The sequence below is a fragment of the Galeopterus variegatus genome, unplaced genomic scaffold (assembly GCF_000696425.1).
Source record: "Galeopterus variegatus unplaced genomic scaffold, G_variegatus-3.0.2 Scaffold2363, whole genome shotgun sequence".
Classification (NCBI taxonomy): domain Eukaryota; kingdom Metazoa; phylum Chordata; class Mammalia; order Dermoptera; family Cynocephalidae; genus Galeopterus; species Galeopterus variegatus.
In genome coordinates this window covers 232925-303512 of record NW_007728474.1, presented here as the reverse complement: position 1 = coordinate 303512, position 70588 = coordinate 232925, and the positions used below count along the sequence as shown (strand labels likewise).

At 43.5% G+C, this 70588-nt stretch overlaps 1 protein-coding gene and 1 pseudogene across 1 annotated transcript; one reads left to right on the top strand and one right to left on the bottom strand.

The window, feature by feature from the left end:
• Positions 1 to 11070: 11070 nt before the first annotated feature.
• On the bottom strand, positions 11071 to 66895 carry LOC103597621 (the record flags this gene model as incomplete). The annotated part of the gene is given in 15 exon segments (XM_008581485.1): positions 11071 to 11147; positions 19032 to 19100; positions 27356 to 27466; positions 30845 to 31021; positions 33790 to 33936; positions 36662 to 36833; positions 39254 to 39396; positions 40017 to 40200; positions 41332 to 41474; positions 45516 to 45586; positions 45588 to 45648; positions 45651 to 45662; positions 47765 to 47906; positions 65341 to 65625; positions 66780 to 66895. Coding segments are annotated over 15 exon segments (1878 nt in total), but the record flags the coding sequence as incomplete, so codon positions are not given.
• On the top strand, positions 57530 to 58003 carry LOC103597618 (annotated as a pseudogene).
• Positions 66896 to 70588: the final 3693 nt, after the last annotated feature.

The window sequence follows — 70588 nt, the reverse complement described above, 5'->3', positions numbered from 1 at the left end:
GGTGGTGGTGGTGGTGGTGGTGGTGGTGGTGTTTGGGTTGAGGATTGGGTGTGGGGAGGAGAGAACAATTGGTGGATTGGCTCATCGTCCTCCTTTAAATGATTCTTGCTTTTTGAGCTTCTCCTTTTCCATGTCCGAACCAGTAGATTGTATACAAGCTCCAAGTTCTGTTTTATAATGGCTTTCAAGGTAAAGGACATGGGAATGAAATAATAATTATTATTATTGTTTATTGGGGGCTGTCTTGTGCCAAGCACTGTGCTAATTATCCCTTTCCATTTGTATTTCATCTAATCCTTGTCATGACTCCATGAGGGAAATATTATCATCCTTTATAGATGAGGAAATTGAGCCTCAGAGAGGTTAAATAACCTGCCTAAAACCACACAGCTAGTAAGGAAGAAGTCGGGATCTAAACGCAGCTTTACGGAATGCCCAAACCACAAGGCCTCTTTGCAAGTGCAGGTCATGTGAGAATAGGGCCCTGTTGGTCCTGACGTCTATTTCCTCTTGTGTAAAATGGGGATAATAACTGTACCCACCTCACAGGGATGTTGTAAAGACTAAGGAAGGTAATGCTGAGCACTGCACATAGTAAACCTCAAAAAACATTGGCTATTATTACCATTTAAACCTCTCCTGATTTGAGCATAACATATTGCACACGGGTATTGATATTCAACACTGTACTTCATAGATATGTGCAACCAATTATGTTCCAATTAAAAAAAAAAAAGACCCTCTCAAGATAATGGGGAGATAATCGTTGAAGTTTGTAATAGGTACCTAGAAGTTCATTGTACTATACACTCTATTTTTACGTATGTTTGAAATTTTCCATAACAAAAAGAAAAAAGAAAAAGGAGTTAACTAGGCAGGTATTATGTGTCACTAGCAGCCAACAGATCAATAAACACAGACTTATTGGAANCGTGGCCTTGGTGTTATCAGCACCGCACTCTACCGAGTGAGCCACGGGCCGGCCTGGCTGGAATTATTTTAACTCCTTATGTGGGGCTCAGACTGAGGAATGGAGAGTTGAGAGGTTTTGAGAAAAGTGCCTTCAAGCCACTTGACCTTTTGATAAAACAATTCTCTTGACTGGTTCATCTCTCTAATGTTTAGGGGCCATCAATTCTAGCTTGATGGAATGTTTTCAGCACAGGCTTTATAGCCACACTGGAATGTACAGTACTGTTTTTGCTTATTATGTTCAAGTGTTCTAACAAATGAATGATAGTGAAGGGGGGGTTGGGAGATGGGAGGAAAGAAAAGATTAAACATAGACAGAGGGTTCTGGGAGGTAGTGATAAGAGAAGAAAAAGAAAGTTAAAACCAGGAGAGAAAGTCAAGTGCTCGGGTGGTATTTCATTTATTCATTAAACTGATATTTATTGAGTTCCTACTTCGTGTCAGACAAACAAGCACATAAATAAGCAGGATGGTTTTAGATGGTGACTAATCCATGAAGACAATGTAGCGCTGAGAGGGTGGTGGGTGACGGGGGAGGGGTTGGTGACTTGCCTTTGGGTGGTCAGGGAAGGTCTCTCTGAGGAGGTGATAGGTGAGCAGGGAGCTGGATGACAAGGAGCCAGCCATGGATGGACCTATCTTTAGCAGACAGTGTAGCCTGCATCTCTGTGGTCTGATTATTTGGAGGTAAACCCAGATGGGGGTTTTCTGAAAAAGAAAGAATTCTCGGTTTCTAGGCCTGTTCCACCCCAGCCTCCTGGGCTCCATCTCTGACCTTGGAAGGCACCCATCTATTTTCTGAGAGGTAGAGCAATCAAGACTGACTTGAAGCTCTTGGGTAAGTTAAGAGCAAAGACAGCAGAATAAGTAGTAGTCAGGAGTCAAGGTCTCTAAAGGTATAGGAGGGAGAAGAAAACCCAAGGTTTAATGGGAGGGAAGGAGAATGAGGGAACTGGAAAAAAGCAGACGCGCCTGGAGTTTGTTTCTTTTATATGCATGCTTTTAGTGGGAATGATTAAAAACTAATGGAAGGGTGAGAAATGATTAACAGAAAATCAAAACCCGTCCCTTCACCTACATTGTACTGTAAATACTTTAATATTTTTATATTCTGCTAAAAACACCTGGGAGCTTTTCTCTTTAGTAAATGAAACGATAAAGATTAATGAGTTAATTTGGTAAAGCTGATTTGAATTGCACAGAAGGCATTGCATAAGTACTTGGCATTTAAAAAGTTATCTGACATTTAAAAAATGACTTAATGAATTCAAGAGCTAATCTTATACTCTGACAGAGTGAGCCATTGAAAATCTAGGATTATTACCTTGCTGTAAACATAATGTAATGCAGTTGAGTTACCAAAGAAAGAGAGCCATTGATGGTATACAAATATCCATATGCACATACACACATATAATGTAGCAAAACTTGAAGAGGACATTCATTAAAATTAAATAAATATCTTACTATTTTCTTTCTTACTCTTGGATAATATCTGAGCTACAGACCTAGGGAGAAACCCTTCTCCCTAACAATTTTTCCTCTTCCTTTCAACTTGTGTATTTTGAACGTTACTACCATGGGTTTGCCTCTAAAAACAGACCTTGGGATGTCTAACCTTAGAAAGGAGATGAGATCCTAAACCCAAGTGGCTATATCTCCACCCATCGGTCCCACAGAGCCACCAAAGATAAGGATCTTTCCTGTAGGTGTCCCTCAGGCCCTCCTCTTACTTCTCCCACTCCTTTCTAATTGGGGTTCCCCATCTTTGTAGCTGTGGCTTACTGGCTCCAAGAAGAGCTATTGTCCCTCATTAACGAGGCTGCAACACTCTGGCTGTCTAACTGCCTCCCACGCAGCTCACAACTTCATTCTGCCCGTGAGCAAGCTGCCAAGAGTCTCTGGGAACCTGTGGGCAAGTTGAGCTGGAGGAAGAAAACAAAAGGAAGGAGGGCTTTTGTAGCCAAGATCTGAGATGTGCTGGGCAACACACCCTACCATTATCTAAGCAACGGGGAGGGGTGGGGGAGTCCTTTGCTGAAACCCTTATGTGGTCTATCAAGTTGTCACAGCAAGCCTTTGTGCACACAGGGTGTTTGTCTCCTCCTGTGAGCAAACAAAAGGAAAAGAGTCTCTCCTTCTGACCACCAGGCTCCCCTCCTTGGCTGTCTGTCCCTCCACTTTCTTTGGGGGCTCTGAATCTCAGTGGGGATGGAGAGATCTGAGAGGTTTAGTCACTGGGGGTTGGAGGAAAAGGAGAGCTGAGATTCTGAGCTTCCCCCTCTCCCTACCATTTGCTGGGGTTGGGGTGGGGGACCAAATACTGGAAAGGGCTATTCCTTCCAGGAGCCACAGGCTTACGGGCCTGTCAAGTTTCCCTGTGTTTGGCCTTCTTGGGCCCTGTTATTTCTTGCCCACGGCAGCCTGCAGACATAAAAGTGGGCAGTAGGAATGAGGACATAGGTGGGGCTGGGTGGGGCATGGAACTCCACTGGGCTCCCAGTGACTGGGCTGCCTGGAGAGGAGATCTGAGTGGGCAGGGGCTTTGTATACATTGTCAACCTCAGGCTGTCTTGGAGGGGGCCTACCCTGTGTCAAGGCTGACCACCCCAGCCACGCCCAAGTTCTCACTCTGAGACCTTGTCTCTGTCTAGGTGTCCCTGGCCTGGACGGGGTGTAGATCTTCAGTGCACAGAAGACCAGGTGGAACACCCAGGATCTCAACTCCACAATGCAGCCTGCCCACACAGCCTCTTTCTGAGAAGCAGAGGGGACCCCAGACCACGGTGTGGCTCCACCCACCACAAATGTGCCAAGTGGTCCATGTGCTGGTCACCCGGGATTCATTCTGCTCATCTTGGCCACCTCAGGTCCTGGCCCGCTTTTTATGTTGTAAAGGCAATTTGGTGCTGGAGAAATAGGCTGAGTGCACAGTTTTAGGAGGGCTCCACAGGCAGGCATGGTGGAGGCACAGTTTGGTTGGTAGCCAGAGAAGAGCTTTCTAGTTCCCCTCCTGTCAGGAATTTTGGTCTCCCACTTTTTTATGCCTCAGTTCTATAGAAAGAGATATTACATCCTCCTAAGTGTTTAGCAAATTCGCCCAATAGCTAGCAAACATTAGACTAGGAAGAGAAACACTGCAATCTCCTGTCTTAGTTTTTGTGAGGGGCTCATTTAGTGACTTTCACCAAGTCATTAATTTTTTTGTGCCTCAGTTTTCCTACCTAGAAAATGGGGCTAACCTTCTTGTTCTCAAGGAGTTTATTTATTTTATTTTATTTTTTGTGGCTGGCCTATACAGGGATTGAACCCTGAACCTTGGTGTTATCAGCACTATGCTGATAACTGAGCCAGCCCTCAAGGAGATTTTGAGCAATGAAACACAGATCACTTTAATTCCAGGGCTTATATTATCTGGAAGTAAATCTTATCCATGAATTCTAATTGATATTGTCCTCAACTTAATTAAGTGCTTTGTTGACACAACAGAATCATTGTTTATCTGGCTTAGCAGGAGCTGGAGGAGAAACATTTTGAGCCAAAATAGTGATCTCTTCTGCCCCAAGGGAGGTAGAAACCAGCTTTTTCTGTGAGGGGGTGTCTATCTGTATTTAGGCTGGAACTTTGCCTGTGTTTGAGAGATGACACATCCTATTTTAGAGGGGAAGATTGGAGGTGCTGGGGTGAGGGGTGGGAAATCTGAACAACTCCCTAGCTCCTTCTAATCCCAAACTTTAATATCAAACTCGCTTGTTTTGTTGGGCCTGGTGTAACTTCTCCAATCTGACAACTGACGGGGAATCTCTACTTGCAAACTGATTCCACTGTAAAAAGATCATTTTATATCTGTCGATTTTCAGCAGAAAAAAAAAATGTTACACATGGCCCTTTGCTTTCCAGACTGGCCCATAAAAGCTTATCTAAGCCATAATTTAGCAGAACTACGGAGCTGAACTAGCTCTGGTAATGACTGGACAGCTGAGGACTAGAATAGAAAGAAAAATGTCCTTTCCTTTTCTTTCCTGGTCCCCAAATTCCCTGCGTCCCCTCCTTCCCTAGGCCTTCAGCTGTGTTCCCTTAGGTATAGGAGGGAAACAACAAACAAACAAAATTCACAATGAGATATGAGAAACACAAAGGAATCTCTAAGAGGTAGAATTTTAAGCAGTGAAACAAAGTAAAAACTCCGGGTGGCACGGAGGATATTTGAGAGAGGTGGTGGTGGTGGTGGTGGTGGTGGTGGTGGTGGTGGTGGTGGTGGTGGTGGTGGTGGTGGTGGTGGTGGTGGTGGTGGTGGTGGTGGTGGTGGTGGTGGTGGTGGTGGTGGTGGTGGTGGTGGTGGTGGTGGTGGTGGTGGTGGTGGTGGTGGTGGTGGTGGTGGTGGTGGTGGTGGTGGTGGTGGTGGTGGTGGTGGTGGTGGTGGTGGTGGTGGTGGTGGTGGTGGTGGTGGTGGTGGTGGTGGTGGTGGTGGTGGTGGTGGTGGTGGTGGTGGTGGTGGTGGTGGTGGTGGTGGTGGTGGTGGTGGTGGTGGTGGTGGTGGTGGTGGTGGTGGTGGTGGTGGTGGTGGTGGTGGTGGTGGTGGTGGTGGTGGTGGTGGTGGTGGTGGTGGTGGGGGTGGAGGAGGAGAGAGCGAGCATTAGCACGAGCAGAGAACTAGGGAAATGTTGAGTCCCGCAAAAGACTGACTTCAGAAGTGAAAAACAAAGGAAGGGGAATAAAGGGATTGTAAAGAGTGCACTTCTCTTGCTGGGGAAATGCAGAAAGCGAATTCTAGGCATCAGTGCTAGGACCAGTCTCACTTATCAGTTTCACAGAGATCTCCAAGAAGGATGCCTAATGACATCTCCAAGTCTGCACATGACCCAAAACTTTTCCAGAGAGTGAAATACAAATCATGCAAGGGATAGCAGAAAGTACCTGGAGATTGTGTGAGTTGTTGGAGAAATGTCAGCTGAACTTCTGTGTCATTATCATTGAAAATAAAACAAGTGCAATTTCTGCATCCTACTTAGAGGATTATGTGCTGCTTCTACCCAGGACAAAGACCTTAATGTGGATGAAAGATTTATTTGTTAATTTTTTTTTTTTTTTGGAGCATGGCTACCATGTGCTAGGAACTGTGCTAGACATAATGAATACAAAGGTGAATGAGGCAGAATAAGAAAAAAAAGTCTGTCTTTAAGGCTTAGTATCCTGCTCTTCTAGATACCCAAGAAGTTAAACAGAAGGCAGGGTATGGATACTGAAACAAAAGGTTACCTTTGTGCCCTTGTACAAAACATAGTGTGTCTACAGATGTGATTTTTTTTTTTTTTTTTTTTTTTTTTTTTGTCCTTAAAGAGAAGGCTGACGGGGATATGAACACCATTCATGAAACCACCAAGGAAACAGATAGGATAAACGTAGGTTTATTCAACCTAAATCCCAGTGTGCTAGAATTACAGGCTACTCTTTGAGATCCAAAAGAGGTAAAGTTAGGACACATAAGATCAAATATGAATTTATATTGTTGTAAACTCATGGAATCTGAACTCAAGAATATAGTAAAGGCTGAAATAGAAATGGCTTTGTGAAGTGGAAAAAAGGGACATCATTCCAGTTTAACAGGATTTTTAGGATACTACCAAAGCTCTAATCCCCACAAAGCAACAAAACAAAACCCAAGATAAAGCATGTGACAAAGGATGTTTGTTCTTTCTAACTTGGAAATAGTTTAAACAAAGTGAGAAAATTGACAATGTGAAAACTGGTGAGATGCTTTCTTATTTAAAACAAAGAGATACAAGGATTCTTGGGAGATATAATTAAAGTTTGAGCTTGTACTTTGGTACTCTTTATGTCAACGTCTCTGCCCTGACAGCTCTATAAACCAGTGGGCTCAGGGCCCCTCTTGTCCCAAGCTTACATAGATGGATCTGGAAGGACAAGAGAGTTTCAAACTTTGAGATCCAAGCTTTCAGAAAAAGAGGTGAACTCATTTTCCCCCCAAGTCTATAGTTAGAGGGACAAAAATGCTGTAAAGGGGTTGAGATCCTTGTAAGGAGAATTCTGATGGGTCTATTCAACAATCTAATAAAAACCTAATTAATGTTAGGTATTTTGAACTAACAATAGTTAGTTGAAAAATAATAGTACTACGGTGTTGACCCCTGTTTAGCTTGTTGTATTATATACTGTGACTCCTAGAACACTTTAAGCTGGACTTGAAAAAACCAGTTTTCTCATGATTCATCTTTTCTTCTTATTGGAAGGATTTAGAAAAAGGCAAAAATAATGGGGAACACCCCCCAATTCAGGAAAACAAAACACAAACAAAGAGCTCCAACTAACCCATCCTAATTTCAAGCTAATATGAATGCACTTTTTTCATGCAGTATTTGCAAGTCTTTTCCTTATGGATATATATTTTTTTTACATAGTTGCAGTCATAGTTGACTTATCTTTTTGACTTCCACTTTTAAAATGTTAAGTCTGTGGTTCTCAACTGGGGGTAATTTTGCTCCCCAGGGGACATTCAGCAAGATCTGGAAACATTTTTGATTGTCACAACTATGGGTGTGTGGGGGGTTGTGCTACTGGTATCTAGTGGGCAGTAGCCAGGGATCCTGCTCAGCATCCTACAGTGAATAGGAAAGCTCCCCACAACGAAGAACATCGGTCCAAAATGTCAGTGGTGTTGAGGTTGAGAAACCTTGTGTTAAACCGTTACTATTAAATCACAGTTTCCAGTATGAATAACCATCCGTTTTGAATGCTTGAATTAAACCCTTCTGGGAAAAGGATATATCATAATTAACTTAATCATTTCTCTGATGTTAGGCTCTTAGGCTCTTTCCAGTTTTTCTCCATTATAGATAATGCTGCAATGGACATCTTTGATCACTTTTTTTCTGCTGAATTATCCCCTTAGGATAAATTCCCAGAAGTAAGAAATACTGAATCAGTGGGTATGAATACTTTTTCATATTTCATGAGTCATTGCCATTTTGCTTTACAAATAGATTGAACCAAATCACAATCCACCATAAGTGTATAAACTTACCAGTTTTACCAAAGCCTCAGCAGTACTGGGAGTTACTATTTAAAAAAATGAGGAGGCACATACGTCAAGAATAAAATTATGCCTCCAGTTTGCTCAATATGGATTTAAATTGCTAATCAGGATGAATGTTTTTTCCATATTTGTCTTCTATTACTATTATTTTTTGATATGAATCTTTTATGTCTCCAGCTTATTTTTCTAACTGGTTCTGAATTTTTTTTAAAAAAAATTAAATGTTATCTTTCCTGAGTGTAGATAGTAATGTTAAAGTTAATGAAATTATTTTACCTTCCCCCCTCCCCCTCCGGTTTTACTTTCTTCCACCACTGCATAGATATGTTAATGTTTCCTCCTGGAATTTTTATTTACAATTTTAATACTCTTTTCAGGTTCTGGTCACCTCACCCCACCTGCCGCCTCTACACAGAGGAAAAGCTTCTCTAGCGATTGATGAAAGTGACCCAGCGAGGTAAGAGCAATACTTGGTCTCTAAAGGTATCCCAGGAACTAATTTCCCTTAATCAAATGAAGGGCCTTAGGAGGAACCACAAGGCAGAAAGGAAAATAAATCTGAAGGAGAATACCAAATTCTGCGAGGAGTCTGAGGGACCTGCATTAAAAAAAGGGCACCGTACCTTTAGGACTTCAGAACTGGCAGTGCTCCACATGCAGCTATGAATATGCAAAAAATGCCTTCATAAATACTTGATTCTGTTCACAGTGGGGAGGCAGTTCATTTGAAAGAGGAAATGGGATCTTGCAGTTGAAACATGTCTGCTTGTCTCTTTTTTCTTTTTTCATTGCTCTTTTCATCTCCACGTTTCCCCTTGTAGTTTTCTTCCCCCTCTATCCCCGACTTAACCCCTCTCCCGGCTCCTAGGAAGTTGCTGATGTCAGTTGCTCTCATTTCTGTTGCTGGACTTACCGCCCGGGCCCTGATCTGGGAAGATCAGTCGCGGAAGGGGTGCCCCGGCGCGAGTGCCACCACCTGCCTGCTCACCGCGCGCAGACGGCGGCCGGGAGCGGGCCGCAGCGTGTCGATGCCACCAGCAGGGGGCACCGCAGGCAGCCTCCAGGGCCGGAGACCCCAGTAACCCGGTCTCCGCCTGGCTTCCTCTCCTACCCGCCCCCTGCCCCCCGACCCCGTCACAAATCGTTTTCCAAAGCTAGGTCTGTGACTTCTCCCTAAAGGGTGGTGATACCAAAATATTCCGTCTTCGGGATCCCCCGCCCCCTTTCAGCTAGCACTGTGATAAAAAAGTAAAAGTATTTTATGTGACTGAACTAATACGGTCGGTCCCCACGGAAGGGAGGGAGGGGGTGAGTCAGTGGGGAACTAATAGAAAGGAAAGCACAGAAACTGCTGCTGCTGAGAAAGACCAATTTTGTGCCGATGTCCTGGCCTGCTTCACAGCGGGAAAGGCGACAGTGGGAGGAATCCACTGGATTTGCCAGTGGCCCATCAAGGTAGGTAACTGAGATCTGCTGGGCAGAAATTTGTTTCTAAATCCGTTCCAGATGCTGTATAGTAAACATGAAATTAGTCATTTACATGAGTAGGTTGAGGAAGTAGTTAAAATTGAAGTCAGTGATTAATCTAATAAGGGGCCATTAGCCTCAAGAAACAAGGGGGGTGAAGGAGGCCAGGGACACGCCCCCACCTCCCCAACTTCACTCCACTTTCTCTGTGGTTTGGGGGCTGGGGGGGGGGCTCCCCAGACTTTCTTTCAAATGGCTTTTCTTTCTGGGGTGGCTTCTAAAGGAATTAAAACTACTCTGACTTGAACAAACCAACTGGTTCTGCTGGGGACAACCCGCCTCATTTCACAAAGGAGGTACATGAAGCTCTGGGAGCAGCTGACATGCCACAGCAGCACAGGGGAAACCCAGGATTAGAGTTTAAGACCCTCGGTCTGGTGCTCCTCTTTCTGACTGCAAGGTTAATAATTCAGGCTAGGATTTAATTTGACATGGCTGAGCCACTCTTTTATTGCAGGTGATATTAGGTCTCCTGAAATACAATCACTGGGCTGTGTGAATTTGGGGTGTGCTTAGAGTATGTGAGGCATTTGCATGGTCTTTGGAGTTGTGGAAATATCAAAATATACAATATTATATGTTCCTTAGTCACAGATTCTCTCAAGAAAGAAATGCCTCTAGATACCTTATAAAGGGTGTCTTCAAAATAGGCATTTAAAAGAAATGCAAACTTAGTCCTGTGGTTCCTCAGTAGCACGGAGGGTGGCTTAGCTGCAATACATCAGTGGAGGCCTTGACCCAGGCCTGGGTTTAGTGAGAGTCCACGCCCTGCCTCAGAACTCAGCTCAGGCACACAGATGAGAATAATAGAACCCATTTCTATTATTATTTTTAATAAGTGCTAGAGAAAAGGAGAAAACCAGGCTGTGGCAGGAAGTTGGACATAAAGGAGAAATAGTGATCGTGGCCCCTAGGCTGAGGGAAGAGACCCAGGTCCCCTGGAGCTGTGTATGCCGCTCTTGCCTCAGGTTCTCTGAGATGCCAGATTCAGCTCTAGGAATTCCCCTGAGGTGTCTCTCCAGAGAGAATTTGAAGACAGTCCCAGTCTCAAAGCTTCCAACAAAGGAACAAACTTACAAATATTTGTGAACATATGTCCTTGAACCACTAATAGAGGTTCCTAATGCATCCAGATAAGCATTTTCCTCTTTTCTTCACAATTACCCTTGCGTTTTTTTCCTCGATTCCTAATTTTTTCTCCCCATTTTCATTAGGAATGCAAATGAGTGCCTACTGCCTCAATGAATAACTTTTGTGTTTTCTTATTCCCTTTCTGATTTTGCAGAAGTCAGACACACACACGAAGACAGACAATGCAGTCACAATTGGACTAAGATATTGCAAGTCTAAGAGTAAAGGAACCTCTGAGGTTTTATAGTCTACTTGCCTCATTTTACTGATTAGGTAAATGAGGCCCAGACAGGTGAGGAGTCTCACCAAGGGTCACATAGCAAGCCAGGACAAGAACCTAAGAGTCTTGACTTGAGTATCATGCTCATTCAGAGTCGGTACTGTACCTGCTTCTCTGTTGTTTGGGTCAGAGGTGAGGTTTCATAAAGACTCATGTGAAGAGTGGTTCTGGACTCAGCGTTTGCTAGGTGAAAATCAGAGAGAAAAAGGATCAAGGTTGTCAGATCTAGGTCTCACAAATTTTTATATATACCATACACACACATACCTAGTTCATATGTATGTAAGATTATAAACATGGATACACCTATGGCATTCATATTTACTCACCAAATAACACTCATAACTTCTATAGGCACAGTCTACACACCATGATAAATATAGTGTTAAGACCTTATATTCAAATTTATATTTTTCTTGTTTTGGTTGCTTTTTAAAACAACAAAAGTAAATTCTTTGTGCTATCAAGATTCAGATAAAGCTGAAATTAAAAAAGAAATGTTGATGGAAGAAACTTACTGATGCTGTTGAATATAAATTTTGTATGACTGCACTTCACTGAAGTAGGAAAATGCTTCTGCAACCTTCTGGATAAAGAGATCAGAGACTTCCCTTTTTTCTCACAATATGGGGGGCAATAGGAGAGGTGGGAACTTGACACAGACAAGGGCAAAGGCCAAAATGCTGCTGGTGGGAGGAGAAATAATGGAAATCAAGAAGCCGCCATGAAGAAGGTGCCACATGGACTCGGGCATGGCATTGGTGTGTGATCCTGTGACTCTCCCCAGTGCTGGGTGTTATCACGATTCTCTACAGGTGTGGAAGCTGAGCTTGAAAGGTGTAGTATCTCATGCGAGGTTGTACAACTAGTGAGGTTTTGAGTAAGGATTTGAGTCCAAGACTGCCTGCCTCTAAAACTCCATGGTGCAAAAGGATAGGATTTATTTTGTTTTTCTTTTTTTCCCATAAGAAAGTAAATTTAATATTTATAAAAATGTTTATTTGAGGAACAGATTTAGCTAAGCACTGAAAAGGATTTTAATCTCTTTTTTAGGACCAGTGTCCAATGAAAAGTTCTTTCCATTCTTGGTGAGTATGAGGGGTCTTCAAAAATTTCACAGAAAGATTCATATTATCTTTTAATTCTATTTTTCCACAAACTTTTTGAAGTACCCTTGTACTTTGACAGCCTATGGCCATCTGTGACTCTGTATCTTTGTCTTTTTGACCTGAAGCTTCTACTCTTTCCTTGTGGGCTGACTTTCCCTTTTCTGTTGTTTCTCAGCTGTCCTCTTCTGTTGTGTTTGAAAATGGCTTCTTCCCAGATTTAAATCATTTCTTATTTAAATCATCTTGGGGGAAACTGAGACCCAGGGAATGGTTTCGTGTCATTGGCTCAAGGCCATACCTTGAATAGTGCAAAAACAGGAACCTGAACCTACATGTCCTCCAGGTTGGTGCTGTGCTTCCCACCACATCACGCTGCCTCCTGTATCTCCTCACTTGAGTTTGCCACATTGCAGCTGCTTGGCTATGGTCCATCGTCTGGACAGATCCAGCCCAGCAGAATTGTGTTGTGATGAGGTTCACTTCTCTGTGGCTTGGAAGGAACCATGGGTCTCTTAGAAATGAAACTTATAAATTCTAATGCATAAGGAAAGTTCTTGCAACACCAGGAGAATGAATCAGTCAGCCAGAGTCCAAGAAATATAAACACATTTTTAGATAGGAGACTGAAAAATCGCTTAGGGCTTCTCCGTCTCTTGGGTCAAGACCTTGGTAATTTACTGAGGTCCAAGCTGTCAAGGAGGGGACACAACTCAAACTGCATTCCTGGGAGATAAAGCAATGGTGGTGGTAAAACTTTCTCTTGAAACAGTGTGGCAAGACCTACCCCTGTTATCAAGTCCGAGAAACTGACTAACCCATTGAGCAACCCAGGCAACTGCATTCAGGAGCTGGTGTGTGTGTTCACAGACTGCAGACTGCATAACTTCCGGGCACGCCTGAAACTGGGAGTTCACAGTCTTCCTGTGATGAACATTTCTGCCACTAAGGAGATAAATGGAAAACACATTCCTTCCCTGGCTGCCCACCATCAGGCCCAAGTAGATTTTCAAATGCTAGCATTAATCTATCCACAGGCTTTTAGTGAGGAGATAACGTTCCCGCCAGATAATCAGGCAGTTTCAGAGATGACCCTTACTAGATGGGGTCTCATCCCAAACCTCTTCTGCGTTCTTCAAATCATGGGATCCTTCACCAAACACTCAAAACCGGAAAAGCAGGAAAGAGCATCTGATTCTAGCATAGGATACAGCCCCTTAAAATATTCTTCTATTTAAATTTGTGTTGACTATCTTTAATTCCCAAATTGTTCGTTGTTTTAAATAAAAATGAAACATAGTCATATTTATTCTCATTGTTTCAGAATACTTATATCCCTTGGTATGGGACCCTCTGGTGGACCACAACTAGTGTCAGAATAGAGACCTGACTCCAAATAGCCACCTTATCAGGCCGGATGGTCCACTTGGCTCGTTCCTAGATGTGTGTCAGTGCTTCGGAAAGAACATTTGACCTGTGGGCTCCAAAGTGGTCAAATACTCAGTGGTTATAAGGGCAGTGGTTGTTGGAGGTGCTGGCAGGAGCCACTTTAAATCCGTTTAGGGCCTTTATCCATATAAACCATTTCGGAGGCATAAGTACCCTTTGATCATTAGTATGCTGTCATAGGACCTTCCCCATAACTTGCAGTGGTTCATCCTTGGGAAGGGGATCCATTGTCAAACAGATCGCAGAAAGCACCTTTGCCTTCTCACTGCTTTGCACATGGACTTGCTGACCTGAGCAGAAACCAATGGGAAAAGGCCTGAAAGTCAGCCTTGGACCTTCATGGTTTTGTGTTTCTGGTCATAAATGGAAAATGCAAATGCAAATTCCAGATTATTTAAAAAAAAAAACAAAACAACTCTTCCCAGTATAAACCTGACCATAAAAGGAAGGATAATTCTGATCCTGCTGACCTTTCCTTAGGAATATCTAAAAATACTTTATTTTATATGATGTGACTCAAGACGCCTATGACGTGTAGAGTGTTTGTAGTGTTGTAATAAATTTCAAGTCTGCTTGTTTAGTGCAGGAGACCAAGACCCAAGATGGCCTTTTAGTATCGTCATTATCAAATCCTTGGGACAAGATTTAAGACCCTGTTCATGCTACATATTTTTGCTTTAAATCTTCCCGAATGAGGAGGAGGGTGAGATGGGGGTATCAAACAATTACTCAAGACCTGAGAAAGTCTCCAGGCTCCATCCTCCTGGGAGCTCTAGCGAAGGAGCCAAGTTGATGGATCTAGAAAATATGAGTCAATCTGAATTTAAATATGGAAGTGTCTAGTAACTGAGAGGGTAATATTTTTCTTCCAATTTGGAATAATAGTCTTTTTACTTATATCTTCTTAGACCAAGGCTAGCTAAGTCTCAAGGGTCTGGCGTTAGCTTTGGGAACATCAACTTCTCTCAAAAGTTCATAAATTATTTTTTATGGAGAGGTTCAAAGGCACATGGCAGTTTACCAAGCCCTAAATGGAAGCCAAGCTAGAGGATGGAATTTAAATTTGAGTTGTGTAGCAACAAAATATCAGCTGCATGAGAAACTCTCCAATCAAAATACATCACAGGATTAAAAAGTATACCTGTAGTGGAAGACCATGTGGAGGAAGGGAATTTAAAAAAGAGGCCAAAGATGTCCTCTCCTTCCAAAAGCCTTCTCAACCTCCAGGTTGAGTCAGTCTGTACTCATTCATAGCTCTCAACACATTCCACCACTGTGGACTACTGAAGTCATGCAGTATGTCTGTCAACTGTATTCTTGTGCCTAGTGTAGTATTTGTTACTAGTAGATGATCAATTAGTGTCTGCTGAATGAAGGAACGAATGAATGAGCAATGTCTTTGAGTTGTGTAAAACAGACATTCATTCTATTGAACACATTCTGACATTGGCGTCTACATTAATTTTCAAGTGAGGAATTGTGGGGAAATAAAGGCAACAGCAAAATTCTTAGGCCACAGGTAGATGTGTAAAAAAAGCAAGAGAGAGAGACTAGGAGGAAAAAAATCCCGAAGAAAAGCCTCGTGCTTCTTTATGGTTTTTTTGATGAGAAGATAACACAAATGTCTGAAGAGTGATGAGACAGAAAACAGTATTTATGGATTACTGGCATTTAATGAAAGTTATAATTCTTTTGATCACTCTGATAGAAGAAAAATTAATATTCTAAACTTTATTATAAGTTGAGAAGTATAACCGATGCACATGCATGCACACAATCTTAAAATCCATACCTACCTTCAAATGTATTGTGCTAAGTACTACTTCACAGTGAAATAGTACTTAGCACAAGGCCCTGATCCTTCATGCATTATGTGAACAGCAGAAACCGGCTACTTGAGAGTGACACATCCTGAGAATTTCAAGAATCCTTAAATTTATGAACATCCCTATGGTGTGTCATATCCTCAATAAATCTAAAGCACAATTGAAAAAAGAGGGGGAGTTCTTCAGACTCTTAATGAGTCTGTAAATAAAGGATTAGAATGATTTATAAAACTGTTTTTTCATCAAATTGTTAGACTACTTCACTTTTTCTTACTTCTATCACTAGTCCTACCAGTTGGCTACTTTTTTAGGGCCATTAAAGTACATATTTAAAAAAAAATCATTGTACTTCTGTTTAAAGAATCTGTACCGGAGCCATGGCAGATGTTACAATGATTCTAGGCTGCAATACTGAGAAGTGTGTGCTGGGAGGTTGGCTAGGCTCACTCACTAGCTTAGTGATGGTTTTCTCCCTCCCAACCTTGTAATGTCTATGATTTGACTATATGCCTCTGTAAAATGACAAATTGTGTGTGTCCCTGACTTTTGAGGTCATTTCAAATAGTTGAAACCAACCTTCAAGACCACAAATACCTGAAGTCCACCATCTATATAGTTCTTTAGAATCTAATCACTTTTATCTGAAAATATTCATTAAAACCAAATGACCGAAAAGGAAACCAGAAGTTGTGAAAACTCTATAGGTGATTCCAATGAATACATGTTTTAAAATGCTCTTTGAACTCAATTCCAGACAGTATCAGATATTTTCAGAGTAACGTTATATCCATTTCCTTAAAAACAAGTGGAGAATGTTCAGCACAAAGAGATGTAAGAATTTTTTGCTAAGGTCATTGAGCAAATCAAGGGAGCAAATAAAGTTCCTATATTCTAAGCCCTGAGAGAGGCACTCTATGCTTATATATAGGTAGACATCAGAATGCACTATCCTGCAGAGACAATATTCTGCATGGTGATTAGCCTCGCAAGTCAATCTGGAAATAAAAAGCTTGTTTAACCCATATTGTAGCTGAACTCTTTCAATCATCGAATACTTATGAGGCACCGACAGCAGGTATGTGTCAGCAGCATTGTACCAGGTACTGGGGATGTTAGTGCGGCCCTACCCTTAAAAAGCTTGCAGTCCAGTGGAAAGGAAAGTCTAATAAGTAGACAGTACTGTGAGAGTAGCTGTGATGGGGGTAAGCACCGGTGCAACGTGCACATGTGGAGGGGGCTTGTCACCCAGTCGGCAGGGTGGTGGGGGGTCAGGGAGGGTAGGGATGGGGAGGGCAGAGAAGAGGAAGCAGAAAAGCCAGGTGCAGGGAGGTGAGCATGAGAACTAAATTGGGAACCGAAGGATTCGTAGGAGTTAACCAGGAAAAGGGCTAAAAATCGGGGATAACAGAGAGTAGAATGGTGGTTGCCAGGGGATTGGGGAGGGGAGAAGGGGGAGTTGTTTAATGGGTCTAAAGTTTCAGTTTTGCAAGAAGAAGAGTTCTGGAGGTTGGTTGCACAACAGTATGAACGTACTTAATGCTACTGCACTGTGCTCAAAATGGTTCAGACGGCAAATTTTATGTTATGTGTGTTTTACTATAATTAAAACAACGTTGGATAGGAGGAGATGAGGAATTGTGCTCTAGGCAGAGGGAACTAGGTGCAAAAGCTTGGAAATAAGAAAGAAATTTGCATTAAGAAGGAAATTTGTCTTTCAGTTATTAGGAATAGAGAGGAGAAGGAATGATAGTTTCTTTCCCTTTTCTGGACGTAGAGCTTGCCAAGGGGCGATTCTGTAATAGGCTGTTTGCCTTTGGCATCCCATCAGTTCCCTTTCTGCGCTTCTCTCCTAGTGCCCCCGTTTCCATTAGCTGGTGTTCTTCCCTTCATCCAAGCACACCAGGGTACCCCACCAGCAGGAGTATTTCAACTCTTAAAACTCTACTTATATCCAAATTACTCACCTCTATTTCCACCTCTAGCAGAATTTTCAGTCCCTCAGAACAGCTGTTCTCAGCTAGGTTGTAAGAGGACAGCTATCTGATTCAATTAATTTTTACTAAATTGTGACAGACTATTAGCTTCTCAGAAGTATCAGTATTTTAAGAGGATGCTTCTTTATCCAAAGTAAATATTTTATTGGTGAGATTTTAATAACAGAATTAAGTAAAATTGTAACATTTTAGGCTATATTAGGAAGAATATTTTGGTCTAAAGATTTGTCTCAAGAGTTTGGTTCTCTTAAACTGTTACTTCTTTTCAGGTTCTCCTCTTCTCCCCATAGTATCTCTAATAGTTGCAAATCATTTTCTGTGTTACCCACAAAAGGGTATCTGGTGCTGTAAGGGGTAACAGAGGAGAAAACGGTGTTCAACAGAAGCTATTTGTTTGTATGGGTCATTATTAAGTCAAGGACTTCCTAATCTCTCACATATTGTCTGGTGGAAACATGCCTATTTAGATCGATATCACTACTAACCATGCATAGTAGTAAAAATGCAGGTTCTTAGGGTTCAAATCCCCATTTCACTAATTTGTGTGACCTTGGGCAAGCTACTTAACCTCTCTGAGCCCTATTGTCCTGGATGAAAAATGAAAATGATAATAAGATTTACCTCCTATCATTACTGTGAGGATGAAGTGAAATAATGACTGTAAAGGACCCAGCACGATGTTTGGCATGTCAGATCACCATCACCAGCCTCATCGCCTTCATGACAGGGCTCCTTTAAGAGCTACATTGGCCCAGTTCTAACCAATGTGTGAGAATGAGCAGAAATGACATTGAAACTCTTCTCACCGTGGTCAGGATGTCTGCCCGAGGAAGATGGCAACAGGTAATGCAGAGGGCTAGACTCCCAGGCATTTCTCTGCTTACTGATTTTGAGATTGGCAAGGATAGGATTGTGCCTTTTTTTTTTCTAGTTTTGCAATGTCTGGCAAAAACAATTCCCTCCACCCAACTCTGGCTCCAGCCCTCCATCTGGGCCATTGCTTCCTGTTACTATAGCAGGTCCCCATGCAGGATTCATTGCTGTCTGCCCCAAAATAAGCAGCAAGGAAGACCACACACATTTCTCTGTTAATCAAAGACTATTTTAAGGATAGGGAGAATGTCTCTACGTATTCATCCCTTCCCCCTGGTCTGAAGCAGAAGCAGCCATGTCTGTGGGTGGAGGATGAACTACAAAGTCAACCTACACTCTCAGTGTTTGTATATCTCTCTATGGGGGAAATAATATGGAAGGAATCTTGGAAGAGGCAGAACTGGTATCAGTCCTCCACTCAAAATACAAGCCTGAGGGCCTTTTCCAGATAGTTTCCTAGTTTGTGGTTGTGCACAACTCTAGGGGTCAATGAATTGTGCAGTATACAACCTGTGGAACCCTTAGGACATCCCTGCAAATTATCCTTCCTGGGCCAACTAAGCACAAGCACTTGGTTCAATCCAACTTCTCTTCTTCCCTAATATTTACATGCAGACCATAGCACACAGGGCTGCCCACGAGTAATTCATGAGGACACCACATTTCTCAGGCTTTCCAGGAAGTAAATCCTCTTTCCTACTTATTGGTATATTTGGGGAGAAATTGTACGTTTCTGGAGGTCAAAGTATGACATCCTATGTTCATGAGTCAAATGACATAGAGGAGAAGTAGAGGTGACTTTTTAGGGGAAAAGCTTACCTTTTAGGAGATGCTGAATACTAGCCCCTTTCTCTTCATGGCTGATATTTGAATTGACAGATTCATAGGCTGAAAAACAATAAGGGATTTTGCCTGAGAGTGTGCAAAAGTCTTGAAAAAAGCTATTTTCCTTACTCCAAGACAGGGGAAAACATGAAGTAGATGCCTCTATGCTTAAGCCTTGTAATGAATTGAATGGTTTTGAAAATCCATAGATGCTATTATGGAGAGAAGGTTGATCTAGAATTGAAAAAGCATTGAAGAAAATAATATTTATATCCAAGATGTTTAAAGGTGATACCCTGCTGGGCCCACGATGCCCAAATTCAGAGAGGAGAACTTTTGACAGAGGAAGAGCATGAAACAGTTAATGTTTGACACACGCTGGGAGGAGCTGGCCGGATTTGAACAGCAGATGTGCTGAGGGCCCCAGCATGTGCAGCCATAGGGGATGTGGGCGACGGCAGACAGGTCCGAAGAGCCCCGTCTCCAGCTGTAGCACAAACACAGGGTCTGGGCCAGGGGAGGCAGGAGGGATTCTAGCCAATCTGAGTCCAGCCAAAAAGACTGGACAGAGGCTTTTCCACAGCCCCTGATGATTTTTTTTCCACTCTGAGTCACCTTAGTTGAAATTTATTCTCTTAGCCATCCTTGTCAGTCAGAATGAAAACCACTTGAAACAATGCTGTTTTAATGGCTGGAGAGGATTAGGATAACAGCTGAGAAAGACAGTTGAGGAAGAGGTGACAGATGGAAAGGAGGTCAGGTGAGTGAATTCTAAATGAATGAAGAATCATTTTTAAAGGGAAATTTGGGGGATGTGTGTGTGTGTGTGTGTGTGTGTGTGTGTGTGTGTGAGAGAGAGAGAGAGAGAGAGAGAGAGAGAGAGAGAGAGGTGTGAGATATCAAGGAGATAGTGATATAGGGAAGGAAAAATCACAAGGAGTTCTAGAAAATTCAAATTGGAAAAGATTTAGAGATCTTCTGGCCTAACTACCCACCCAAACTCATTTCCAAATACTTTTATTTGTTTGTTTTTAATTCATTGTCTCATTACTGATACAAATATACTAGAGAGGTTGCCAAAAAGGAATGTTTGGGTTCTATTGATTCACTGCACTGTGGTGGGGCTTGGAAAAGCCTGCCTCTTGGTGCTTTTCCATCTGGGCGTGCACACGCGCAGCCGTGCACACGCCGGTAACTGAGGCTGAGCAGGCAGCTCGGGATTCTGAGAACCAACACTGGGGAGAGAAAAAGCCATAATTAGTGTTAATTGTTGACCTTACAGTTCAAGAATAGATGCTCTGGAGAATGGAAAATGAGAACAAACATTAATTATTGACTAGGGACCTTGGAGACAGACACTCTGGATTAAAAGGAGAGAGATAAATTGCATAATGAATGCTAATTTTCCCTCAAAGAATTGAGTGGTCAGTGGTTGAAAGGGGAAGCAGCAGTGAAAACAGTCATGAAAGAGAAACGGCAATGTGTGTCGGGGTGAGAGGTGCAAGAGGGTTAGACAAACACTTTCCATCACTGCTACCGCCTTGCCCTTTGCTTCTAAGCTCCCAAGAAATTTGCTATCATGGTTTTCCTTAGAACGCTTATGACTTGCCACGCTGTCTGCTTGAAGCTCAGCCATTTCCCTACAGCACACACGCCAGAGAGCAGCTGCCACGTTGCCGACGCAGGGGGGCCCAGGACGCTGAAATCTGCTTTTTATGTGTCGGCGGGAGTTTGACCTGGAACGAGGGAGGCTGCAGGAGCTGTGACCCTGTGTGTGCTGTTGTGGGGATGACGATGTGGCTCCGGGGCCTTACTTGTTGTTTTATCTTCATTACAATATTTGAGACACATACACACTGCCCTGCTCACCAAGTGATCTTAAATGAATAAAAACAAAATAAAGGTAATTTGAGTAGAAGATCAGAGATGAGAACTGTAGCCAACTCTGTAGAGAGACTCTACAAACGGGCTTGTCACTGGGTGCTCAGGTTTCAGAGTGCAGGTTGAGATCCTCACATCCAGGCAGTGGCCCTGGGGACTTTCCCTTCTTGGCAAGGTCTGCCTGCTGCCTTCCATTCAGGCCCTCATCAGCTGTCGCCTGGAGAATTTTGCTGTAGCCTGAGCTCTCTGCCTTTTCTGTTGACTGTTCCTTCACGCTGGTACTCATGTTGGGTTGCATGACATCCCTCAAACATCTGTGATTCCTCATTGCCTAAAAAGCAGCATTTCGGCTCTCTCTTGGCACACAAGGCCTTCCCTGGTCCGGCCCTGGCATGCCTGTCAGCCCCGGCTCCCCCCACCCCCAACCCCGTGAAGCCCCTTCACAGTCCGCTCACGCTGGGCTGCTCCTCATTTCCCACATGTTCTCTACTTTCCTGCCTCTTTGTCTCTGTTCATGCTGGTCCCTTCTCTAACCGTGTCTTTCCCTCCCTTTCTCTGTTTATCCACTTCTACTGATTTCTCAAAGGTCAGTGCAAATTGGGATTCCTCTATAAAAGCCCTGCCCAGTCTCCCAGGCTGGAATTGCTCGCTTCTTCCTTGAACACCCCTGAGTTGTGTTGCTTAGGCCTCTGTTACAGACTCATTTCATCTGCCTTGAGGTAGAGTTAGTTGCTTGTGGATCTGTTCTCTACACAGACTGTGAGGTCCTTGAGGGCAGCAGCCACCATCCCGGTGCAGAGCCTTGGAAAGTGGGTGAGGACAGCCTCTGGGACGGACAGGCCTGCGAATGAATCAGAGCTGTGCCCTTACCAGGTGAGTTAATCCCTGTGTTCCAGTTTCCTCATCCATGATACGTGAATGAGAATACTGACTTCATAGGATTATTGGGATGATGGAATGAGATGGTATACAGAGCACAGTGACCAAGAGCATTTGCTTTTGATATTAACACCCTTCCATGTCCCTTGCACATAGTAGGTATTCAGTACAAGTATCAAAGGAGTCAAATACACATGTAATGGGCCTTCTCTCTTTTAGGTCCAATGATAGTTCATATTGAAAGTTTACTTTACAAGATGAAGTGCAAGTATGATCTGGTTTGATTTGCTCAAAGCAATGTGAAGATTGGCAGATATTATGATAGTTGCTTTATGTTAAGGCACAGGTAAGCTGCTGAAACAAAGAGACCCCAAAAGATCAACATTTATTTCTCTTTCACATGAGTCCAGAGGTAGGTGGGCAGATCAGGGTGGCTCTGCTCCATGAAGTTATTCAGACATCCTGGTTCCTTACATCTTATTGCTCCATCATCCCATAGATCATGGTTTTCTTCCACATGGCTGAAGCTATTTCACCACCACAACCAAGTCCAAGGGGAAGGATGAAGGGGAGGGCAAATAGTTTCCTTTTAAGGAAACGACCTGGAAGTTGCACAGGTTAATTCCATTCACATCTCATTAGTCAAAATTAGCCTTTCACAACCACTCAACACTGTGGTATATGTGCTAGACCCAATTTAGCCTCATGCTGAGCCTGATAGGAATCTCCCATAATTTCTGTTAGGAGAGCTTATTGGTCAGGGTTCAGTGCAGAACAGAAACCATCCAGGTATTTTAAGAAGAAACAGAGCTACTATGGAGAATTTGGTGCTTACAAAGGTGCTGCGGCAACCGCCTCTTGGCACACTCAGTCTTCATGATTTCAAGTAGCCCAGAACTTCCATGCCTCTCCCTCACTCTGCCCTCCAAATCTCATGCAGACATATCTAATTAGCAGAATGTAATGTGCATCCAGCCCCCTGGTTGCAAAGGTTATCTGGGAAATGTAGTTTTTAGCCTTCTAGCCTCTGCAGTACAGGAAGGCCCACTGACAGGAAATGCTGGGTGCCAAGCATATCCAGCCACATTATTCAAATGTTTGACCTGAAGTCACCAGAACTGGTAACATCTGCCAATATTCTTTCTTATGGGTTATCAAACACTGATTGGGCAAAAGAGACAATGTAAATTACTACCACATGGACATCCTCCTACCTTCCTCTACTGCTTCCCACACAGAGATGGATGGATTGTGGATGCTATGATTCAGAACTGATGTTTGGAGAATGAAAATAAGAACAGTCATGAATTATTGAATGACTGAGATCCTGCTTCAGGATTGAGATGACAGAACTGCCCCACAGAGAGAATCTCCTTGAGAAAAGGGACATATTTAGAAACATACACTATTAGAGCTAGAAGGAACCTTAGAAATCACCAGTTTAGCATTTTCCCAAGTGTGTTCCCAAAACTATTTCGATCCACATGTTTTGCTAAAAACAAAAATATTCAGCGGTCAGATAAGATTGGGAAACAGTGCACATCTCCATCTTGAAGAACCATGGTTCACATTAGCATTTCAGAGGCTCTGTGAAGTCCTACAGTAAGGAATCTGCTTAACTTTAGTCCACTGGTTTCCAAATGTATTTGACCTCAGAACCTTTCCTTTTTTACATAACACCTGTTAACCTCCCTAGGGATTGGAGTTCTTTGGGACATGTGCTGCGAGGATTGGATCTAATACCAACTCCTCTTTTTCTATATTAGGAAGCTGAGGTCTGAAGCAGTGAAGTTATTTGCCCGTGATCACAGAAATCGCAGGTAGTAGAGCTGGGAATAAAACCCAAGACTGGACAGTATAGTTAGCCCAGAGTTTGTTCCTCACATGGCCTCTTCTAAAGGAATTTTCCTCCTTCAAGTCTCCAGGCAGCACATTAAGGTAACAGCTGCTTAAAGATAGGCTACTCTAGGAACATCATACCTTGGCAAATACCCCACCAACATGGAAGGGTTCTTTTACCCATGGGACCTCCACAACCACCATCATCACAAGTGACAAATGGGGAGAACGAAGAGAAAGTCACCCATGTAGCATAGGTTTGCCCACAACTGAACAGTGTTTTGGGACCAGCTGGGATATTTTTGGACGCTTCATCTTTGTGTTTACCAAATCATGGACCATCAAGAAATGACACCAAGGCATTGGCGGTATGGTGGTTAGCACAGCTGCCTTCCAGGAAATGACACCAAGTATATTAGTTATCTATTATTGGGAACAAATTACCCCCAAACCTTGTGACTTAAGACAAAAAACTATTGTTATATCTCACACAGTTTCTTCAAGAATCTGGGTGTGGCTTAGGTGTGAGGTTCTGGCGCTGTCTCGCATGAGGTCGGTCACGCCAGCCAGGGATGCGGTCTTCCGAAGACTTAACTGGGGCTGGAGAATCTCCTCACAAGCCTGGAAAGTTCATTCTGGCTGTTGGCAGGAGGCTTCAGTTCCTTGCCATGTAGACTTCTTCCCATAAGTCTGCTGAGTGGCCTCACAACAGACATGGTGGTTAGCTTTCTCCAGAGTGAGTAATCCAAGAGACAGAGAGCAAGGAAGCCACAATGCCTTTTATGAGCCAGTCTGAGAAGTCACACACCATCATTTCTGTCATAGTCTATATTTATTAGAAGTGAGCCAGTGTATGCAGGTTACACTCCAGGGAAGGAGAATTATGTTCTCCCGTTTGAAGAGAGAAGTGTCAAAGAATTTGGGGACATATTTTAAAGCTACCACACCAAGAAAAAGTTGCAAGGGGGAACGACACTAATTAAATGACCAAAAAAACTAAGAAACATTTTGGGGGTAAAAATCCTTTTAGGACAAGAACAAATACTAATTAGAAATTCTGAAAGAGATCAGGAATTTAAATTTACTTAGGACCTGACGTCCCAACCTGAATCATTGGCACAGACACCCTTGAACTTATTGAAATAAAAAACTTCTGAGTAAAAGAACTTCTGAGAGAAAACTTCTCTTGCTGGCTCTGTGACTAGGAGAACAGATGAAGGATTTGAATCAAGGATAAGCAATGCAGAGAGCATATCCAATGTTTTGATTTGTATCCTTCCAAGTTAACTTTTCCTTTCTTAAGCCTTTGAATTTTCTAAGTGTTGCAATATCCCAACATGACCAAGAGGGTCAAATTCCAGCTCCAGTCTTCGCATCTTTTTTTTTTTTTTTAATCATCTGAGGGTTTATATTCATTTTTCTATGCTGTCTGAAAGCAAGATATCATGACCTAATTGCCTAAGAATTTATTTCCAAATAGTTGTTGACAGAGTCTAAAAGTCTCAGAAAGATCAGACAGATCATATTTCTTCTTTACTCAAGATTTTTTTTATTAAAAAAAACCCAACTATGATACCCAAAGAACTTTCCTTTGTGACACCTGGGATATTCAATCAATCAACAAGCATTTCTTGGACATATGATAAAGATAAGAGGTTCTCTAGGACTCATCTATTTGGGAGCTAAACAGGAAACAGATGCAGATACATATAATAATCACAAAAGGGATTGAGAGAGAGACATTGGCTGAGGCTATGTCTCAGCAGTTGTACGAAGTAAGGTGAATTTATTATGGAAAATGTCCTAGAAAAGATGAACTTAAGCCTATTCTAGATGTTTGGGGGCAACTTGAGCAAAGACTTAAAGAGAAAAAAAATGAAGACTGAATGTTTGGGCCATGAAAGAGATGAGAAAGTGGTGAGCTGGAATGTAGTGGGAGATGAGACTGGAAGGGGAGGGTAGACATGATGCTCAAGATGGATTTGAATAAACTGAGCTGCAAAGAGTTTGGTGCCACTGGGAAAAACCCTTTCCCATTAATAGAGACTCCCAGAAAGCTAGACCTGTTCTGTGGATCTACAAGGGGGAGATGTGGGTTTAAGATCCTTCCCCACCCTTCAGGGCACCATCCAATCACCATCAAGACTGAAGATCAACCAGGTTTCCTGTATGTGGAGGAAAGGCTAGAGAGAGGCCAGTGATTGATTGACTGATTTACTGATTCACTCATTCATTCAATAGGTACAGAGCGAATGCCTTTAGATTTGAGAGGCAAGTAGGATTAAATATATGGTCCTTGGGACTGGGACAAGATGGCATGCAAGTCTCCATTTATTCAGGATAAGTTTCATCTCTCTTCCTCTCTCTCTCCCTCCCTTCCTCCATCCCTCCCTCATGTGGAAATTATTGAAATATTTTTATTGAACATTTCTTTGTGATCCTGCTATGTATGTGTCAGGGACTATGCTAGGTGCCAGGGATACTGAAATGACTGAAGCCTCATGTTGATAATGGTGACAACAAACTTACAGCTTGCATGTTTCCTTTTCTGCTTCTGGCTTTTGCTTTGCTAAAAGGGGAACTATTTCTCTTGGAACAGAGTGGGCAAATGTGCAGCAGGTGAACAGAATCATATTTGCTTTCCAGCTGTTATGCCAGCTGTGTCACGCCAACAGTGGCCTCCACCTGTCTAACTCCTGCTTCCGCCAATTCACAACCGATATATTTTTATATTTGTATCATGGTATAGCCCAAGCAGTGATGGAAGTTCTTTGATGCTGAATTTGGAACCAAATGCATTCTACTTTCTGGAAATCCATATAGTAGGTGGTTACTTCAATAGCAACAGACTATTGAAGTGAAATGCAGTAATTGTCAAGGAATTAAAAGTAAAATGCAGTAATTGTCAAGGAACTTCTCAGCAGGGAAACCTCTCATTTTGGATGAGGAACCTTGGACACAGGGAGGATGAAGGACTAACCCAAAGTCATCTGGCAACATAGAAGGCAAGCCAGGGCTACTCAAATTTACTGACTCTGAGTCCATGCTCTTTTTATTAAGCCATTTGTGACATAACCCACCAAATGAGTGCAGCTTTTAATCTTCCTCATCAAGGGGTCTGCTGGCTGTACAACTCATGCACACACATCATGATGGATTCTGGGTGGTTGACACTCATCACCCTCTGACTTCATTTCTTTTTTCCTTTGCAAAATGGCTATTGCCCAGAGCCAGCATCTCTTCTCCAAAAACTTAACATGCCAGAAGGGCTTTTGGAAACTGCCTTGCTATGTGTTAGGAGCCAGATGATTCATATTAATGAACCAATGCACATAACAAGGATACCTGCTTGGATTACCAATTAGCTACCTCCACCTCTGGAGCATGGTTGGAAAGAAGAGAAAAGGCAGTGTTTAGTTTGGGCAGATACCAAAAGGGCTTTATCATTTTCATCAAGGCATCAGCATGGCACATTAGACCTCTTCCAAGCCATTCCACGGGAATTTCTCTCTCCAGATGCTCTAGCAAGAGCAAACTTGTTATGCAAACATTGGGCTATTGTGTCTGAGCTACAGAAGCACCTCTGTGTCAGCGAGAGGGGAGAAACTGGCTGACGTGTGTCTGTTTTTAATGATGTCTCTGCTGTTGGGAAATTTTGGAAGCTGCAGGTAAAATCTCCCTCTCTGAAAACAAGGCTGACCTGGAATGTGTTATCTTACCTTCACTGTATGGAAGCTCCTCAGTTTGTGTAGGCCCTGGGAGGGACAGGCTAACTTTTTCTCCATGTGGACTCAGCAAGATGTGTCCTGGTGTGAGGTCTCTGGAATCCTCTTGAAAATAAGCACAAGCGTGGGCAGTGTTAGCACCAGTGCAGGTGAGAGTGGCTGAGCCTGGCTGTGTTCTCTTAATCCCTGGTGGGAACATGCATGTAGGTGGTGGGGTTCTCAGGGGCTCACCAGTATACAGGGTAAGCCATGCTCCTAGGATTTGGCAGAGCAGAGCCGTTGTTTATAGGGCCAGTCCTCTGGGGGTCAAGGTGGGATGAACAGGGAGTGGCAGCCATTAAGCTATATCATGTGTTTGTTAGAGTATGGAAAAGGTGGTCCTTCTGGGCACTTCAGGGGCAGGAATGGGCTGGTAGGGACACCTCATGTGAAGGAAAGAGAGCCTCTTTCTCCAGGTGTGTGCAGCCTAGCCCCTGGACACAGGGTTTGGTGAGTCCTGCCTCTACTTTCTCTCTGTCAGATGCTTTTCTGTGTAGTACTCGGCATGTACAGCCGTACCCAGTGGACCAAATGCTGGGACTGTTTAGCGACTCCAGGGGCTTGGGCCAAGGAGAAGGAAGCTGTCTTTCCTTCAGTTACTTAGATGGTATTTCTATAACCTTACTGTAAAAGTAAAAACAAATTGTTTTTTCCCTACTCTCCTCTACTGCACAGAACGCTTCTGTGACCAGTTGTGTGTGTGTTTTCCCCCGACCAAGCAATTCTCCAGTGGACACCAACTGGGTATCCTAAAATTAAATTCAATTCTGACATGGTCTACCTGGTGTCTACCTAGTAGTGTCCCACTACTTGGTCTTTGGGTTGGATAATTTGCTAGGTGGCTCACAGAACTCAGGGAAACACTTACTAACCTTTGTTGGTTTATTATAAAGGATATTATAAAGGATGCAGATGAACAGCCACATGAAGAGATGCACAGGACAAGGTATAGGGGTGTGTGGGCAGAGATTACAGGCTATTTCTGGGTGTGCTACCCTCCAAGCATCTCCATGTGTTCAGCAACACACAGTTCGTCAACTCTTGTTCAAGAGTTTTTATAGAGCTGATCTGCGTCCCCCCACACCCCCTTTCTTGAAGGTTGGTGGATGGGGATGAAACTTCCAACCCTCTAATCCTCTAGTTACTTGGTCTTTCTGGTGATTGGCCCCATCCTGAGGCTATCTAGGGGTCCTATCCTAGGTCACTTCATTAGCATAAACTCTGGGGGTCCTACCCTAGGTCACCTCATTAGTATAAACTCAGGGGTTATCACTCTGAATAACAAAAGACACTCCTACCACTCTGGAAATTCCAAGGGTTTTAGCTCTGTGATAGGAACCAGGGACAAAGACCAACTATATTTCATATTATACCATACTTACCATCTCAATCTCCAAGGCAAAGGGCTCAGGAGTAGGGCAGACCAGCAGTTACAGTGGATGCTAGGAGCACACGCACACACACTCACTCTCACACACACACACGCACACCAAGGCATGACACATACTTACAAACACACACATTTGCACAGATGTACACACTTATACACACGCGTATATGTGTGCACATTCTCACAAGGCAAGTGCACACATGCGCAACTGCACACATGCAGGTATACACACGCATACACATCACACATGCACACACATGACACATGAATAATGACAAACACCGACAGATGCACGCATTCACAGGCCTGCATATGTACATGGACATGCACAATCACATACATGCACTCACATGGGCATATAAGCACACACGCACCCCTGTACACTCAGAGACACAGGTATTCTCACATATACATTCACTGACGCACGTGCACACACCCAACATACACACTTGAGGCTTCAGGCTGCCCTCTTGTCACAGTCATGGCCCTAGCATTCTATTCTAATCAGATTCTCCCTTTATAAGGACGTCCAGGAGTAGGAGTGTGTGTCTACTCCTGGTATGATTTGTCCCGGGCTATTATGCATCCTCCTAGGAGCACCCTTGGTGCTAACATGACATTACCTCAAGTTTGGTGTATTTGTATCAAAACTAAAAGAGCATCACTGCCACACAAGCATAAAGGCAAGGGGGTTGTGAAAGAAAGGTTCCAACCCTGAAATGCTTTCTAAGTGAAAAAAATGTCTTTGGGAAGAGAGAAAGAGAAAGAGAGAATGTTGGGAGGGAGGAAGGAGATTTGGTCTTGACCATCTCGGCCTTAAACAAAGAAGCTGCAAAACCAGAATGGAGTTATTGATCTATGTATTTAATGTATGCTTCCAAGAATTCAACTATATGTGCTTTGGGGAGAGAATGAGAGAGAGACAATGAGAGAGAGAGAGAGAGAGAGAGAGAGAGAGAGAGAGAGAGAGAGAGATAGATATTTTGGGATAGTGAGGCATTCTGTCCAGGAGTGAGCAGGAAATGAAAGACGTGGTACTTGTTGTCTTCCTGATGGCTCTCAGTTCCCAAGCACCTCTCAAAGTGTGAATTTCTCGCAGCCCTGAGTGTGATTCTGCTATTAACAGAGAGACCACTTACTTCCCACAATCTGTCTTCCAAACACATGCCATCTCCTTCATCTGGTGCTCAACCAGAGAAAGCAGCCCAAGGCTCCAGCAAAGGAGGAACAGCTTATGGGGCTGCGCTTTCTTGAAAATAATGTCAGTCTCCAGCATGGCACCTCCCTAGGAATGTTCAGGCATAATTTGGACTCTAAGCAATTTGCACTTTATGAGCTACCTTGAGATCAAAGCCCAGTGGAAGCTGCTGCTGCACTGTCCTTGCATTATTGCTCTTGTGTAAGCATCCTGGGCCATTCCCTGACTATCAACTCCTTAAGCATAAGAACTATAAGTGGGGCTAAGTCATGGGGGACATGGCCTTACCCCCACATGCCAGTTGGGTCTCCACATGCCATCTTCCTGAAGCATGAGGTATACCACTTCCCTTTTCTCCCCCAAACTACCAGTCCTCTCCTCTCTACTCTATGTCATTTCTGTACAAAATATCCAAATTCCCTGCCTAACCCTTCAGTAGAAATCCAGGGTCCTTCCCTCTCTGTGAATAGCCCTCGGGCTCTGCCCTGGGCTGGAGGGTGACTTCCTATTTGCAGAGTCACCAGGCTACCTTGTCCCCAAGGGGAGAGTATGCCTGGTAAATCCAGGAGCGTGTCTCCCCTGGAGTGCAGAGAGCTACGTCATCACCTGCCACTGCCAAGAGCACAAAACAGCCTGGGAGTGCGTGTTGGTGCACAAACCCTTAAAACATGTACCGACTCTTTAGGAATATGTGTGGTGAACGTTAATGACACTGACCTTGTTGGAAACATTGTTGATTTCTCCTTTTCAGCGGGGTGCCTTTCAGAGAGCTTACCTCCTGGCTGCCACACAGCCCTGGAAATGAGCCGCAGACAAGCCAATGAAGGGGACATCCATGCACCCTGGGAGTGATTACCTTGTCCTGCTGGCAGTGCCCTCCTGGGCGGTCTCACATTCAGGGGACCTGCAGGGCTGCTGCGGCCTGATGTCCTGGGGCTGTCCAAGCTCCTCTGGCTCTCTGGACTTTTTCTTCCTTTAATTAGGGGTGGAAGACCCCGTGGTGGGACCACATTCTGGGGAGGGGCAGCACCATCTTCAAAAGCAAAGGGGAAAAAGCATGAGAGAGAAAACTTCTGAATCAGCAGGAAGAAGAACAAACCTCTTTTCTAACTTATTGATGGCTCCTGGTGTTTAGGATGGCTTATTCCACTCGTTCTCAAGTTTGTCCCTCTTTTCCTGTTCTCCTAAGGAGTAGGGACCTGATAACTCCCATGGCCAGGATGCAGTTACTCTTGGCTAGAACACTGGTCCTTCATTTGGGGGGACTGAGAAGAATTGGGAGGAATTGAGTTGTGGGGCTTGTTATTTTCATTTTATGGATGGCATCCTAGGGAGGCTGTGAACTCCTCCCAGCCCCAGTCTGAAGGCTCTGCCTAGGGAGGATCGAGCTTTAGAGCTCATGGGATTTTTGGATACAAATTTCTAACCACAAAGCAATTTTTCCAGGCAGAGCTGAGAAAAGTACCAAAGGTACAAAGTAAGGTACAAAGTACCACCCTCCAGATGGTAGTCAGTGGGTATCAGGATTGATGATAATGCTCCATAAAGCAGATCCGACCCTCTACTCTGTTCTGTCTTCTCAAAACCAACAGGGACTGCTCTAGGAAGGCTGAAACCCAGGAATCTAAGTGACTGAGGCTTTGGCTTCATGTCTTTCAGAGACAGTGGTCTTTATTTCACGTTCAACACTGTTGCTATTTGGGGTTAAAAGCTGGCTTCACACAGTCTCAAAATATCACAGACTACTTATTTATTACAAGGGGGAAAAGTATCCTTACAATCTGGAAATCTGGCAGATGCCACCTTTAACCAGATAATGAAGTTTAACATCACCTATAATGGAACAAACTGACATTTGTGTCCCTTGATAAGATGCATGAAGGAGGACACAGCATCGTCTATGTGATATTCCTGCAAAAAATGTTTGTTTTGAATCTCATTATGAAGAAACAGATGAATCCAAACTGAAGGTAATTCTGCAAAGCAACTGACCTGTCTTCAAAAATATTGATGTCGTGAAAAATAAGACTGGAGAACTCTTCTAGATTAAAAGATTCTAAAGAGGTGAGACAGCTAAATGCAATGCATGATTTGGAGTTGAATTCTGGATTTTTTTAAAAAAAGCTATAAGGAATATTACTGGAAAAATTAGAGAACTTTGAATATGGATTATATATCAGAAAATAGTATTGCACAGGTATTCACTTTCTCAAGTGTGGTAATTCTATTGTGATTTGGAGGGAGAATATTCTTCCTCTTAGGAGATGGGAGCTGACAAAGGATAAAATGCACAATGTCTGCAACTTACTCTCAGATGGTTCAGCAATAAAATAAAATATATGTGTGTGTTCGTAAAAACTGGCTTCATTTCTGTCATGTTAAAGGTGAAACAATCCTGGGCTAAACAAGTAAATGGGTATGTGTGACTTCTGTGGGACAGTCCCACTTATTAGCTCTAAATACCCTTGCACCAGAGACCGCTGTGTGAGAGACTGCCATGAAAAATTTGTCTCTTTGAATCCCTTTCCTTACATATCTACTACCAGGTTGGGTCACATTCTGAGCTAATTCACACCCAGGTATCAGAGAATTGTTAGATCAGCTTCCTCCTGGCAGAGTGGCATAGGATGGACAAGCTCTAGATACTCAGTCCGTGGTAGACATGCAGCTCCAAACAAATGGAGGCAGCTCAGGGTGAACACTGAAGGTGAAATTCCCCAGTGTTGTGGTTCATCTCGGTGGCTCCGGCTGTGCACTTGACAATGGGGCCCACAGGTGGAAGGCTGCACACGAGTGACCCCTACCCATATCTGGATTTTTTAAAAAGGAAACTTCAAAGTCTTGAGGATGATTAACTCTCACTTAAGAGATAGACTAAATAAGCCTCTGCCCCCATAATCAAAAGACTTTCTCAAAACCTAAATGTTTCAAGAACATCCTGACCTGGGTTCATTTATTCTGGGAAGCAGTGCAGTGTAATGGGTAGAGCACGGATCCTGCACTAGTAGGTCTGAGCTCCAGTCCTAGTGAGGCCACTTATAGTTGTGTGACCTCAAACAAGTTACTTATTGCTCAGGGCTTCCATTTTCTGATCTGTAAAATGAGGGTAGGATCGTTGTGAGGGGTACCTGAGATAGTGCTGTACATGTTAAAAACTAAGAGCAGTGCCTGGCACAGAGGAAGAACTCTATACACGTTAATGTGCTTCCTTCTACTTCTGATACCACTAGTCAGAGATCACTTGGTATTTGTGATGCTGTCATCTTGCACATGCCTTTTGGAAAGGAGGCTCAGTTTTCTGAAAATGGGGAGCTTTCTAAATATGGCCCATTACTTCAAAACTACCTAACACATAAAAATGTATGCTTGATGCAACCGTGTGCAGAATTTCAGACATCCTTATGATGTTTAGAAAAATTGGAGTGAAGACTTTTATTGAAATTATGGACTTTTTAATGAATAAATACATATTCACAAAAAAATTAGAAATGAAATTTCATTGCTTAAAAACATAGTGTTAACTATAGGGTATACAGCAAATTTTTCGTAAGTTTGGTGCCGTTTTATATCTGCAACCAGAAAATATTAGTAGGGGGATGATTTAGTCAGTACTTTGTGAGCTAGACACTAAGTTGGCTGGTTACGGCAGCTGCTGCCTGAACAAAGCTATCTTCAAGTGGCTGGGGATGAACTAACCTCCCTTCCAGCCTCCTTTTTCTTGGCTGAGGACCCTTGTGTGTCTTGCCTTTCTTCCCTTCAGACTGAGATTCCTGTGGGATGCTGAAGGGAGCGAAGAGCTACCTTGAGGTGAGAGTGTGTCCCTGCCCGTGTCCACTGGGAGATACACCGTTAACCCCCTTGGCCTTTCTAAGGACACGTGTTTCGGGGGAGGCCTCCATGAAGGCGTAGCCTCTTCTGTTGCTGGTTCTGACTCAGGGTATGGCGCACCTAAGAGACAAAGAGAAAGCCAAGTTGTACATGTCTGTTATTTTTGCCTGGTGTCTCTTCTTTTTGGGGACCTATCCCTCCCCTGGGTTGAGCCTTGTTCATTCCATGTCTCCAGGGATGGGCATGTGACTGAAGCCTGGCATATGACAGTACTTCATTTGCCTTAGCCACAGTGATTAGTGCCGGGGGAGCACAGGACCTAAGCCTTGCCAAACAGAGGAGATTTGGGGACTTTTGCAAGAGCTTTTAAGAGGTATATTCTTTAGAGAGGTTAACAGGGAGGAGGTTACTGTGGAATTGCAGGAGGACCACATGGAGAGGGCCTGCTTGAGTGAAAAACCTAACAGAGCTGAGTGACATAGACAAGTACTGCCTGGATGGTATTTTCTGAGACCTGGATCCAAGTGGTACTGAAGTTAGCTGATCTTTGCATGAGCTAATACTTTTCTTTTTTTGGCTCAACACCATTTGAATTAGGCTTCTGATGCTTGTAACTGAAAGAGTCCTCACTGACATGTAAAAGAAGGAAGAATTCAATGGATTCACTTTCTTTGTACTTTATTTGTATTTTTCATTTGGCAGTGTGTTGGCAGGTTCAATGTATCTGATAGGTTTAAGAATCTGGTTCATGATGGCCTGGTGGTCTTCCTAAGGGTCATCATGGAAAATAACCAGATTTAACCCAGTCGTATGAATAGTCTTTTCTCTGTTTTAAGTATGTCTTCTTATTCTGATGTTTTGACATCTGGGACCTTACCAACCCTGGGGAGACTGGCCCTCCCAGGGTTAGCCAATTTCTAGAGGTAATAAATGACTCACCTGTGAACACACCTGTCACATGCAAACCAACCAATGCAGAGTCCCTAATCCCCAAACTACCTCCTATATTGAGCTCTCATACTTCTGGGTCACTATCTTCCTGCCCTAATCACCCCAGGGCCAGTATCAGACAACTAGGAACAGCCCCTATGCTTCAGAGCCCACTGAATTATTCAAACTAGCCAATCCTAAATCTGCTTAGCCTGTTTGTCCTTCCTTGACTGTTCCTTCTGCAAGAACCACAGTAAAGACTCTTGCTCCTATTCCCTCCTTTCTGCCTCCCAAACGATACTGGTGCTCCCCGCTGTGGCCCTGCATGCTGTGGCATGCCCCCCTTCACTCGGGAACTGTGAGTAATAAACTATCTTTTCAGATAGATAGATAGATAGATAGATAGATAATCATCTCCTGATTTCTTGGCCTCATTAAACCCGAATAATAAGTCCTACATTTCAAAACACTGTTTTTTTCTTCTTGAGGAACTGAGTAATTTTTTTTGGAAAGGTAAAATCTAAATATAGTGAAATGCACAGACCTTAAGTGTGTAATTCAATGAGGTTTTTTTTTTCTTTTTTAAAAGATGACCAGTAGGGGATCTTAACCCTTGACTTGGTGTTGTCAGCACCACGCTCTCCCAAGTGAGCCATGGGCTGGCCCTTTCAATGAGTTTTTTTTTTTTTTTTGTCTTTTTTCGTGACCGGCAACGGGATCGCAACCCTCGGTGTTGCCCCCACTCCTCGCTCAGCCAGTGAGCGGCCAGTCTGTATGTGGGATCCGAACCCTCGGCGGGAGCGCCGCCGTGCTTCCCAAGCAGTGCACTATAGCAGTGTGCCACCGGGCCGGCCCCCCTTTCAATGAGTTTTGACAAATATATATACCACAAAACCAGCCAAGATTTAGTACATTTTTATCACTCCAGAAAGTTCCCTGATACCCCCTTCTGCTTACTGGTCTTTGAAGCTCAACAACTAGGCATTTTTCTTCATAGAGAGAATTCCAAACAGCCATAGAACAAAATGGCTGCCTGTATGATTCCCAGGAGTCAAAACTCTCTAGGAAATCAGTGACAGTTTCTGCTGAAGTTTCTAGAAATCTCAGAACTAAAACTGCCTCATAATTAGAGTCACCTTTTGCTTCAGACTGCCCAGAGAAGAACAGCAAGAACATGTCTTAGGCAAGGGTAATATAGTGTGACTGAGGAAAGGCGGAAAGAATTTCTACTTGTGACACAGGGTGAGAGGTCACTCAGAAACCTCCTCCAAAAAGCCTTCCTAAGTCTCCAGTTGGAACTGATATCTTCCTTGCCCATACTCTCTTAGAACTTTGCTTAGAAGCACAAAGTCTTTGCCCTGACAAGGATTATAGGGGTTATCTGTTACATAATAACCTAATTCAAAATCTGGAAAATGACTCTCTGGACAAACATTTATCTTTCTTTTATAAAACGAAGATTCAAAGATCTAAGTATACTTTCTACCTTGGCTGCCAGGAAACTCAACTAAAGCCATCGTTTACCTAAAATGATGAATCCATCCCAGATGTGTAATAGCATCTATTTCTCTGCTCCTTTTAACCAGGTTTTTTTTTTTCCTATCTCAATTTTGTATTGTTTTATATTGTGTTTATTTTTTTGTTAGCTGCCTGAAAATTCATTCAACTTATTTATGTGTATGCCTGTCTTTCATGTGTATGAAAGGCTCAAAAAATATTGAAAAAATCAAATTGAATATGACCAGAAGAGACCTACTTCTAAATTTTACTCTTTCTTCTTTAAAATAAAATTATCTTAAGAGGTTAATCCTGGGGCAGGTCAGCTATTACTTGAGAGTGGGATGGATTGGCAGGACCCTACATCCCAATTCTTCCTGGTCTGCCTGAATTTCCTCAGGAGTCCACTGGGACCTACCTCTTCTTTTTTGGGCTTTTTCTTTTGGTGGGAGTTGGGTGTGGAAATGAAGCTCCATTGGGAAGATGAAGAGCTCTGTTGGGGGTTCAGTGGCCTTAAATTGGCTGTTCAGGGGGTCCAGGACTCTGGGTGGTTCTTCAGAGATAGGAGGTAATTTCAAAGCCTTCGGTGCCTAGGGAAAATTTAAAAACAAAGCCAACATGGTAGGTATTAAAACTCTGCAATCTGCAGGGGGCAAATGATACTGTATCTTGCATCTTATGTAACTGGGAACTGCTGGGAGAAGCAAAGCTAACCAAACTAAGAGCCGAGTGTCTGACCTCAGTGGCGCTGCTGCTTCTCTTGGGAGCTCAGTATATGCCGCTGTTAATCCAGCCTCTGATTCCACTGAGAATTATAAACATGATAAATTGAAGAGTCTTTGAGGGATATAGCCTTTTTTTTTTCTTGCAGCCAGGGAAACTGAGCCAGATTGAGATGATATAGCTGAATCTCTACGTACCAATAGGGAGAAATCTCTGCATATGTTGTTAAGGGAAAAAAGCATGGTGCAGAACATTGTTTGACTGTGCAACCTCTCAGCTAAGAAGGAGCAGAAAATAGGAATATGCATTTGTGTTTGCTTACCTTATGTAACCTCTCTAAGCCTCAGTTTCTTCCTCTGTAAAATAGGAGGAATCATACTACCAATCTCATATGATTGTTGTGAGGATTAAATGAGCTAATATGTGTAGTTGACAGTAGAGTTTGAAATTAGAAGTATTTCTATGACATTTCTTTGAGGGTAGATGCTCTTCTCATAGAGTTCAATACCCAGTCTAGCCACTAGTAGAAAACCTGAGCTTCTCCACACTTCTGCAATATGAACATAGCTGAAAAAGAATCACCGTGTGTCAGAATCAGCGACTAATTTGGGCCAGTTTTTTTCTGTCCCCCCAAAGTATATATGTATATATACATACACACATACGTATATAAGAGAGACACTCTAGTAGTTAGAGCTTCCTGTTTCCAATTATTCAGAAGTTGCTGAAAATGTTTCTTTTTAGTTTGTAACTTTTAATCTGTGAACGTGTCTCTATGAAGTGTGTATGTGTGTTGGGTTTCAGAGATTTCAGTTTCATAGGAGGAGAAATAAAAACATCAGGCCTCCTGTTTGTTCCTGGTCCAAAGGAACCTAGGAAGACAGAGGCCCTTCTGGTGTCTCTTTTTTAGTGCTCAAAAAGAAAAAAATAATCAGAAACACACATACGCGTCCTATGTGTTCAGAGTTGATTGAGGAAGGAAATTCAACCAAATATATGCAGAGTAATATTTACAATTTTGAGACATTAAGAAAATGATTAACCAAACATATGCACATAGGATCTTTATGTTCCTGGAGACCTTCACTGTCCAGGTGCAGGCTGCCCACCAACTGCCCTTTTTTTGAATACTGACCTTGTGCATTTTGTTGACAAGGTTTGCACTGAGAAATCTATGTGGAAACTCAAACCATTGGTGTGAGGTATAGCTGACAAGTCAGGACTTCATTTCTTTATCCTCGTGAAACGTTTACACAGAGTTTTAATACAGTGGGGAATATTGCTTTCCTTCGTTAGCTGTATGCATGGGTTGTGGGAAGGGATGCCTTTCCTCTGAGGCTGGCTCGGTTCTGGGCTGACCCAGGTGTGACATCGAGGGCTTTCCTTAGGCCTGTGGTGAGTCTGGCAGGTCAGACCTGCCCTTTACTTCTGGTCCAATGGAACCTGGGGAGACAGAGGCCCTTCTGGTGTGGGTGGAAAGGTTTAGGTCAGCTCAGATACAGGAAATCTGAAAAACTCCTGAACAAACTGAAAACAGCCTCCGTCATTGACGCCCGGACCACCTGGAGTGCCCACGGCTCCTTCAGGGCCACTTCAGATGACACGAATCCTCACAGTTAATTAACAGTGATGCAGTTCCCAATCTGTACACAGATAAGGTCACTGTGGCTCAGAGGGTGTCAGTGGCCTGCTCACGTTCACACAGCTGCTACGGTGCAGAACATTCTGGAGCCCTGCTTGTTCCCATTCATCACTGGTGCCTCCAAACCACTGAAGACCCACATAGAATTGCAAGGCAGAACCAAGCCAGAGACAGCCAAGGACATCTCTAAGGAAGAAGGTGTACAAGTATTTAACTTCTGAAGGGGGTTGATAAACCTGCAAAATTTACTCCATATCTTCAAAGGTGACAGACCCTCAATTAGCAAAACTATCAGTGGATTCCAGATCTCCAGGACTTTGAGTTTGAAGTGGATTAACTGCGCACAAGCTCAGATCCTGTCCTTACATGTTTATAGACAACCCCCGGCCCCTCAACAGGACAAAAGGTTCTGTTGCCACCAGAGAGAGTGTGGTAACAGCATTTGCTTTAAGGAAGAATTGGGGGAAGCTGAAATCCCTTGTACTTCATGATTTTTTACATTTAGTGAGTTACTACAATTTCATTCCAGTTCCATCTGATGAGCTCAGAAGCTAGAGAGGCCATTGCTCTGTTGAGATATCCCTTTGAGTCAGCTTGTTTCTAGATTAGAATTAAACACACACACACACACACACACACACACACCTTTTTCTTCTTTGTCTCCCCCGTGGTGTTTTTTTCCAAGCCAGTGGCAGGTCCTACAGGAGGGAAAAGGCATCTTTCAGCAGGTGGCTCCTGTAACAAGTGGCTGCATCTGGCCTTGTGGGATTTCATATACCCTCGTTTGTCTGTGGAAACAGGATGGGAATTGAAACTTATTTGTTGCGGGTATGGGGATGAACAGTTGACTTTCAATTTTTATCACTTTTTGGTTAATGGGAAGACAGGCAAGGAGAGTTGCAGTGGTACTGAGCCAGCCACAGCTTTGGCTGACGTAGGTTTGGGGAGCCCTAATGTCATTATGTGGGTTGGATTCCTGCTGGCTGAGTCAGGTGATGGAGAGAGTGATAATAATAATAATAACTATGTACTGATCACTAAACATGGGAAAAAATGATGCAAAGTATTTTATAAGCATTAACTCACTTAATCCCCACAACAGCATTATGGGAGTATTATTATCCCCATTCTACAGATGTGGACACTGAGCCTCAGCAAGATTAAATAATTTGCCCAAGATCACAGCTAGTAAGTGGGGGATAATTTGAACCCAGGCAGTCTGATTGCAGATTAGCACTAGGCAAAAAGAAAGCTGTCAGTCTCATTCCCACATCCAACTGGACTCTGGCTGTTATTTTCTAAGGTGAGTGGCACAAGGAAGTGATATTCACCGTGCTTCAGTGCTCCCAAATGAACTCTGCACGATTAGGTTTACCCCGATCAATGAGTAAAACGCTTGGCTTCTTACCGCTGAGATCTGCCTTCCTATTGGGGAAGGCACCTCCGTAGAATGTAATGTGGGATTTGTCACTCAGGAGCCAAGAATGATCGATGCAGGCATGCTCAAAGGCCTTCTTGGAGGTCTGCTGTGTCTTCTCATTGTGGCCTTTCTTTGAAGCGTACGTACGAACATGATCCCCTACTGATGTGTCCTAGGAACGACAGACACACTTCCTGTAAACAGGTTGTCATGAAGGAACAGAGTGGGTTCCTGTAACAGTCAGCTCTTGTGGCTAGACTTGTGGCTCCAAGCATGAAATTTCTTTTGCAGGCTGGGAAGAAAAACAAGGTTAGAATAGCAAGATAATGCATTTATTACAATAAAACATTTTACTATTGATGATAGAATGACATTTAACCATGACTAGCATAGAGTGCTTTCTTGTCAAAAAAAAAAAAAATCAAAATGAAGTGCTGATATCATTGTCTTTATCCATCATGAACTGTTTCTCTCTTCTCACCTTCCACTGAGTGGCTCTTTCCCCCATTTCCTGTTCTCCTTGGCATATGACCTTCTCATTAAGTCAGACGAGTTTATTCAAGATGGGAGTGGATGTTGTCTATGTTGCTGTGAACGACTGTTGTCTTGCACACACACACGCACGCGCGCACGCGCACACACACATGCACACACGCACGCATGCACGCGCACACACACACACACACACACACACACACACTTGGCTTTAGAGTTTAGAAAAACATTTCTATATGTTTCAACTCATTTAATCCTCATAGTGACCTTGTGAGATATATATAAGAGCTCCATTTTACCAAAGAGGTAATTCACGCTCAAAGTTAAGTTTGCTGGACAGGCTCATCATGCCTAGTAAAAAACAGGACTTAAACCAAAGCTTTTCCAATTATAAGGCCAAGAGTTCTTTTTTTTTTTTTTTACAAGACTGCAGCTGCCTAGATGGGGTTGGAGAGTCAGGGGAGGATTTGTGGTTAAATAAGTTTGGAAACCCCAGAGTTAAACAAAGTTAGGCCGGGACTTTACTATAGAGCTTCTCAAAGCATTTCTTACCCAAGTGTGCACTGTGATGCTCCAGGAGGAGAATACATCATGCAGCATTTCCCCAACATATTTGGCTACAAAACCTTTTTTTTTCATGGAGCATCGGCAATCCTAGAATTCCACAGGTGACCCTTTGGGAAACAGTGGTCAAAAGGATCAAAGTACTCTTCTTGTCTCTGGAGGACCCCAAGAAACAGCGAAGAGAGGGAGATCCCTCTGAAGTCAAGAAGTATAAGGACAGAGAGGAGCCCGTTAGAAATGGTACCTCTGCATGGGTTTCATCTTCCTGCCAGTGCTGCTTCCCGAGTGGTGGCAAGTGAGTCCCCTGACTTCCATGGTTCTTGGCTACAGAGCCCTGGTCCATGTAGCCCCCATCCCCAGATTCCCATTCATCCAAACCCTGTTGACCTGCAAAGGTGAAGAGTGGGTCAGCTTGTAGTCACAGAAATGGGCATGGACTGTTGCTACCTCCAGACTGCCTCCCTTCTTGCTTCTCTGAGCAAAAGTGTTCAAGGCCCTTGTTCTTCCTCCTCCCTTATTTCTGTATTTCTGGTAGTGCCTGCATGGAAATGGCAGCCAGGTCAGTGGAAACAGAGCTGCACTGGGAGTCAGGAGACTCAGGGTTGAGGCTTCATTTCTTGGACATAGCTTCCTCATCTGTAAAATGGGGATACTGATTTCTTGCCTTTGCTTCCTTGCAGAGTGGTCTGGAGCTCAAATAAGACAACAAATGTGACAACACTTTGTAAACCGCATGGTATTAGGGGGTGACAGTGGTGTGATTATGGTGGCATGACCTGCAGCCCTGCTCTGTTGTCATTGAGATGCTCGGCCTAAAGCAAGTCTTGAGTTTCTTGAGCTGTCTCCTGGTTGTTTACTTGTGGAAAAACCTCGCCAAATGCAATGAGGTGGGTCTGCTGCTTAGCTCTCTGGACTTACCCTGTCTGCAGCCCTCAGGAAGGATCTGAGTCAACAGATGACTCCTGCATAGTTAACAAATCTTTCATCAATGGTTTAAAGGGTCCTGCAGCTATTTTCATCACTTACTCAAGGTAGATTTATTGCTGAAAGAGTCTGGCAAAACTTCCTTGTTTGGAGCCAAGCTTTAGCAATACCTCCACTCCCAGCATGGAGCTCTGTGGAACAATGTGGGGTTGTCTTTCAACCAGGGGCTCTGGAAGTCTTCGGGGGCCTGTGTGTGATGGAGCACTGGGCTTCTGGGAGCTCCTCCTCCTTCCCCAGCCAGCTTCACCTTCCCTCCATGTTCCCAACTCTCGCCTCCCTTCATCATGCCCATCGTTAGTGTTGAGAGTCAAATGCCCACATGTGGGGCTACACCCTCCCTCAAGCTTTCCTTCCTCTGCCCACTAGCTCTTGAAGGCTACTCTGGGTTTGAATTGATGCCGAGGGTATTGATAGAAGAGAGGCAAGCTCAGGTTCAGGTTCAGAGGGTCTGCTCAGGTTATAGTGGTCCAGGGAAGCCTGATGGGCCCAGAGATTCCCCAACCTAAGGTGGCCCAGAACCACAGTATGCCTGCCCCACGAGAGGACCTCAACTCCATACAAAGTGCAGCACTAAAGAGCTTTTGGGGTATTCTAGAATGATCCCTTGGGATCAAGCCAGACCCCAGGTCCATTCTTCCTGGTCAGATTTACCTGGAACCAAATGCATTTCTGAGGTTGGAAGACGTGAAACTCTAGCCAAATGGCCACTTACCTAGTGAATAGTCTGATACATCAGAGGGTCTAAGTTGGGGCAGGGGGATATAGAGAGACAGTCTTCTCTTTGACTATCTCCCAGGTGAAACTGAGTATGTGACTCAAACTATGCAAGGAGAAACAAGGATTTTTTTCTCAGTAAACATCACCATATGGCTCGTTTGTTTAATAGAAACAGATTTGCAAGCAAAGTACTCATATTAGAAGTTTTAGTTGTTGAAAGGAGACCACAGATATTAGTCTCTTTATATCTGTACATTATTCAGATCATGCAAATAATGTACAGTGGGTTATCAATCTAGAGCTGTTAGAAAGCCTTTTACCTGTGTTCCCTCTTGTGATTTTTCACCACAGCCCAGGGAGGAAGGAATGCAGACACCATTACTTGCATTTTACAGATGGCAAGCTGAGGGTACAGGGATATAAGTTGACTTGGCCAACATTGCATTGTTGGGGGACTGGGGATTTGCAGCTAGGACTTTTGCTACTTCTCCAGACAAAGTGTTTGGCGAAGAGAGGGAGGCCAAGGGGAGATAAAGCAAAACCAATGGAAACATCAGTCAGGGTTCAAGTTATAGCATCTGAGCTCCTTTTACTTTGTTAAACATGGATTTTTTTTGACCCCTGTGATCATGGGAAATTGGGCACTACAGTTAGTAATTGTGCTTAAAAACCACAAAAACACACAAGCTGGGGAGGTTTATAATTCACATTTACTGAACACTTACTATGTGCCGGCTACCACATATACAACTCCCACATACAAGCCCGTGAGGTAAGGGTGGGTATGATCATCTCCATTTTTTTTTTCCTTTTTGTCTTTTTTACTGACCGGCAACGGATTGCAACCCTCAGTGTCGCGCCGCACCTCGCTCAGCCAGTGAGCGGCCGGTCTGTATGTGGGATCCGAACCCTCGGTGGGAGTGCCGCCGCGCTCCCAAGTGGCGCACTGTAGCAGTGTGCCAGCGGGCCGGCCCAGATCATCTCCATTTTTTTTTTCCTTTTTGTCTTTTTTACTGACCGGCAACGGATTGCACCCCTCAGTGTCGCGCCGCACCTCGCTCAGCCAGTGAGCGGCCGGTCTGTATGTGGGATCCGAACCCTCGGTGGGAGTGCCGCCGCGCTCCCAAGTGGCGCACTGTAGCAGTGTGCCACCGGGCCGGCCCAGATCATCTCCATTTTATAAACGAGGAAACTGAGGACCAGAGACCTTGGACTCTGGTGCAGATGACCACACGTTTAATCATTATTCTATGTTGCCTCTCTGTTTTCTGCCTGATTGTGACAGTTCCTTGGAATATGGCATCAATTAAGGAAGTCACTTGATCCCTTGGGTGTGCAGTGTTAATCTACCCCCCGAAATGAAAGCACTGCAATCCACTGTCCAGTATTTTGAGATCTTAGAGCATCAGAGTCTATGGATATTAACTGGAGACAGGATTTTTGAAGAGAGAGGGAATAAGGCAACCACGAGATAGTGTGCCACCTGTGGAAGGGCAGCAGGTCCCCGCATAGGGGCATTACCTGGGTGAGTTCTCCACTTCCCAGGACAGAGGTGGCCTAGAATCTGATCTCCTTAACCCTCCGGAATCAACTGGTCTCAGGGATGTTGACCCATATCAGCAAAGTGCATAGAGACTGATGTATAGAGCAGGGCATTAATTTATGAAGAGAAATACAATTGCCTGACCAGCATATTTTATGTAGTCAAACTACACGTGGACCAGGGTGTGACCAGAACTCCCTGGCGCTAGAGTAAGACTCAAGAGTATGGTTGGAATGTTCAGTGAAACCAGGTTCTGAGAACCTGCTGCATTCTACACTCATCCAATAAGCCGGATTCTCTACTTATCCTGACCAGATTTTCCCCCAAGGATGGGGCTTAGTCACACACTGTCGTTGTTTCTGGAAAATTCCTTCTTCATTTTAGGAAAATTATCTTTCTATTATGTTCATCTCTTGTTCTTTCCTTTTCTTAGGAATGCTGATCCCAGCCAAGGCCCTAGTCTTTGCTCATTACTGCTACCCAGTCATCTTTTCCCATCTCCCTTACCAAAGGCAACTTCTGGCACTTTTAATGCATCAAGTTCCCAAGAATAATATTGACAGGTAAAATTCCTGTACTACTGAACAGCGTACATAATCTTCTGTGCAGCAATGAGGTAGGTATTATTGTGCCCATTGCAGAGATGAGCAAACAGAAGCTCAAACAGGTGAAATGATGTGCTCAAGTGTCTCACATCTAGTAAATGCGAGAAATGCCATTGCAATACAGATTTCTGGCTCCAGAGCCTGTATTTTTTCCACATGATATTGTCACAAAAATCACAGGATTAAAGAATATTAGAGTGGAGCTGACCTAAGAAATCATCTAAAATCTAGAGTCTAGACCTGCACTGTCTAATGCAATAGCTATTAGCCACATGTGACTATTTTGACATAAATTAACTAAAATAAAATAAATTTAAAATCTCAGTTTCACAGTTGCACTAGCTATGTTTCAAGTGCTCAATAGCCACATGTGGCTGATGGCTACTATATTGGACAGCACATATAGAGCATTCCATCGTTGCAGAAAGTACTATTGGACAGCACTGGTCTAGATTAACCCCCTTATTTTATAGTTGAGGACAATGAAACCCAGAATCCTTAGGCCTTATTTTGGGAAACTCCATTTTAAGATGTTAAAAATCCAAATATTTGAGAACTGATCATAAGATCAACATGTACCTTGTTAGAAAGATTTTCCTTGTTGAATCCAAAATGGAGGGAAGACAGGCAGGAGATGGTATTTTTGGGGAAAGATCCTGTTGTGGCCTGAGATTCTTTGGTACATTAAGTTGACTGTCCTGGAGCAGGATACATCCTTGATGTATCCTGAAGGGTACGACAAGAGTTACTGGTAGAAATAGTGGCTGCCAATCTAGATTTGTTGGAGATAACTACAAGGTCTCCCACTTGCACTAGTGTTGGCTTTGGACATTGCCCATTAAGGAAGACAAGTGGAAGATGAGAGGGATTTAAAAAATTAGGTAGATCTCACAGAGGCTTCTCTGTCTAGTGTCTTAGGTGTTTCTGGTCCTGGGCTACACGTGTGCTTTTTCCACTCATCATTCCCAAGGACTGGGTCTCCCTGGTGGAAGAAACATGGCTGCTTCCCAGGGGCTGGGTAAAAAGCCCCTCCTGTCTCAGGAGGAGAGATCCAAGGGTAGTGGATGTATCTTACTTGCTTCTGGAGGGTCCATAATCAACAACCTTCTCAATCTAGTCATTCTACCAGTATTTGTTGAGGGCTTATCAACGGGCCCACCCCTCACTAGGCAGTGGGGTAGATAAAGAGGAACCAGACAGGGGCCCTTTATAAAAGCACTCATACACTGTTGGAGAGACAAAGCTCTCCTGTGCTCAACTGTGTGGCCCTGAGTGTCAGTGTGATGTGAGGTCAGAAAATGAGGAGCTCAATATTGACTGGAGTTGTTAGAGAAGGCTTTGTAGAAGATGTGGGCTTGAAGAGTGGGAAGGATTTACCATAGGAGTGCAAAGAAGGGACCAGAGAACATACTAGCATCACAAAGGCAGTGAGCTCTGAGATGTGAGGGGAGAGGGTGGCAGGGGCCACTGGGCCGGGGGTCTCACACTGAAGTCTCACCATCATTCCTCCAGCTCCAGGGCCTCACCTTCAAGAGGGGCTTTGGCAAGGATTAAGGCAAGGGGACGAGAATGCACATGCACGTGTGCCTTTTGTTACACCACACATCTTAGCCATGTGACGCCCATGGGGGGGCCAGAGACATTTTTTGATGTTAAGAGGGGCATTCGTTCCTGAAGATGCTGGGCCTGGGCTATGGGGCAGTGGCCTGCTCTGCCCTCTGCTCCTCCCAGAGATCAACACATCTTTGATTAAGAGGCTTTTTCTCATAAGTGTTAATTAAATGGAACTGCCTATAACCATGGGACTGCCATGAAAGTAAAACTAATTACTAGACAAGCCCACATCTCTCATTTTGCTTCAAGTCATCACTTATTGGGGAGAGAGCTGTTTTCTCTTCTTTGCAGGGTAAACCTATAAAGCAAGAAGAAAGGCAGTCTTCTTCTGGTCCTGCCTGTTTGTTGGTGCTGAAGAAATGGCAAACGGCCGAGTGGGCACTGGCAAATCCTACCTCTCACCCCTCTCATTCCCCAATAGGTTTACCAAATCAAATACAGGATGTCCAGATAAATTTCAATTTCAGATAAACAATGAAAACTTCTTTAGTAGAAGTATGCCCCAAATATTGACAGTGTAATGGTTCGTGGGGGGGGGTGGGGGTGGGGGTGTGTGTGCATGTGCTATAATCTGTGACTCTAATCCCCAACCATTTCCTGTCAGAGTGCATTTGGGGGCTCTGTTGAGCAGGAGGGTGTCCATCTCACTGGTAAGTGGACTGTACTGGAGAGCTGCCATCTTTACAAGGAGGAGTCCTAACATTTCCACTCCCTGGAGGACCCTGAGATCACCTCAGATGAGGAACTAGGGAATGTTGGTGAAAAATGTGGAGCTGGGGTTGCAGGAAGGATCTGACATCTGGTCCCAGCTCTGCTTTTAACTGAATGACCTTGGACAAGTTACTTTGCCCCTCTGGGCTTTTCTTTTTCCTTATCTTGTAAAAGATGGGGATTGAATTGTAGGATATCTGGGGAGTGTGAGTGGGGAAGGTTGGGAGGAAAGTTTTGGCTTGGGATGTGGAGTGAGAGGCTGCTGAGTGAGAGGGTGGGAGTGAAGGCACACTGCAGGCCGTCCTTTCCTCTGCAAATGTGGGGGAGAATAAAGGGAGAGAACCGTGGTAGAGGTTTACGGGCTACTAAGCTTGGGAGCTTTGCTTTAAAACAAAATTGCACCTGAAGTCCTGGTGTTTCAGGCCTTGGTGGAAAACACACTCTCACACCAGCATGCGAGGTGGGGCAGCCCGGGATGCACCTCCTCCCTTTTCCCCATTGACCTGCACAATGGAGTCTGTACGTGGTGTCAGGGGGCCATGTCCACAGGAGGCCTTGGAGGTATCTCCTGGCTGAATACCCAGGCTGGCTCTCCTGCTGGCCTCGGAAGTAGAGGTATGGTTGCCATGCTCTGTCCTGCTCCCTCTGTGTGGACACCAGTCAGGAAACAGCACAGCTGCTGAACCCTGAATCTCCCAGTGATACAGGCTGGTTGGCACAATCCTCATCAATAATCCAGAAACTCCCAGAAGGTGCCAGAAAGCACCAAAAGCAGATGCTTCAGCTAATAGACATAAACCAAGAGCCCACAGAGAAAAGCTCTGAAAGGCCCCTACAGATTTGCAGCTGGAAGGAGAAGGAGAAATGACAAATACCAGACCCCATCTTGAGACAGAGCATTAGAAAAGGATAAAAGCTACAGAAGAAAACATATTACCTAGTTCAGCCCATGGAAATCATCTTAGTACTTTCAAAAATGGCCCTGTACTGCAGTGGGAAGGCCAGCTCACAGATCAGCACCAGCATCCGATGTTTGTAACATGAATAATGGGACAGACAAACCATGTCCTGGCATTTTGAAAGTGACCGGCTCTGCTGCATTTCATTTCAGCTAGGAAGAATGTTCTGGGAAACTACCTGCCAAAGTCAGTCCCACTGTGCAAGACATCGTAGGAAATAGATGTGAATAAAAACATCTTGCATTTGGCTAGGGATCTATGTTATACTGTACAAAGAACTTTCACCTCATTATAATCCTGTAAGGCAGACTGAGTTAACATACCCTCGTCAGTGATGCAGAAACTCTTGGAGGATGACCCATTAAGCATGAGAACAGCAAATATGTGGTACTTGTGCTGACATCTCTCACCCTCCTCTTGTCCATGACAGACATCACTAATCAATCAAGGCATCCTTGACTACCAAACTGGACATGACCTCAGAATCCATCTTCTCATTTAAAACATTTAAAAAATTGAGGTGTAATTTATATGTAATATGCACAGAGCTTAGATGTTCAGTTTGATGAAAATTGATAATTGCATATACCTTTGTAACCACCATAGACAACAAAAACCAGAACATTTTCATCAGCCCAGAAAGTTCCCTCATGCCACTTCCTAGTCAGTGTCCTCCCACCCAGCACCCAACAGGTAATCACTATTTTGATTTTTAATACCATGGACTAGTTTTTTCTATTCTTGAACTTCATATAAATGGAAGCATGTAGCATATATACTTCAGTGCTCGTGAAAGTGATCCACACAGTGTTCCATTGAGAATTGGCATGAGGGATAAAACCCATTTACCGCCCCTTTGGTTAAGCAGCTCCTCCAGGGCAATAATGTAGACTGGAAAGACAGAGGATAAAAGGCTCAGCCAGTTAGCAGTGGGGTTGGAATCAGAATTTGGGGCTTCAAAATCCACATCACTGCAAATCCTTTCGTTCTTGAAGAACCATCTTATCAATGGATCAGGACTTAGCATCATGAACCAGTTTGATGTCAAAGCAAGCAAGAAAGGTGGTTTTGAAGCAGGTACCTCAGTGAGTGTCCCAGACAGTAAGAGCTGTCAGACTAGAGAGACCAACATTTTTACACTTGTTAGGATGCAGCAAAACTCAACAGGCTTCAACAAAAAGAAAGAAAACTTATTATCTCATATAACAAAAAGACCAAAAGTAGGAGAGTATCAGGGTTGGTTAATTCAGTGGTTCAATGGCCCCGTAGTTCAATGGTTCTGCATCCTGAAACCTGTTCTGTAGGCACCAAAGCTCTTTCTACTACCTTTGAGAAAAATACTTTCACTTCAGTTTTACAGGCCTGTAGAGTCTGAACAGTGGACACAAGGAGACATCAAGTGGGTCCAAAAAGCACAAGCAGGATTGGCCGGTTACTCAGTTGGTGAGTGTGGACTTATAACACCAAGGTCAAGGATTCAAATCCCCTTACCAGCTGGCTGCCAAAAAGCACCAGCAGAAGAGTGGGAAGGAGAGAACTTAGTGAGAAAGCCTGAGAAAGCACCCTGGATTTAGGGCCAGGTTGTCTGGGTTCAAGGCCTGGTCCGCCTCGTCAGAACTTCATGATCTTGACTGAGCCTTGGAAACTTTCTGAACCTCTCTCTAAAATGGAGCTAATAGCATGGTAGAGGGAGTGTAAAACTCATGGGTTTTGGAATCAAATAACCTGAGAGAGTCAGTTTCACAGTGCCTGGCAGATAGTAGGGGCTCAATGTTGTTGGGAAATGAATAACTAAATGCACGAATAGTTCCAGTCACAGCCCCACTACTTCTCGATCACCTAAATTATATAACCTCATCTGTAGTACTGGCATAGTCCCAACTTTTTAGGGCTTTTTGATGGTGTAAATGAAATAATTTAAGATAAAGTGTCTCACTGAGCCAGCTCATGGTAAGGTGAGAAGGTCCTTTCTCTCCCCTCCTGGCCTCCCCTCCCTGCCTGCCTTGCACATGTGAAAGACTTTCTGATCTCGTAATGGGATGAGAGGAGTCGCAGTGAAGGAGACTGAGCAGAGACTTTGCGTTAAGATGGGAATGTCCTGGAGATCTAGCCCACCTTTGTTGGGCATATGTCCTTAATTACTCCTCTAAGTAATTTCACTCAGTGTTCTCAGTGTAAGGATTAAATGAGCTGAAATATGTGAAGTACTCAATACTTAGCACATAGTAGGTGGTCAGCAAGTATTAGATTTCTTCTCATTCCCTCTGTCCAGGGTGTGGGAGACTACATTCATTGCACAATATTTCTTCCCCTCACTTCTTCTTGTTAACAGAACCCTTTCTCAGGTACTTGCTTTCCCAGACTCCATTGCATCTTCAAGTGGCCTTGTGACCTAGTTCTGGCCAATGAGACCTAAGGGGGAGATTCTGGGGAGCTTTTGGGAAGTCTTTGCTTCCTTAGAGAAGGGATAGCTATGCAAGGATGGTGTTTTGGCCCCTTTTTTCTGCTTTGAACCCAGATATGACCCCTGGAAGTGTGGGAGCCATCTCATGAACACGTGCTAACAAGCATAAGGAAGAAAAGCCAACATTCAAAGGATGGTGGAGGGAAAAGATAGCGCTTGAGTCCTCAATGACATTGGCAAGCAGCTGATCAAGGATGAAACTTCTACCCCCAAACTTTTTGTTATTTAAGATAACTAAATCTCTTTATGACTTAAATCAGGGGTTGGCATATATTTTTACAGGGTCAGATAGTAAGTATTTTGGGTTTTGAAGGCCATGTGGTCTCTACTACTCAACCTGTCCTTGCAGTGTGAAAACAGCTATAGACAAAACGTAAAGTCATGGCTATGTTCCAATAAAACTTTTTTTTAAAAACGAAAATGTAATTTTATTAATTTTTTTTTTTTACATTCTATGATGTTGTGGAGCAGTTGGGAGGGAGGGGGAGGGGAAGGGGAAGGAAATGGGATGGAAGAAGGAGGAAGGAGGAGGGGTTGGGATTGAGGCACCCACCACATTCCCACAGGGGAGACCAGAGGGCTTCCAGTGGTGACTTGGTCATTGCCGGGCTGGGTGCAGATGTCAGGGGTGTGTGGCAAAAGCCCTCGCCCCCCACCACCCTGGGCTTGGGAACCCAGGACCCTTCTTTCTGTGGCTTGGTGGTTGTCATGGGGCTGGTTGCACATGTTGGGGGGGCATGGCAGAGGACCTCAGGCCTCCACCACCTCGGCTTGGGAGAGCCCGGGGCACTTCCTATGGCAGCTAGGTGGTCACTTCTGGGCTGGCCGTGGGTGTCAGAGGGGTGTGGCTAAGGTCTGCCATCACCCCTGCTCAAGAGAGCCTGGGGTGCTTCCTGTGGCAGCTCAGTGGTCGTCAGTGGGGTGATTGCACGTGTTGGGGGCCATGGCCAAGGCCCTCATCCCACACCCTTAGGACTGGTTGCAGGTGTTGGGGGGCATTGCTGAAGCCCCTGGCCCTCCCCTCTTTCTGGCTTGGTAGCCCAGGGGACTTCTGGTCCTTCCAAGTGTTATAGGTGTTCTTTGGTGAAATGAGACCTTTACTAGTTAATATCAAACTTGGTCTCTGGTCGTGGGTACTTTGTTTTTTCTTTCAGTTCTGTGTTGGATTATTTGCTGTTCCCACCACTTAAACTCTGTGCTAGAACTAATTTGTTGTCCTTTGCTTACTTCTAATATTGGGGAACTTCCTGTGGGGACCAGTACTTGAGCTCTGTGGTTGAGCTAAGTTTCTGCTTTGCTGCTGATTCCCTAGGGAAGGCTTTTTGTGCAGCTCAAGTTTTAATGGTTGACTTCATAGGTACTTCTGGGTCTAGTGGAATCCAGTGCACCTGGATTGTGTAGAAACTCTGGTTTGGCTCTGAGTCTTTTCATCAGTCTGCACCCCATGCAATTGTATGTTACTGACCAGACTGCTCTGAGTGGTCCTACACTAACTTGGGTACAGATCAGCTGTCCTTGTTGTGCCCTAGTGTTCTCCTGGCGGGCCCGTCTCCTCCACTGCCAGTGCTGCAAACACTTCCCATGGGACAGGCCATGCTTTGGTCTCTTGCAATGACTCACTGGCCTCTGAGTGGCTCTTTTTTTTTCAGTTGTTGTGGCTCCTTGCTCCTATGTGGGTCCACGGGAACCCTATTAGTGGTCTTGCTGGCCTGGGGGCCACCAAAGCCCTCTTCTCCCCTGCCACCTCCAAGCAACTTCATCCGAAGGGCACAGCTGTGGCTTTTGCCAGCTCCTGCTCCGTGTGCTCAGCAGCTCCAGCCTTAAAGTGGCCGGGACTTGAAATGGTCAGAGTGGTTCTTTCTCTCATCGTGGCTTCTCCCACCTTCATGTACTCCATAAGTCTCTCTTCCTCTTCCCCTGAGCTCTAGTGGCTCCAGCTTGGCTGTCATTCCTTTTTTATAGTTGTAAATTGGTTGATTTGCAGGAGAGAGTGACACTGGGGACCATCTATTCCACCATTTTGACTGGAAGTTCCCAATAAAACTTTATTTACGAAAATAAACAGTGGGCAGGATTTGTCCAGTGAGCTGTGTTTGCTGATCCCTGACTTAAACCACTAGCAATTGAGAAATGTGTTGCTGGGCCAGCCCTGTGGCTCACTCGGGAGAGTATAGCGCTGGTAGTGCCGGGGCCACGGGTTTGGATCCTATATAGGGATGGCCAGTATGCTCACTGGCTGAGCGCAGTGCAGACCACACTGTGCCAAGGGTTGCGATCCCCTTACCAGTCAAAAAAAAAAAAAAAAAAACAGAAAGAAAAATAAAGAAATGTGTTGCTTGCAGCCAAAAGAATTTCTGATATGTAGATACAATATGGGAGCAACAGATTTGAAATTGCTACAGGTTCAGTGGGGAACAGGCACTGGAGAAAAAGGATGAAGATGACAGATTGATAACTAATAAATAAAAGGAATAACAGATAAAGTAAAGCATAGTTTATTCAATTGACTCTATCCTCTAGGAGTTTGTAAATTAAATGAATTCTTGGAATTCAAACACAGAGCATCAACTGCTCCTTGTTGTCTGGACAGTTTATGTGGCAGGTACTTCAAGTGCAACAAGAGCCTGGAAAATTTAGCACCACATGGTCTTAAGGCTTTTTCCAGAGGACATGAAAGAAAGAATTGTAGAGAGGATGGTGGAAACTAAATGACACTTTCACACACTCATTTTTTCATTTGGTTGTACAATATATATTTGTTGGGCACTTTTTTTATGCCAGGCACTGCATTGGGCTCTGGAATATGACTCCATTACACCCAATGCCTTTTCTGGGTGATTGGAACCTCATCTCTTCCCTGTAAATCTTTGCTCCAACTGACTTCTCTCTGAATGCAGCAAGACCCAGCCTCCTGTGAGATGCTGTGGCCCCTGTGCAGATGGCATGATGCACTGTTTAAATCTGGACAAGACCCATTTGTTTCTCATTAGTGGGTATTTCTGAAGCACCAGCTTGGTTCTGGGCAGCTTGCTAAATGGTGCAGGGAGTTGTCAAGAAGAGTTAAGGAATCCCTTGTCCTGGAATTTGAGGTATTTACATATGTTTTTGCTTAGTGTTTCAACACGATCATGGCCTCTGTATTAGTTTCCTATTGCTGCTGTATCAAATTACCACACATTTAATGGTTTAAATGATGTAAATGTATTATCTTACAGTTCTGGAGGAAAGAAGTTGAAGTGGGTCTCACTGGGCTAAAAACAAGGTGTTGGCAGGTCTGTGTTCTTTTCAGAGGCTGTAGAGAAGAATCTGTTTCCTTGCCTTCTCCAGCTTCTAGAGGCCTCCTGTGTTCCCTGGCCTGTGGACACTTCTCCCACCTTCAAAGCCAGCAGTGTTGGGCTGAGTCCTTCTCATGCTGCCATCTCTCTGGTTCTTCCTTCTGATTCCTTCTTCCATTTTTAAGGACCCTTGTTATTACATTGGGCCCACCCAGATCATCCAAGATAATCTCCCCATTTTAAGGCCATCATATCATCAACCTTAATTCCATCTGCAACCTTAATTTCTCTTTGCCATGTAACCTAACATGGTCACAGGTTCCAGGGATTAGGATGTAAATATCTTTGCAGGGATGATATTCTGCCTACCACAGCCTCTTTAAGATTTTTCTAGTTTTCTGGTTTCTCTTAGTGATTTTTGAAATTATGCCTGAAGTTGGTTAGTAATGTCACATCTCACTGGATAAACTGAGGCACTGAGGGAAGCCCAAGGCCTGCTTAGGGTCCCCAAAGAGACCAGTGGGGTGAAATCTATTCATTCATTCCAGTGTGGAAAAGAGCAAGATACAAGAGTGCATGTATACTATAATTAAACCTCATAAAAATGTATCATATATATGTATAATCATGGTGGAAAGACTGAAAGAAAATAGATTAATATGCTACTAACAGCAGTATTAGGGTATAATACTGCCCTATTACTCCTGGGTATAAGATTACAGATAGTTTTTTCTTCTCTCTTTTTTTATAAAATCAAATTTTCAGTAATATAGTTAGGTTATATTTATAAGTAGAAAACATGTTAAAAATTAATTAATTTTCTTGCATCCGCCCTCTTCTTGTACATATTTCTCCAGTCCTTTGCCAGCATTATCCTAGACCCAACCACCCCCTCAGAAGTTTCTCCACAACATGAAAGGAGACAGAAAGGAGCCAGGAAGGGAACTTCTGGAACAGGGAAGTAAACGTAACAGCAGGAGGCTGGCTGGGGTGGTTTCAGACTGCTTAAGCATTCCTTGGCTTTGCCAATTGACCCCAGCTTTGGGTTGCTTCTGAGATGGGTCATTAGTGTGCACAGAGTGGCCTGTTACCCATACTCCACCATGAGTGCTTCCTTTAACGAGGGCTGGCCACCTGCTTGATGCCTGCCAGGCCTCCAAATGCAGAGGGGTGAAGGGGATCCCCATGTACCTTTTCCTGCCCTCAGACGAGCCGTCCTATTCACCGGCCCCAGTGCTGGCAGCCAAGTGTTTCCAGAGGATGGAAGAAGATGGTGGGGACTGTGCTCCCAGGCAGCAGATAGGGGATGGCAGGGTGCCAGAGTCCCCACGGAGGCAAGAAAGGCCCAGACAGCCAGCTGCTACCTTTCCACGGAGGGTAGTCAGGGTTTTGCGTGCAGGAGTCAACAGGGGCTGAAGAGAGAAGCCCAGAAATCCCAGGACTGGCAGGCAAAGCCCTCCGCAGTTCAGCTCCCACTGCTTCTCCAGCTGAGAGCCTGGCCTGTCTAATTACCCCAACCTTCCCCTGCCAGCCCTGCTCACCTAGGCCTAGGTCTCTCTCCATTTATTTTTACCACAGGACTCAGTTCAAATTCTACCTCCTCTAAGAAGCTGCTCTAGGCTGGCTGGTTAGCTCAGTTGGTTAGAGCACAGTGTTACAACACCAAGGTCAAAGGTTCAGATCCCCATACTGGCCAGCTGCCAAAAAAAAAAAAAGGTTGAAAAGAAGGCACTCTAGATAGAAGGCATCATAATCTCTACCTTCTTTATACTTCCACAGCATATTGATAAATTATAGTCTAGTTCCTCTCAGAGACTGCCTTGTGTCAAGTGTCACTGGTGCACAAATCTGCCTCCTTCATCAGATTGTGCACCCCTGGTGGGTAGAGGTTAGGGTCTCCCCCTGCCACATCCTGGCAACTAATATGTTCATCCAAAGACTTATATGCTGAGCATCTGCTGTGTGTCAGGTACTGTCCTAGGCACTGACTAGCTAATAACAACTGCACTCAGTAGATGTTAGCTCAATTGAATGGGAAGACCCAATAATGTCTGACTTCACCATTGACCACCTGTGTGCCAAGGTGCCTGCTCCAGACAGAAACCTGCCTCTCAGGAGGAGCATAGCTCCTTCTTTCTGTTGGGCTTGCTGGAGTCAAGGTGCCCTGGCAAAGGCAAAGCTTTAGAACAGAGGGTGACTGCTCATTGTTGTCGCACCTGTGCAGGTGTCACTGGAGCCAGCCTTGGGGCTGCCAGGTGAGTGCAACTGGAGTAGAGGTGGGGGCAGGGTGGACAGCTGTGAGGCCACTTGCAGCTGTGCTTGGAAAGCCTTCTCCAGTCCCAGCCTGACTTTAATCAGCCTTGTGAAACATCACCACTCTCAGCCAGCCCCTTTGCAGTTTAATTTCTAGGATTTTCTGCAAATGATATTCTCTCTCCCACATATCTTTGGCGACCATGCATTCCTGGATACCAGGCCATAAAGAGGAGAATCATAAAATGGTCTGAATTTTCTCATTAATGCGGTGTAATAATGAGGCTTGATTCCTAACCAAACCATTCAACATCAGCCGTGTGTCACAAACATAAAGGTACAGCAACTAGAATTGCAAATAGCAAAAATTAAGCTCCAGTTCTTGTAAGAGCTCAGTCTGCCTGGGTTTGAATCTTCTCTCGATGACTTTCTAGCTATGTGACCTTGGGGAAATTGCTTGACCCATCTGTGGCTCAGTTTCTTTATCTATCAAATGAGGGTGACAAAAGTACATGCCTTACATGCAAAAAAATGAAGTTGGAACCTTATCTTACACCATATACAAAAATTAACTTGAAATAGGTCAAAGCCTAAATATAAGAGCTAAAACTGAGACTCTTAAAAAAAATAGGGGAAAATCTTCATGACATTAGATTTGGCAATGGTTGATATGGTTTCTTTTTGCCAAAAGAAAAAGCAAAAAAAAGAAAAAATAGATAAGGTAGACATTATCAAAATTAAAAGCTTTTGTGCATCAAAAAACAATATCAACAGAATGAAAAGGCAACCCATGGGATTGGAGAAGATATCTGCAAATTTATATCTGATAAGGGATTAATATCCAGGATATGTAAGAACTCCTACAACTCAACTACAAAAAAGCAACCCGATTAAAAAGTGGGCAAAGGGCTTGAATAGGTATTTCTCTAAAAAAATATGCAAATGTCCTATAAGTGCATATGAAAAGATGCTTGATGTCACTTACCACTATGAAAATACAAGCCAATACCAAAATGAGATACCAGTTCACACACATTAGGATGGCTATTACAAAATCAGAAGAGAAAAAAACAAATAAAAACCAGAAAATAACAAATATTGGTGAAGATGTAGAGAAATTGTCTACTTCTGGGTATGTACACAAAAGAACTGAAAGCAGGGACGTGAACAGATGTTTGTATACCCAAGTTCATAGGGCATTATTCACAATAGCCAAAATGTGGAAGCAACCCAAGTGTCCATCAACGGATGGATGAATTTAAAGAAAATGTATATACATACAATGTCATTCAGCTTTAAAAAGAGCTCTGGCTTCTCTGCACTGGAAGCAGCTCTCCTGCCACAGTCCCTCACTCCCTGAAAATGTATGCTTGCTCCAAGTCCGTCTCCACCCCCTCCTTGGTTAGGAGCACCTCTTAGCTGCTGAGCTGACCACTCATGGTCTGCAGTGGTGCTGAAATAACCAGAGACACTGACAGATGAGAGCCTCAGCAGCTTGGAAGTCCCACAACCCCTGACCTCACTTGTCCTTAGCTGCAACTTCCAAACCAGTGCCATTTTAAGGGACATCAACACAGTAGCCAAGTTCACTGGGGTTGGGGCTGCCACAGTTAGGGTGGCTGGCTCTGGGGTTGGGATTGCCTCTGTGTTTGGGAGCCTCCTCATTGGTTATGCCCAAACTCTTCTCTGAAGCAACAGCTCTTCTCCTACACCATTTTGGACTTTGCCCTCTCGGAAGCCATGGGACCTTTTTGCCTGAGAGTGGCCTTTCTCATCCTCTTTCCTGGGTGAAAGACTGTCTCCACCTCCCACAGTTCTTTCTCCCATGTCTCATCTGCCCTGTATGTTCCTTTTCCTAGACCTCCCCAGGCAGCCTGGGGAAAGTGGTTGGCTCAGGGTTTGGCAGAGGGAAGACATATAAATACTGTATTAATAACAAAAAAAAAAAAAAAAAAAAGGAAGGAAAATGTGATACATTCTAACACATGAATGAAACTCAAAGATATTATACTAAGTGAAATAAGTTAGTTACAAAAGGGTAAACACTATGTGATTCTACTTATATGAGGTACTTAACAATATGAGGTACTTAAAATTCATAGAGACAGAAAGTAGAAAGGTGGTTTCCAGGGGCTAGTGGCTGGGGATATGGGGAGTTAGTGTTTAATGAATATAGAGTTTCAATTTCACGAAACGGGAAAATTTCTGGAAATGGATGATGGTAATGTTTGTATAACACTGAATATACTTAATGCCACTGAACTGTACACTTAACAATAATTAAAATGGTAAATTTTATGTTATGTATATTTTACAACAATTAAAAAAAAGTATATACCTTATAAAGTTGTGAAGATTAAATGAATTAAGTGTAAAGTTCTTAGAATGGTGGCTGGTAAAATAGTAAGTTCTACATTAAGTGTTTGCCATTATTATAAATATTCTCTACCTGTTAGTTATACAAGGGAACCGATGAGTAAAGTACGTGAAGCCGAGAAAAACAAAGATCTTCTGGATCACGCGAATGGCTTACTATGAAAATGTTACCTATAACACAAATTGATCTGCATGAAAATCTGACTTGCTTTCCTAGAATTCTAAAGGGTTAGTTTAAGGAATGTGTTGGAAGATCCAGATTCACTTTTTAAAAATGCTGTTAAAGCTGGAGACATGCGTATTTTCTCTGGGGCATGTGGAGTCTTCAGAATCAGGCTCTCTGGGGGTTAAGAGTGGGTCCTTAGAATTAGTTGTCTGGACTCCAGCTCTAGCTCCTCCACTTACGTGTGTAATTTTGGGCAAGTTAGTTAACGTCAAGCCCCAGTTTCTCCTCCTATAAAATGAATGTAATAGGCTTGTCCAGATTGACTGAGGTTGTACAGAGGAAATGCCTGGTACACACTAAGCACTTAATAAGTGTTCGCTGATATTGACATTACCTTTGACCTCATAGTCAGGATTGACCACGTTTCTCTCCTGATCTTTCTTACTTCTACATTTATTAAAGGCTCTAAGTACAACTGCTCAGGACCTGCTCAAATGGAGTCTACTAAGGAAAAGGAGTACAGTCAAGTCACTCTTTCTCTCCTTCGCTGCCTTGGGGGCTACTTGTCACTTTGTTGACAGCCATCAGAGCACTTCTCACTTCTTAGGGACACCACCAAACAAGATCAGGATTTGCAAAGGGAACTTTATCCTCCTGATCTTTGGCTGAAAGGGTACTAGATAATTTATTATTTTCCCCCCTTTTCTATATTTTCCTATTTTGTATGATGAGCCTATATTATGTTTAAGATGGAAAAATAAACTTGATTCAAAAGACATATTTATCATAATATTTTCTTTTCTTTTCTTTTCTTTTTGCAGCTGGCTGATACAGGGATCGAATCTGAGACGTTGGTGTTATCAGTACCACACTCTAACCAACTGAGCTAACCAGTCAGCCCTTCTCACAATAGTTTCTTACTTGATAAAATGCTAACCTGAAAGTGCCTCCATGAGTTGGACATTGGCTGAAAACGGCAACCAAAGAGTTAAGTGCCTTGAGTATTAAGATGTGGAGAGAAATCAGGCAGTACAGAGTGAGTGGGGAATCTATTCATTGGAAGAAGGTTGACAGTACTCTCCAATGTAATCACGTTTATAAGGGAGGCGGCAGTAGCAATACAACCTTGGTTGAAATCCTCTGTGGTTATCTAAATCCTGTTTATCCCTCAATGAAATAGAGATGGCATGCCCTCTCTATTGTGAATTGAATTTTAAAACAAATTATTTTTAGTACATTATTTACTCAATCTCCTTATTGGACATTTAAAAATATTGCTAGATTTACAAAATTCTAAAATTATAGGAACAACAAATACTAAAACAATGTGAAAATTACTTAATGATGATTTGAGAGGCATTTAGGATTCTGCTATGCTTCAAGAGCATCATTACGACTATCATTTAGATACTACTCCAAATTACGGTTATTTAGGTTTTCTAGCTGTTCAACTTCTAAATAATGGGAAGCTGAATGAGTTTTTAAGGACTCAAGAAGAATGGTTTTAACATTGGGAATGTTGAACAAGATTTCAGTTATTTAGGTTTTCTAGCTGTTCAACTTCTAAATAATGGGAAGCCGAATGAGTTTTTAAGGACTCAAGAAGAATGGTTTTAACATTGGGAATGTTGAACAAGATTTCTTTCTGTTTAAAAAACAACAACCAAGCAACATTTCTGCATGTATCTAGAAATCTGAGAACTCTGACATCTAATCTCTTGACTTAACATTTATCTTTGCTCATTAAGAAGTTGGGCTGTTAAGAAAATTCAAGAATGGTGTGTGCTGAGCCGTAAATTTCAGGCGAACTGCCACATGCAAGCCATGAGATCCACAGAAAGAACTGGAGATGCTGGGAGATACTTTAACATTGAATTGTACCTCCCTGTGACAGCCTCGATTCTCAGAGGTCTGAGGGGGCCTGAGGTTTCTGGATTTATGGTCCAGTCAGTACAGATCCTTCTGGGAGCAGCACTACTGTATTTAACATCCCCTACCCTTTTCTCCTCTCCCCATTTTGGTTCTTTTACATTAACTCTTGAACTGTCCAATTTGGACACAAAATACCCTGAGGAACACATGGTGTGGTTATTGGTGGGCTCAATTTATAGCACTGTTTGCTATTCCGGAAGTTGGGCTGTTAAAAAAATTCAAGAATGGGTGTGTGCTGAGCCGTAAATTTCAGGCGAACTGCCACACGCAAGCCATGAGATCCACAGAAAGAACTGGAGATGCTGGGAGATACTTTAACATTGAATTGTACCTCCCTGTGACAGCCTCGATTCTCAGAGGTCTGAGGGGGCCTGAGGTTTCTGGATTTATGGTCCAGTCAGTACAGATCCTTCTGGGAGCAGCACTACTGTATTTAACATCCCCTACCCTTTTCTCCTCTCCCCATTTTGGTTCTTTTACATTAACTCTTGAACTGTCCAATTTGGACACAAAATACTGACCCTGAGGAACACATGGTGTGGTTATTGGTGGGCTCAATTTATAGCACTGTTTGCTATTCCATTTCCCTCCTTGATCTTCCCATCTGGATCCCAAGGGTCAACTGTATATCTCCTTCAGAGCCACGGATTTTTATTTTATTCATAAAATTCCATGGTTTAAAAAAATGTTTGGTAAAAAGAAATGTATAAGTAAAAATATGGTTATTATTACCACTACCCACACTTTAACCCATGTTAAAATTTGGGTGTGTGTCTTTATACAAATGTATAATTAATTTTTAAAAATTGGGCTTTTATTAGCAAGGGAATGTTTTCTATGCTGCCTGGTCTGAAATTCTGGTGCAATGATCTATTTGGCTGTACAATTTTAAGTGAAATACTCAAACTCTCTATGCTTCAGTGTCCTCACCTTTAAGATGGATAATAATGGTATCTATATAATAATAATGGTATCTACCCCTAGGTTTGAGGGGGTAGATAAACAGTGGCAGGAACATGGTGAATAGTCAAAAAATGTAAGTGAACATGCTTCAGTGTCCTCACCTTTAAGATGGATAATAATGGTATCTATATAATAATAATGGTATCTACCCCTACGTTTGAGGGGGTAGATAAACAGTGGCAGGAACATGGTGAATAGTCAAAAAATGTAAGTGAACATTGGTATTTTTATTATGTGAATACTGTTTTGTAACCTGCTTTAGAAAATACATTGTGAATATTTTCTCACGTTATTCATGACTAATACATGACTTTATTGTGTAACCCAAAATCCATTATATCTGTATTAGTCTGTCTGTGTTGCTTACAACAAAATACCTGGAACTGAGTAATTGATAAGAAAACAGAATTTATTGCTTACAGTTTCAGAGGCTATGAAGTCCAAATTCCAAGGAACACCTCTGGGGCAGGTCATCCTTTGCAGCTTTATAGCAATGCAGGGGTCTCACATGGCAGAAAATGGCAGAACACAGAGAGGGACTCTCACGTGCTCTTCTTTTAAAGCCCTCAGAACCACGCCCCTGACCACCATTATTAATCCTTAGCTATGGAATGGTCCTACAACCTAATCACCTCTTCAAGGCCCCACCTTTCAATTAGTATAATAGGACAGAATAATAGGATTTCCCATCCTCAACAGTTATGGTGGGAATTAAGCTTCTAATATGTGAACTTCGGGGGACACAATTCAGTCAGTCCACAGCACTGCACCATAATTTATTTAATCAGTGTTCCATTGTTGCTCATTTGTTGTTTTCAGTGTTTTGCACAGTAACAAATAATCCTATGGTAAATATTTTTGTGCATAAATCTTTGGGCACATCTCTGATTATTTTCTAGGGCAAGTTCCTACAAGTACTATGCTGAACCAAAAGGTATCAGTCCTCTTTAGGCTTTTGACAAAATGCCCTCCAGAAATGTCATGTAAATTTGTGCTCCTGATGTATGAGACCACTATTTCCCCATAGCCTTTCCAACACTGGGCACTATGATTTAAAAAGTTTCTTGCCGGCCTGTAGTTTTCGTAATCAGACAATGCTCTTTGTTTTCTAGAGCTTTACTCTTTAGAGTGTTCATTTTCTTTAACCCCAAGTCCCTTTTGAGTTGCTTCTCCTCTGCTTTTAATCTATGTCCTCTAATCTTACATTCCTGTCCTGTTACTATTCCAAACCTTTTCTTTTCCTTTCTGATTTCTTCAGGACAGGACAGACACATGACTCCTGGAGTCCCTTTAAGTCCACAGACAGGCAAAGTGCAAAGCACACTGGCCCTGGAGAGGTAGGCATTTCCCTTCTACCTACTTGGAGTTAGACTACAGTGCTCTGTTGTGACAGGTATGAGCTATAAATCTAGTAGAAGAATACAATGGGAAGACAGGAACTTCTTTTTTTTCATGGAGCCTAAATCTAACATGAAATTGTCCCCAAACAGACTCCTCTACTTTATAAACTAATAAGATCCCTGTTACCCGAAGTATTTAGCTAAATAGACAAGCATCTGAAAGCTGTGGAAGGTATTTTTACTCTGGGTATAAAGTTAGCCTACATATCAGGCAGTGTCCAACCAGGAAAACAGAAGCTACTCTGAGTAGGAATTTAATTTAGGGAATTGGTTACACAGGTAATTAGAGAGCTCAGAAGCCAAGCAGATGATGAGGCAACATTGAGATCAGTAACTTCAGGAAGCTAGCACCACCCCCAGGTTAGACACAGAGAGGGAGAAGCTGGTGGGGTCACCTGGAGGAGACTGGGGCCATCGTGGGCCTGTCTGTTGGGAGCTGGACCACAGAGATGATGCTATGCATCTTGTTACCTGAGGCAGGGGAGAAATATCCCAGTTTTCCCCTTCTTCCTCTCCAATCTCCCCCCAAAGCCTCCCACTGGCAAATTCAATCAGAAGCCAATTGACATAGATGTTTATGGAATTGTATGTAGCCTGTGGTCAACCCCCCTGTGATGCAGAGCAGAGCAGGGGAAGGTACGGAGGGGATCTGAGGGCAAACAGGACAGGACAGACACAATGACTCCTGGAGTCTCTTCAAGTCCACAGACAGGCAAAGTGCAAAGCACACTGGCACTGGAGAGGTAGGCAGTCCTAGGTTTGAATCCCGGCTCTGTCATTTACTAGCTCTCTGGCCTTGGGGAAGTCACCTATCTCCTCTGAGCTTCAGTTGCCTCATCTATAAAAGGGACAAGAAAAACCACATCTCACAGGATCATTGTGAGGATTAAATGAAATAAAGCTATAAAGAAACAGTAAGCATTCAACAACAATTGGTTTCCTTTCATTTAAGAATCTACAATTTTAAGACAAAGGACAATTGGGCCCTTGGTCAAGGTCATTGAGCCTCTCTATTTTGAAAGATGGGAAGGAGACAGAGGAATCTTTCCTTTCGGAAGCTCTGCTTAGGGTGGAGATAGGTGGTAAATTGCCCAGTAATGATACTGGGAGATGATCTACGACACATTGAAAATATCACGCATGACTGGTGCATTCATTCCACAAACATTTATGGGTACTCACTATTGTCTGGAAATGATTTAGACATGGTCCCTGCACTGGAGGAGATGTTATTCCATCAGGGATGACAGAAGGTCAAAGAGAGAAATCTCAGTGCATGATCATATGAGAATGTTTGCAGAGGAGGGAGCCATGGGATATCTCTGCCTAGGGAAGTGAGAGAAGGCTTCAGTGAAGAGATGATATCTGAGTTGTGTTTTGAAGGATGGTAGGAGTTTGCCAGCTGTGGAAGCATGTGCAAAAGTGCAGAGTCATGAAAGGGCATGGGGCATGGGGGAATGGTGATCTAGTCATGCAGGTGGGGCCTTGAGGGCTCCATGGTTGAGATGATGGTAGGAACAAGTGGGAGAGGTGGCCAGACATGGAGGAGAGATCCAGTGCATGAAGGGCCTGGTGTCAGAAGTCAATGGCTTTATCCTGTGGGGAATTTGAAGTCAGCAGAGACTTTTAAACTTGGGAGTAACCCACCATCTCTGACCTAGAATTGCATAACGTGACACAGCTTCCCAGACTGTCTTATGGCCTCAGCCAAAGAGCCGATGCATGCAGTTATATAAAGCAGGGGCCATGTGTATATCTCCCAAGACATTAGAAAGCATGAATCAGAAAAAGGAGCACAGGGCTTTCCCCTTAATATTAAATTCAGAATGGAAAAAGTAATTAACTTATTCTGCAGATGCTGAAGGGCACAAGGTAAATATTTAACATGCTCTCCCTCTCATTTCCACAAAGCCAAGAACATCAGAGGTGAGATGATGATGCTGTGGCTATGAGACAGGATTTTAAGGATTCTGATGAAATGTCTGCTGGCCTGAATCTGTCTAAATGCTGAAAAGGACTTTGTGTTACTGTAACTGAAAGGAAAACACAAAATGATGACAATATAGCCCTTTATGCTTTCAGAGCCCTTTTACATACATTATCTCATTTAAGTCTCTTGAAATTGTATGCGGCAGATATGACCAAGAGTACAACCTCGTTTTAGAGATTAAGAATTGGAGGTCTGAGGATTTCATACCTTCTCTAGTGTCCAAGAAGAAGTTATACCCAAAGCTGCAACTGGATTTGTAGACTCAGAGGCCAGCACCTTCCCCAAACCCTGCCCTGCCTACCTGTTTCCTTCCATATGCCAGGATGGCTTCTTTGAGGTCTTGAAGTGTACGCAGTTCAAGACCCAGCCTCTTCCTGTGATCTCTGGGGCAGTGGGGTCCTTTTCTCCTTTCTTCAGGTGTCCATGCTGATATGGCTAAACCTTCTGAGTAGAGGATGAGGGCACCCTTTCTAGTGCTGAAAGTTTTAGGAAGAAGGAGGCTCCAGGAATGCTGGTTGGCATTGTTTTCATTCTGAGACTTGCTGACCAGGACATAGTCTTCTGGGGACTTCCAGTTCAAGTAATCCTGCAATGAAAAGAAACCACCTTGATAAAGCCACTGCGGAAGACCCTTCTATATAGCAAGTACTGCTTGTGCAAGGTCTTTGACATTCTTTAGTTACTGATTCTCTCTGAATTGTTCACATGATGATATGGAACACATTTACTCTTCCTAGCAACTGACTTTTTTCTCCCCATCTCAAAATTAGTAGAATCCAAGGTATGGTTTTATTTTACCCTGTACAACGTTCAGGGGAGCCATTCATACTTGGAGGCTTATCTGGGGTAGAGTGTAGGTTACAGGCCAGTTAAAGTTTCCTCGTATGCAAGTAGGTTGTAAGAATTATCAAGGGCAGCAGATAACTTTGAAATTAGACCTGAACTAGCTAGCAGTTTAAATAGGAGAAAACCATCTCAACCCGCACTTCAGCTGCACACAGAGAGAATTTATGTACATTCCAGATGCTATCTAACATTACCTAATTTGGCTATTTAGGAGCCTATAAAGGGGTTATATCTTGTAAGTAAGTAAATGCCACTGGCCATAGAGGTCCTTTGAAACTTTATATGTCTTTTAACATAGGTCAAATATCATGACAAACTACCATGAAAATGGAAATCTCTGTATGACCCCCAAATGTGTAAATACTCGCAGTGTATCTCTTATTCCTGGCAGGATTCAATGAAATAAAATTCCAGTACAACAAGGGAATTTTGCTACCTCTTTAAAATCTTCTAAAATGAGATTTTCTTTGGCCTGTATTAAATATGAGTTCTGTGTGTTGAATTCCAGAAAGTTCAAGGAAGCCATTGAAATGGCACGAACACACACAGCATTTCAACCGCAGTGTACAACTTCTAAAAGCCAAACAACTGTCAGCTTGCCTAGAACCCAGGTGGAAATTCTGGTCTTGAACCAAATCATCTGAATTCCAGAACATCTGGAATCTCCTTCTATCTCAAGCAAAGGAGGCTGTAAGTCAGTGTACAGGGAAGGGAAGAGGGCCCCAGAGTCAATCTTGGTGTGTCAGGCAAACTACATTATTTTCTTATTTCATAAAGGAGAAGGGAAGATCCACCAGTGCACCCCCCTCACTAACAACACCCCCAAGTGGAAAAATAGAGCATTTCTCTCCCGCCCCCTCCCCAAATGTGCCTTCATGCAGCTGTAAGACTCACCTCTGGTTCAAAATAGACTTCTAGCTTCTGTTTGTCCTGGACCAACTTCCCGTGTCCCCGGCTCAGGAGAGAGAGCATGAACATGTTTCCCCTCTGACCACCCCTTCTCAAGGGCAGTTCATCTTGGTTTTGAAGGCTGAAAACTGGTCACACCTCAAGATTTCCAAAGCTCAGCAGCAAGCCCGAGAAGACCACAAACACTGGGCCTTTTATTAAATACATTTTTCCCTCTTACAGCAGCTTCTTAATAACAACCAGCCACACAGTTTAGACAGTGCGTGTCTTTGTGGAGAGAAAAAATAAACCATATACTCATACCCCTCTAGCCCTGGATCGCCTTCTCTCTGGGCAGTCTCTCTCCCCTTCGCCTGAGCCCTTGTTGTCCCTCGGTCCTGGTTGCTCTGTTACCGGCCGTGTGCATCTACAGATCTGGGCCACGGCACCATCCTTCCCATTGTGAGTGGAGGTTGTTTCCTGGTTGCTATGGCAGCACAGGGAAATGAAGTCCTTTAAGCCAGCCAAGGCAAGGCAGAGACTGCTGAGGACACTGTTCACTTATTGGGGAAAAAGGGGGTTCAAATGGACATTGAAGGGACCGGGCTCAGATTGCAAGTCCCTACTGAGGGGGGTGGGGAGATGGGGGGTATATTGGGGTATTTTTTCTGCTATAGTACTCATCTTGCTTAAGGGAAAAGGGGGTTCAAATGGACATTGAAGGGACCGGGCTCAGATTGCAAGTCCCGACTGAGGGGGTGGGGAGATGGGGGGTATATTGGGGTATTTTTTCTGCTATAGTACTCATCTTGCTTATAGAGAGTGTCTTCTCCTCTCTTCTGATATGTGAGCCTGTCGCTGTCAACTAACCATTAACAGACTCAGGGAGTCATCGAGGTCACCTAAAGCCACCTGTGACTTTTTCCCTGGCTGAGCTGCAACATCCCTTTGACTCATTATGGAAGTTGCTGCTTTGTATGAGTGAGTGGGGGACACTGGGAATCTCCAATTTCCTTTGCATACTTGGCTCTCAAATAGGTGACTCCTATCACCAGAGGGGGGTACTTTGGAAATGTAGGTGGGGGGCATTTTGGTTGTCACAATGTCTGGGGGCCACTGCTTGCATTATAGCAAGTAGGGGCCCAGGATGCTGGATGTTCTGCAGTGTGTGCAGCCATCCTGCGTAATGAAGAATTGTTCTGCTGGAATGCCAGTAGCACCCCCTTTGACAAACACTGCTATGGCCTGGGCTGGTTGTTTCTTTTTGATGCTGACAGTGCGAGGAGCACAGGACAGGAGGGAAGAGGATTGGGAAACAGAGAGACCCCTTTGCTGGTGATCTAGGATCCTGAGTTGGCCTGGAAAAGCAAGCTGCCCTGTCATTTGTCAACTAAACTACCCAAGGAGTCTTGTGAGAGTGCCTCCTGCTGGCCTGTATGAAGAACTACAACAGGCTACAGGCCCATTTAACCTTTTAGATTCCTCTGTGGTGCCTTTCCCTGGAGGCAGGCTCCAGTTTCATGAGGAAGAGGTAGATGTCATGCTGTACAATGAGATTGGGTTTATCACGGGAAATTGAGACAATGAATTCAGAGACTCAAAAACGGAATTTAGTCAAAAGCACAATGAGATACCACTTCATACCTACCAGGATGGCGATTGTAAAAAAACAACAGAAAATAACAAGCATTGGTGAGGATGTGGAGAAATTGGAGCCTTTGTGCACTGTTGGTGGCAATGTGAAATGGTGCAGCTGCTGTAAAAAATAGTGTGGCAATTCCTCAATCAAATTTGATTCATTAATTCCACTTCTGGGTATATACCCCAAAGAAGTGAAAGCTAGGTCTTGAAGAGATATTTGTACATCCATGTTCATAGCAGCATTGTCACAAGAGCCAAACGTGGAAGCAACCCAAATGTTCATTGAGAGATGGACGAATAAACAAAATGTGGCATATACATACCATGGAATATTATTCAGCCTTAAAAAGGAAGGAAATTTGTACATATGTTACAACATGGATACACCTTGAAGACTTTATTTTTTCTGGGATGGGCAGCTAGTTAGTATGGGGATCAGAACCCATGACTTTGGTGGTACAAGGCTGTGCTCTAACCAGCCGAGCTAACCGGACAGCCCATTGACTGAATTCTGATTTCTTTAGTTTTTTTTTTTTTTTTGGGGGCCAGCTGGTAAGGGGAACGAACCCTTGACCTTGGTGTTATGTGGCTGTGCTCTAACCAACTGAACTAACCAGCCAGCCCCTGAACCTTGAAGACTTTAAGCTAAGTGAAATAAGCCCATGACAAAAGGATAAATATTGTGTGATTCCACCTATGTGAGGTACCTAGAGTAATCAAATTCATAGAGACAGAAAGTAGAATGGTGGTTCCCCGGGGCTGGGGAGAGAGGGGAATAGAAAGTCAGTGTTTAATGGGTGTAGATTTTCAATTTGGGAAAATGAAAAATTTCTGGAGTTGGATTCATAACAATGTAAATGTACTTGAACTGTAAACTTGAAAATGGTTAAATGGTGCATTTATGTTATATATATCTTACCACAATTGAAGGTTTTTTTCAAATGTATGGAAAACACTTCCCCAAAATCTGAATTTAGCACTTCATAATCTGAAATAATCCGATAATGCTGTCTCAGCGGCATTATCATGGAGTGACCTCCTCACAGCAGGTGAGACAAAATCCTATAAAACCAAGGTTCCAAATAGTTTACAGGGATCTGAGGCTATAGTTTCTTCCTCCTTTCCCCTTCCCTAACCCCTTCAAAGTGCAAAAAGGACCCTTCAACAAAACTCTACTGAAACATTACTATATCTGAAACACAATTCTTGGATTGAGGAGCTTCCAGTACCTGAAAGATGAAGTGACAGCTATTAATGGAGGTGGAGGTAAGTAGGTGCTCCAAGAAAGGGAGTGGAGGTGGGGGATAGACGGTGGTGGGCATTGTAGAGAGCTACAAAGATGAGGGACATTGGAGGTGGGCTTTATTTATTTTTATTGTAACATAGTTGATCATACATATCTGTGGGGTACAGAGTTGAATATCCATACTTATGTGCAATATGTGATGCTCAAATCAGAATAATTATTATATTTAACAATATACACTGTCATTGCTATTTGTAGCCCTTTACCAATTCCTCCCTCCCCCCCATTCCCACTTCTAGTAACCTCAGTTCTCCTTTTGAAAGTTCAATGTATTATTGTGATTGTTGGATCTTTCCTTCTTTCTCTTATTTATATGTTTATTTTTTAGCTCCCACTTATGAGTGAGGACATATGGTATTTCTCTTTCTGTGCCTGGTTTATTTCACTTACCATGATTTTCATCTGTGTTGCTGCAAATGGCAATACTTCATTCTTTTTTATGGCAGAGTAATATTCCATTGCGTATATATACCACATTTTCTTTATCCACAGAAGTGGGCTTTAAAGGACAGTAGTTTACTGGGAAGATGTGAGAAAATGGCAAGAGGGGAGACAAAAGAGGATATTGCAGGAGGTGTGAATAGGCAAGTTTGAGGTCTCTGAGGAAGGGGCAACTTCTCTGGTGTGGTCATGTAGATGGAGATGAGACTAGAGAGACAGGTCAGCTGGCTGAGCCCATAAAGGCTGCATGTACTCTGCTAATGCATTCTAGATTTTATTCTTCAGGTAAGTTTCTTAAAGCAGGTTGGGTGATGTGATTCCATCGGGGTTTTTAGAAAGACAACTCTGAGAAGCTTATAAAGAGTGGATAGAAGGGCCGGCCCGGTGGCGCACTGCTACAGTGTGCCACTTGGGAGCGCGGCCGCGC